At 46.4% G+C, this 72,089-nt stretch overlaps 2 long non-coding RNA genes across 2 annotated transcripts; both read left to right on the top strand.

The window, feature by feature from the left end:
* The first annotated feature begins 5,158 nt into the window (after positions 1 to 5,158).
* Positions 5,159 to 10,669, top strand: LOC119978017. The gene is made up of 3 exons (XR_005463349.1): positions 5,159 to 5,919; positions 7,151 to 7,359; positions 9,747 to 10,669. It is a non-coding gene; the product is annotated as an uncharacterized LOC119978017 (long non-coding RNA).
* A 2,922-nt stretch (positions 10,670 to 13,591) lies between these two features.
* On the top strand, positions 13,592 to 54,578 carry LOC119978882. The gene is made up of 4 exons (XR_005463590.1): positions 13,592 to 13,810; positions 42,744 to 42,963; positions 51,752 to 51,844; positions 54,524 to 54,578. It is a non-coding gene; the product is annotated as an uncharacterized LOC119978882 (long non-coding RNA).
* The last annotated feature ends 17,511 nt before the right edge of the window (positions 54,579 to 72,089 follow it).

Raw genomic sequence — 72,089 nt, forward strand, 5'->3', positions numbered from 1 at the left:
TGGCGCTGACATCCATGACCCGAGGTGATCTTCGGTCGTTTGATGTCACGGAAATCGATCTATATTTAAATTAATCCCATAAAAGGAAAATTGAATGTGTGGAGAATTCAAGTCACCAGGCAAGTATGTGAAACGCGTATATTTCTTCCTCTTGTGGCTTTGATTAATTAACTCTTTTGATTTATTTTAAAATGGTGCATCCCCCCCCCCCCAAACAATTTAAAGGAAAATATCGTTCCAGTAAATAGACTCATGACTTGTTACGGAGAGTGTATAATCACTATTTGGAGTGGCTTCCAGATGAACAAATATTCAGGGAGGAGTGAGGGGGGAAAATACGCATTTAGTAATCAGTGTAGTCTCTTTCTCGGAGTGTGGCTGTTCATGTTTATACATTGGAGGAAAAAAATAGAAGCACCATAATGCCGTGTCATCCGGCATTGTTTACTCATTGCTACACCCACCGGATTTTATTTATTTTTATTCCAGTCATGAGATCTTCTCAATGGTAAAGTTACAATCGCGCGCGTTGCAGTTTTGACTGAACTATCTTGCATAGTCGACAGTTTAGATTTTGTTTAAAGTCAATAACTTGATGCATTTGGACAGTAAAAGCAATCACAGATCAGCAAAGTGGTTGGGGGGGGGGGGGGGGGGGGACGACGACGAAAGGAACAATAAACACTTTCTGTAAAATAGGCTGGAATACCCTGATTTTAAGCCGGAGATGTCACAAAGTCTCTCGGCAGCCCCAGCAATGTAAGTATCGAACTGACAGTTACAGTGTAAATAATATGAAACATCACGTCTGATTTTGGCCCAAAGGGTCGAAGCAAAATCGGCTTATTATTTAAGCACCGCACTTTCATCTGAATAATTAAATGCAAAAATGTGCAAATATAATTAGGGATTAGTGTGACCTGAAACCCGGTGACTTCAGAGTCCGGGGCAATATATTTAATATCATTGTCACAACAAAAGCAAAGGGCCTTATTTGGGGGTCTGGATATGAGAACTGGGGTGTCGTCGCAAAACTCCCAAGGAGAAAGTGGAAATACGGGAGTAAACGAGACCATCTCGTGTTCGAGAGCACCGACGCTCGAATTAAAGGCTTCTAATAAATAGTTGAGACTTGGGACCTTATTAAGAGGCACCTTTGATGTAATAGGATTTAAAGATATTTGGTGGCCCGCCATGGGGAGGGGGGGGGGGGGGTGATCGGGATCTGACTATAACATATGCAAATGTGAATACTGATTATACAGCTCGAATATACTAATAGTGATGATATAGTAACAATGTATTCATAATTCCATTGTAATTCAAAACAATATGGGAAATAACATAAGGGTTGCACAAAACTTAATACAACGTTTGTTCCCAGTGCTTTAATCATAGCGCCTGCCAGGGTGAAGAAAAAGCGCATTTTGAATAATTTAATGATATGAAGTCGTCAGGCAGATAGAAAATTGATTTTTGAGGGCGTTCAGGGACTTGGTAAATATCTAGATCGCCTACCTTTGCCTCAGCTCGCGCGTCAAGAACATTTCTTTTAGACTGTCCCAGAGCGCCAGTCAAACCCAGTGACCCATATTACAGAAGTACAGAGGCAAAGGACGGCAGTGGTAGCTGTTCCATTTGGAATTCCTTGGGGAATATTTGACAAGAGTTGAAGGAGAATTGTGAGTGATCATAAAAAAAAATAACTGGACGCCTGTACAGCGTCTGTTTCAGCGGACTGTGGTGGCGGGGGTTTGGGGGGGATAAGGCCAGTAAAATTGCTTCAAACGCATTTCCTGCAAGTTTCCTCAACTTGTCTCTTCCATGTTTTAAAATAATGATGCAATCTGCCAGCATTCCTGACCGGTTTTCAGCATTGAGGAAACGATCGACTGAAGTACACGGTATGAAAAACGTGAATCAGGATTTCAATTCATTACAATCATCTTGGATAGGGTGGTGACGAACTCTGAAACAGGAGGACTGTTTCAAATTACCCCACCAAACCCTTTCACTTTCTGCTATTTTAATATGATTCCGAAGCGTTCTAATTAGCGAGGGTCCCGCCATTAAGATTGGCTGGTTTAAATTTGTGAAACTGACTTGAAATAGATTGGAAACAAGTCTCTCTCTACTTGTAGATATGGCGCACGCACACGTTTATAAAAACAGAGATTGTGTGGCCATTACAGACACTGGATTGATACTGTGCCAACTGCTGCCTGTATACACGTTCGAAAATGCGGTTTGGGAATATTCTTTATTCATTTTCCATGGTTTAAAATTCATGTCAGCGTCTGCATCGCAATTAACTGGTTCTCGCACACTGTGGATCCACGGCTGGACACAAACATTCACGGCTCTTTGCGGGGGGGGGGGGGGGGTTAGCAGCTAGTGAATGGTGGCTGAGAAAGGGGGAAATTCTACCTTCCAGTGGAAGGTTAGAGGTGAGGCTTGCTCGTACGTCTTCTGCCAAAAAAGCTTTTTTTAAAAAAGAACAGGAGGTGTGATTGCGAATAAACCTCCACCAAGCAGCTACACCGCGCACACATGGTGACCTCTCGGAAGACGCAAAGCTGCCGACTCTGCTGTGGCATGTGTGAAATCTTTATTACAGAGCACGTAATCGAGGTCAGCATGGACCTGCAGATACATGCCGCATTTATGTCTGCCTTCCTCCCACCCCCACTACCTCTCTCTCTCTCTCTCTCTCACTCAGAACGATCTGCTTTTAAACACTGCCCAGATGAAGGAAGGCGCGGCCGAGCCTGGGGTGTCACTTCCATTGCTGGCTTGCAACGCCTCGTCAAGCTTCAGTGGCTGCTGGCTCGCTTCCAAGCTTAGCAAACGCCAGACAAGGAGCTGGAGGGGGGAGCATAGCTATTCCAAACAGGCAAACCAAACCTCGGTCTAACAAAGGAATCTGCGCCAAGTTTTTTTTAAAGGATGTTTGTTGGATTTTAAACAATGAACGTTTGCACAACGCGTGGACCTTTCGCGTGAGGGAGTCTTACACGAAACCTTATTTAACACACACACACACGCAAAATCAATTTTTTTTTACAGAAGCCTTTTTGCTTCCCTTTTAGCCCACCGAGCCCCGGGAAGTCTGAACTAACTTGTAAAAAAAATCAACCCCATTTTTATGCTCAACTAATCTCAGAATGGAATGCTCGAGTCCAGCTGCAGTAACTGCGGAAGTGTCTCCTCCAACACTCCTCTCAACAGGATTAACCCACCCATCCCCTCCCCCAACGTAGCAAACGACCACCCTCTGGCGCTAGCACACAAAGATTGAGTACTTACTGAAACACAAGCGGTTTAAATTCCAGCCTTAGAAAAGGCATTGGAACAGAGAGTAAAGTGTAACTGCGAGAGAGGCTGCCGCTTAAATGGAGCAAAATGGTGAGGCTCTGGTTTTTGTGCGTTTGTTTTGTTTTTGCTGCCTGGATTTTCCTATCAAATGCTCGGGACCGGACTGCTGATATGGTGCGTAGGAGTGAGGTTCAGAGCAGACGGTGTCTCCTGTGTCGGGCCGGCTGGTTCAATCTCCTTCCCGCTTCGCGAGGAGACCCGGGCCCTCTGCTGTCGCTCCCAGGCGAGTCTGCAGCGTCGGGACACCAACATCAATACAATGGCCACCCCGTGGTCACATGTCGCCCTGGGGAGGGCGGGATCGGAAAATCCACTCACGAAAACAACATTCCCTTTGCCTTCAAGCGACGACCTCGCTCTCTCTCTCTCTCTCTCTCTCAATCCGAGGCCAGACTGATTTGTAATGTGACTTTTAACCCAATTCAGTTTGATCTTGAATGCAAAAGGGGGTTTCTTAAAATGGCGAGTCAGGTCCTCGTTTACAACTCAATCATCTACACAACAGCACATTTAAACTAAATGGCTGCCTTTTACTGCGGATAATCGAGCCATTGGTATTGTTAAAGAATACCAATTGGTATTGGTTGCTTGGGTCAGGATTTGCAAATGACAGATTTTTTTTTAAATAAAAGAAATGACTTTGTTAAATGCGCCTGTTTGGGTTAAAATGGCTCAATTTAATCCCACTACAAGGCGCCTTGTGCGTTTATAAAGCGAACACAATGGGCCAAATCTCTATTTTGTGTTCCCCGGGAAATGATTACCTTTGGTAAAAACTGCCTTCAAGGAGTGTCCATTTGCTTCAATCGAGAAGCCTCTATAAAAACAAACAAGACTGGAGACTGCAATCTGTCAGGAGCTGGTAACTGGGATCTTTTATTGTCTCCTCCTGAAGTTAGTAAATGAAATGAATGGCAAACAGAACTCCCTGTGGCCCTGGCCGGAGGGCCGCTTGCATTGTCATTCGGAATAATTACAATCGTTCCCTTTATCAAGCGCTTTCAAATCACTGGCGGATGGGCTTCTTGCTAAATCAAGTCACACCAATTCAAGGTTGGGGGGTGGGGGTATATCCCGGAGTGAGGAGAACGTTTTCTTTGTCTTTAGATTATCGGAGTTGTCAAGTCACCCGCGCCTAATCCAGAGGAACAAGTCGAATTAAGGGTTTTGTACCTTCCTCACCCAGACCGTTAAAGAGCCAGACACTGAAGTCTGCAGGACTGAGAGCCCGATTCCCTCTCTGGACACTCCAATCTCACCTCATTATTTGCAACCGTTTTCGTTGCAATATACTCCGCGCCTTTAGTTACAAAGAAAAATATATCGAAAATAGAAGCAGGAGGAGGCTATTCGGCCCTTCGAGCCTGCTCCGCCATTCATAATGATCACCCCTGATCAACTTCAATACCTTTAAACCCGCCTATTCCCCCCTTCCCAAATCCACATCTATTACTGCTTGGCAAGGATATGGAATTGACTCCAAACTCGCCATCTCGTTACTTTGCGTGTCTTTTCTAACCCCCCTACACGCCACATAAATCCCAAGGGTTCACTGTAATCCCCCTCCTCCCTCCCTCACCCCACCTTGTACAGAAAGAGCGCTTCGCTACTGAGCACCAGTTTCTACCCCCCCCCCCCCCCCCCCCCCATCTCGATTTAATTGTGAAAGCGGTCGGTAGAAATAAAGACTGTCCGGTAGTGTCAGAGCTTTCCTGGTACCTCACCATTCCTGCTTCATAGGCTCTCCGTGCCGCGGTCCCGCCGCCACCACAACCAGTTTTATGAGTTTTAAAAAATATATATATTATTTTTGGTTGCACAACATTTATTTTTGAAGTGGAAACCGCAGCGCGGCGTCGAATCTGTTGGACCCTCCTGAAGCGACCGCGAGGAATAGAACAAAGCAATAAAATGGAGCAGCATGGAGCCGATTCCGTTTGTGTGTGTGTGTGTACCCGCTTTAAGAGGCTGGGGGAGGGAGGCGATTGACTGGGAGACTGGGTGTTGTGTGAAAGTGTCTGAAAGCTCTTCCTCCCGGCTCGACACCCTCCCTCCGGAAACAGGGAGCAGAAGGGGTCGAGGACATCAGATGCACCGTCATATATTTCTTTTTCTCATTAACCAATTCGACGATTTATAGATTTGCCGGATTCCCACTTAGCAAAGGCGAGGCTATTTTTAAAAAAAGACAAAATCTCATTTATCGCAAAGATATGTGTTTTATTGGCGGCGGTGAGAGAGAGAGAGAGAAATGGGGGAATTGTTCCTATTGTCTTCAGCCACGGAGCCTGGTTCTGGTCAGATTAAATATGACCTTTCCTTTCAATAGCTGGGCTTCTAAGTACTGTATAAGCAAATTCCTTCAATGTTACTAGCTTGTTGTTTTTCAGCTTGAGCGAATCGATGCAATGGAGAATTTGCCCAGACGTTTCTCAAGGGCATCCTGGAGATTTATTTTGCAATCTCAACATGAACAGAAGCAAGACAGATCAAGCTAATCTCCTCCCAGCCCTCTCGCACCCTGTTATTTATTTGCTAAAGAGGGTAAGTGGGCTTTTCTTTAGAATTGGAAGGGCGATGGGGGGAAGGATGTTTTTTTTTGTGTGTTTTTTTTTAAGAAAGGGAGGGCGTCGAAGGAAATGAAGCAACTTTAATACGATTTGAGCCGCAATCTTGTGCATTCCTGTATAACCCGCCATCCAATCGATCGACCTGTCTGTATTCCACATACATATGGGACTGGTTTTTACGTTTGATCTGGTCTCACTCTGCCTGCCACATTCTGGGCTCAGACACGCTGATAAATAACAGCTTTGACCCGAAACAGTTTATTTTATCCTCGGTACTATTACGAGACGGCCGGGGCCCAAGGCTGCTTTCGAAGCTCCAGCCAGGACATTGTGTGTGTGTCGAAAGCCTGTATTTTCCCCACCCCCACCACAACAATGTATAGTGCTGCGGATTTACTGGAGGTTGAAGTCGCCCACAGCTATATATATATATGAAACCTGATTGACACTGACGTCTGGGGAATTAAGGAATAGAGTTGCGTTTGGCGTTTTGTTAATCAGCTGGATGGAGTGCACAGACAGATGAGAGGGAGGCAGAGAGCCAGGCTGCCTGTCCTCCGGGGAGGCTACGAGGAAAGGCGGGGAAGCGAGGATTGAGGATTCGGAGCGAGCACTCTGCACACACACGCACACACACACACAAAAACAGGAGTCACATTAACCACCAGGAACTGGGAATGCAAAACTGGCTGAATAACAAGCGGATCCGTGCATAATTTCACCTTTCAATACAAAAAACATCGCACCCAATAAAGTCATTTCAGAATAAGAGACAGACAATGTTACAAACGTAAATAAAGACCGGGTTGAGTTTGAAGTAAATAATGATGAAGTTCTAGCCGAAACCTTCCTAACTCTTAATAAATATCAGTCAGAGGTAATCCGGCATTGCCTCCACAGTATTCGGCCGCCGAAGAGACTAAGATAATTTGCAAAATGTTCCATTTGAATTATAAATGTATCTTTATGTGTGGTATGTGGAGGTTTTTTTTTGCCAACTCTTGTCATGTAGTATGTGACCTGAATTATATTACATCTGTAATTTGTATCTTTATATATATCGTTTTTATGCTGTAATTATATAGAGTAAATAGAATAATGGTCACAAAATGTAGACCTTTACGTTTGAATGCGGTCGCTATCTTCAACCTAACTGTAAAACCACGAAGAGAGAATTAAAAACATCTTCTTTCTTTAACTTGTAGGTTTATCGATGAAGGCGCCAATTTACTCTTCGGGCTGAAGAATTTCACATCGACCAAAATAAAATCGTGAACTTTCCTTTTTAACAAAAAACCCCAAAGAAACAAAAGCCAGTAAGGAGCTGGAGGTTTGAGCGCTGGAAATGTTTGTCTCTGGGGCCCCATTTCTCCCACTGTCAAGGGCAAACAAACGGGGCTCGGTTCAATGAAAGGTAGGTGCTATGAAAGAACATTCGAAAGATGAAATTATTTGGTTTGTGTGTGTGTATGAGAGAGGGATGAATTAAATAATTATTTCGAAAACAGAGATACAGTCAACCAGAATTGCACAGAGATCTCGGCCTGTATGTTTAGTTACAGAAAATAGCCTAATTCAGAGATGACTGAGTTATAAAGTCGAACAGCACGTGCAATATAGTTTATAATCCCTTTAGGAATAATGATAGGGACCAACCTGTACAAACCGGCAGAATGTAAAAGACGAGCAAGTACTGGGTGCCGTGATGCATTTGACCCATTGCTCACGGGCTGCAGTTGTTATCCGGGCCTAACACTATAATGACCGGGCATTTTTAGCGCTACAATCATTAGAGCAGGAAATTAGAGAGTAGGAAAAATGCCTCTCATGTCGTTCCATTGTTGTCGGTGGTGGTGGGGGGGTCAGGATTGTTTTCAGCCGTCTACGGTTTGATAATGACAGTAATCTTATTTAAAGAAAAATATATATACTCAGAGTTTATCCTGCATCAAACACTGGCGGCATGTACCTTATCTTAGTTATTCCGTGCAGGTACATGACATTCTACTTTTTCCAATCATTGCCCCCTTTGAAAGAACCATTTTTACATCGCCCTTAACTGTGCTATCACCCCCCCCCCCCCCCCCCCAAAAAAAAAATCTGCTTCTTGCAAACTGACCCACTATCCATCTACAGTATGTTAAACATTCAGTTTCATGTCCCAAACGCTTGCTATGACTCAGTTCTCCAGTTACTCCCATTCCCCATCCTGGAGGGAAGCCGCAGCTATTGGGAATGGGACATTGCACTTTGAAACTAGTTTCAAATCTGGCCTAAATCAACTTGATTTTGCCTAAAATACGTATTTTTGAGGAAAAATGTTGTTGGAGTGTTCCTGTGGTTTTATTTCCGTCTGTTTCACCGTCGCTCTCTGACCACACAGAACCAAGTCCAATGATGTGCAGGTTAGGTGGATTAGCCATGCTAAATTGCACCCAAGTGTCCAAAAGTTAGGTGGGGCCATGGGGGTGGGGCGGAGGGTTACGACTGGGTAGGGTGCCCTTTCGGAGGATCAGTGCAGTCTCGATGGGCCGAATGGACTCCTGCACTGTAGGGATTCCATTCTATTCTACCCCGACCTTGTTTAGTGAGTATGGGTGGGCTGTGTTAAATGTATATTATCTGTGATATCTCCAGTTATTCATCGGGTAATCTACAAATCTTTGTACATATCCCGGTCTATTTCTACTTGCGACTTATATTCTTAATGTTCCCTTTCTTGTTCCTCTATTTCTGTTCCACTGTAATTACAGCTTTATCTCAACCCACAGCCCCAGAATGTCCCAATTGGGACATGGAGGGTTTGTTTCACCAGCGGCACCATGCTCCCACAGCAAGGTGTTCAAATCCACTGTCCCCATGTAATTCTGCAGCGGCTGGAGAGCAGACTGAGGGTCCAGCACGCTGCGCGAGGTACATGCCTCTTTATTTTCGGGGCACGTTTTAAAACTCCAAACAAACAAACAAAAAAAAACTCGAGCTATCAATCGGACCGACCAAAGATAGAGCCGGGAAATTGGGAGCATTCGCTGGCGGCTCAACCTGGGCTTCCCAAGTGAGCAAATCAAAGCAAACTCGCAAAGGCTTGGCCACTCCGCCATTTCTACCGAAAAGGGCCCGAATAGTGATTTGGTAGCAAAATTTGAAAACAGAAAGCTTGTGGTTGGCATCGAGAGGCATCCCTACCCCATCAACCCCTACTCACACCTACATATATATGCCGGTATATATTAAAACACTCAATAACCCAGCGCACATTATAGGGACTGACAATATATGAATGGATCTTATTGAGAGCCTGATGTTTTTGATCTATAATGTGAACGTAGAGGGACAGACTGGGAGCGACAAACACTGGCAGAATGATGACCTTGCTGTGATATCAATATTTAAAATCGGCAGCTTATTCATGTTTAGACAGTCGAAAACATATTAAAATGTAAATAGCGTTAACAGTGGGGTTCAAATGGAAGTCCCTGGCAATAGACCCTCAGCGATGTCAAACCGTAGAAATACTTATATATAATATAAATATATGGGCCATACCATACCTTGTGGTATACATTAGTATAAACATGTGGGTATACATGGGGGGGGGGGGTGAATATGCGAAATCAAAGATACATGGGTAATTAATAGACGACCAAAATTTAGTGTTAAACAATGAACGCGTTGGGGAGAGCGTGAGTCAAGCAGAACGAGAGAAGCAGTAAGAACATTGCTGGGATTTCAGCTCCCTGGGTTGTCTCTGCGCGTCTGGACGGGAAGTTCAAGGTAAACTTGGGCCCTTTGTTATTACAGAACCGTCCATCAGTTCACACAGTCGGCGAGGAGTTGATGCTGAACTGTTGTCTTCCTTTCGGGGGCTGCACGGAAACAGACCCGCGTCCTTAATGAATGCAGCCCTGTATAATTAAATAATTGACTGTTCCCCGGAGGAGCGACTCGCCGCATCTGTTCCCTGACTCCACGGGGGTTGGGGGTGGGGGATCCTAGACAATGCAGGACAGGCAGAGACTGAAGGAGGCATCCCAGCACATGGTTAATTTCATCAGACGCTGTTTGGGCAACCGCCTTCTGCTGTCGAAACAAGGTGGGGAAGGGGGAGGGGGAGAGAAAAATCCAATAAATACTTCATAAAATACATTTCAAAATTTTAAAAAATGTGACACCAGAAATGACCCCGTGTTTGCAATCATACAATCCCAACATTACCCATTAAAAATAACTTGAACCTTGTGACAATTCTGCACTTATTGGGGAGCCAGGTCTCAGTCATTCTCCTACAGCCCGGGGACTGATGCTGAATTCAAAAGCTGTTTTGGAGGCCAGGAAGAAAGGAATGAATGTTTTGTCTGTAAATATAAAAGAGCAGCAAATGCGGGGCCCAAACGTTTGAAGTGAATCATGTGCTGCTAGTTTCCTTTGCAACGTGCTTTGGCGGCACCTTGCACAGCGGTAGAAGGTTGGAGCTTTTGGATGAATCCATTCATAACTCCCAAATGATTGAAATTGCTATAAAAAGCTTGAAACAGGAATCGGGCAGGACAAGGCTGCAGATGTGACTGTGATTCCGGAGGACAATGTGGTGTTGGATTTGTGACTATATTTCTGTATTGCCTCAAAATTAAAAAAAAAACAGGAATAAAGAGTTAATGAACATGTTTTTTTGTTGTTGCATTTATGTTAATTCCACTTTCCAAGAAATAAAGTTCGCCCTTTAAGCTCATTGTCATTGAGTGCTGGTTAATCAGTGATCACAACAGCGACCGACAGCAGGACCTGTTTCATACGGATCTGGAAACTATTCACTGATATCCGTATGTCCAGAACACAGCGAACACCAGTCAAAACCCACCGTGAAAGACATTTAAATATATTGAATGTACCTGTCCCGATTGTTCGGACATCTCCAATCCTTTCATGATCCTGTTAGGTAACCGGTTACTGTGCCAATGTTTTTTTTAATTTAGAGTACCAAATTCATTTTTTCCAATTAAGGGGCAATTTAGTGTGGCCAATCCACCTACCCTGCACATCTTTGGGTTGTGGGGGTGAAATCCACGCAGACGGGGAGAATGGGCAAACTCCACACGGACAGTGACCCAGAGCCGGGATCGAACCTGGGACCTCGGCACCGTGAGGCAGCAAGGCTAACCCACTGTGCCATCGTGCTGCCCCACTGTGCCAATATTTTGAGTGAGATTCACAAGGGGTAAAAAAAGACGGGGGTTTTTGAAGATGGTAAGGAAATTAAAATTAAATGCCCGGTATCTCACAGAGCAGGCACTGTCGAAATTGCGTGTTTTATTGCCCTTTTCTGAGGTAGTTTAATGACCAGAATGTGAGTGTTATTATGCTTTGCATCATTGCCATTGACTTGTCAGCGTTTGAACAACTAAACATCATTGGCTGTAAAACGCCTTGAGAAGTCTGGTAACACTGCAGAAATACAAGTCTTTTTTTAAACTGGATTAGGTTTTGTTTTCTAGGTTTCTGAAAAGAAATGCGTACTTCTTTTCAGAGAGTGGGCTGGTCGTTCCCGCCACTTGAAGTTTGCCCTTGCACACAGCAAGAAAAATGACAATGTTGCCGCAACACCTCGGGGTCACCTTCAATAATCACCTTGCGGATTGAAGTAGACCCTTTTTTTTCTGGACGCGGTTCCCGCTTCAAAAAGCCACCCCTGTTTTAAAGACAGCTGCAATCGATCGTTTCTTTGAAAAAAAAGTCATTTGTGTGCACTTAGACAAAGCCGTCACCTTCCCCAGTCAGGAACTGCGGAAGCTGATACACCATCGCCACAGTTTCAAAAGCCAAAGTTATGGGGAAATATAAAAATAAATCATCTAACAAGGCACTGTTAACCCAGTCCCAGAAGGTATTGGTTTGAGTGAATTTCTCCCCTCCCCCCGCCCTGTTAAGGAAAGCCGAAACAGATTCTGCCATCCCAGTTTTTACACAGGGCGATCCCACCGGGGGAGGGGTTGAAGTGCCAGTTTTAGGGACTGGCAAGATGCGCGAGAACGGTAAACCCAAGTGGGTATCCTTCACATAACCATCTCCTGTTCACACTCACAGAGCACTTCACAGAGTCAGTACCGCAAGGCACTCAATTCGCCACCAACGCCAATGCAAATATACCAGGTTAAAGGAACAGTTGATGACAATGGAGTTAGTGTTCACTCTGTGACCAGTAACTAGCTCTGACCAAAGGTCATCTAGCGGAGGGGAGAAAGTAAATAATCGCGCGCCTCTCTCTACAGCCACTGCCCGACCTGCTGAGCATTCTTATTTCAGATTCGGAGCGTGCACAATATCTTGCTTTTGAACCCATTTGTTTCCAGATTGCTCACATTATCTAGTCTTGCTTATAAGAGAATGGACTGTTTGCTCAGCCTGTATCGCAGTCACAGAGAGCCTGCTGTGGGTGGGATGGGGTTTGGAAGGTCCAAATTGGGTGCCTGTTGTCAGTCCATGAGGAGGGGGTTATGTAAAAATCAAATTGCACAGCAGAGCGGAAACTATGCAACAAGGAATAAATAACAATGCACAAACTGCTTCCGAGTAGAGGGTGCCTCGTTTTAATGCTTCATTTGATTAATTTACTTTTTAAATAATCTTTATTGTCACAAGTAGGCTTGCATTAACACTACAACGAAGTTACTGTGAAACGCCCCTAGTCACCACACCCCGGCGCCTGTTCGGGTACACAGGGAGAATTCAGAATGTCCAAATTACCTAACAGCACGTCTTTCTGGCCGGGAATCAAACCTGGGACCCTGGAGCTCTGAAGCAACAGTGCTAACCACTGTGCGGCCGTGCTCAACCCACCGCTCAAAGTCAGGGAACAGAATCGGTTTGGGAGAATTTGCCTTGGACAGGAAGACAATGGAGCCAGGAATGGAGCTCACTGCATCCAGGCAGGTCCACAAAACAAATATAAACAACCACTGAAATTAAGTCTCAATGTCAATTACTGAATGCGAGACGCTTCCATGCTGTCTCCCTCAGAAGCGCCTCGAAGCTCTGTCAGTTTGGAAACACTTAAATAGTCCAAACTTTCTACAGTTCTTCATTTTGCAAAACCGTTCCCCGAAATAGAATGTTGGGTGCAATACATTTTGATGCGATTCTGCAACAAACCGGTTATATGGTGTCAAATCCCTCCTTGAGGCGAACCCTGGGAATTTCTCTGCTATTTTAAGTAAGACATATTCACTGGAGACATCTCGCTAGAAAAAGCCCCAAGCTCTCTGTTGACCTTGGCGCAGTCCTGCGGGGTAACACAGAGAGAGGCTTGAGTGGACTGGCTGACCCTGGGTTCAAAGTGAGCGGTTGCTCGGCTGGGGGTGGCTGGGTTATTGCAATGGTACTACGGGCATCTTAGGAGCCGTGAATGAGGACATGGAATATTGCTCTTCATCACCGCTCCCCACGCACCACCCCACCTCCAGCACTACTGCCAAGTCAACATGGAGAAAGCTTCAGCCTACAATGTCCCATCCCCTGTAAAAAAATAGCGAGCTCCAGTACAGGCAGCAATGCACAACGCCTAAATAATTGCACACACTATCGATTTCCTGGGTGTTGTACAATTATCTCACCCCACGTCCACACGTAAAAAACTGCCGGCGCCCATGCACGGATATCTCTTTTGTATCTGGGTTAGTGCGGTCCCAGTTGACCTAACTTTGAATGAATGGGACTGATCTTAAAACATTAAATGCTACGAAAGATGGAGGGAGGGGAGGTGGTTTGGGAAAGACAGGGACTCCACTTCACCTCTTGGAGAAGATGCAATCTTACTGGAGGACGGATGTGAGAAGTGGTGGTTTCATTGAAACAGCTTCGAGATCACCTGAGTAAGTACACACACTGGATCGGAGAAGAGACGAACAATTAAAAGATAATGGAGTTCCCGACCTTCTCTCAGCTAAAGTGATTGAAGTTCAAGTTAAATCGCCAGTGTGACACTGTCAGTGTGAACACAGCTTAACCGCCCCACCCCCACCCCGTGCCTTTTTATTTTAGAAAAACTTCCAGCAATAACCATTACCAGAATAAGGTTAATGCTGATCAAAGTAGCCGGCGCTCCAACCCAAATGGGTTTTTTAAAACACATCACATCCACTTTAAAAAGGTTAGTTTTTTCTCTCTCTCCTCACATGCACGTTTCAATAAATGCATTCTGCTCGGAAACAGGGCCGAGTGGAAATGATTTAATTGCATTTATGCAAATGAGCGAAGCAGTCAATAAAAGGAGAGGGGGAAACGGGTCCATTCAGCACTTTTTATGCAAAGGCAGTAATGTATAAACAAAATGGTTGTGTTGAACAGGCTGGAGGAGGTGATTGAAGGGGTCCCCTGAGGAATGTGAATGTCATAGGATCTTGCAATATCACTTACGTGAAATTTAATATGAGCAAATACTTCAGCATCCAAATGGGATTTAGTTTATGAAAGCCGAGTCTGTGTACAATACCAGCCAACCCTGCTATGTGCGTGGTTGGTTTGATTGCAGTTCTGTGGTAGCTGGAAGGAGGTTTGTACGCGCTGAGGGTTATTTAGAAGCAGCCAGACCAAATTAACCCATGGTGCATAGAAAGTCATTTGCAGTTAGCAGCAAAAATAAATCAGGTTTGCAATCACACTACATCAGCAAAATGGATTTTCTATAAAGTTCTCACACTGATTCTTCGCAAGTTAAATTTCTGAACAACCTTCTTTCAAACTCCGATTCAGGAAAATCTTACACAGGGGTAGCTCCCTCATTAGTATAACTTAATCACCAAACTCCTATTAAACGGCAGGGCAACAGGAACTTTTCAAATGCTTCTTGGAAGGAAAGGAAAGCAATAAAGGAAAGAGAAGCAACTGCAACTTGGAGACTAATGAATAAAGTTAGAGAGTGAATTATGAGAACTTTTCAAAAATTGCTGCCATTTATTTTTCTCTGAAACGATTCAATCGATCCAGCCCTGCACACTGTCCATGTCCTGGCCATCTCCCTACATTGGAATCACCATAAACTATGACGCTAAGAGGGCAAAAGAGGCCAAATGCCCTGACACTATGCACGAGGCCTGTGCCCGAATTTGAAGAGCGTTGCAGGCCATTGTTGAGCAAGAGACTCAAAGACTTGTAATTACACAAGAAAATGTGACAGGGAGGGATACCAGGACACTGGTATGATGTTACAATGTACAGAGGTTTCTGGACCATTATTTCAAGTCCTCATCTTAGACTAAGGCTGGAAGACCACCACCATGTGGAGGCCATCTTCCTGCCAACACGATGAAAAATATAACCGGTAAGTCTATATTCAAAGATTTCAGTCATATTGAGTGTCACTATAGAAAGAAAAGACTATTAGCAGTAATATAAATTCAGTTTAAGTGTAACTGACATGCATTGACCTCACAAACTTAGGGGGCAGCATGGTAGCATGGTGGTTAGCATAAATGCTTCACAGCTCCAGGGTCCCAGGTTCGGTTCCCGGCTGGGTCACTGTCTCTGCGGAGTCTGCACGTCCTCCCCGTGTGTGCGTGGGTTTCCTCCGGGTGCTCCGGTTTCCTCCCACAGTCCAAAGATGTGAAGGTTAGGTGGATTGGCCGTGATAAATTGCCCTTAGTGTCCAAAATTGCCCTTAGTGTTGGGTGGGGTTACTGGGTTATGGGGATAGGGTGGAGGTGTTAACCTTGGGTAGGGTGCTCTTGCCAGGAGCCGGTGCAGACTCGATGGGCTGAATGGCCTCCTTCTGCACTGTAAATACTATGTAAAACTGGCAGTACGGTGGCACAGTGGTTAGCACTGCTGCCTCACAGCGCCAGGGACCCGGGTTCAATTTCAGCCTTGGATGACTGCCTGTGTGGAGTTTGCACATTCTCCCTGTGCCCGCGTGGGTTTTCTCCCACAGTCCAAAGATGGGCAAATTAGATGGATTGGCCATGCTAAAGGGCCCCTTCGTGTCCAAAGTGTAGGTGGAGTTACGAGGATAGGGCGCAGGAGTGGGCCTTGGTTGGGTGCTCTCTCGGTGGGTCGGTGCAGACGCGCTGTGCTGAATGGCCTCCTTCTGCACTGTAGGGATTCTCTACTTAATAAGTTTATGTGACACAAAGAAGGAACTTGCCTTTAAACAACATCTTTCAGAGCATCTTAATAATCTTTAAATGCAGTGAAATATTTTTGAAGTGTAGTGACTGCTGTAATGTAGAAATGTGGCAGCCAATTTGTGCAGAGTAAGTTCCCTCAGATAGCAATCAGACAAATGACTAGATTATCTACTGTTGGTGGAGGGCTGAATGTTGAAAAAGTCACTGAGCGAACCCTTTGAATAGTGTTCTGAGGGATTTCGATTTTTTTCATTCATCGTCCGCATGTGGGTATCCCTAATAATCCGGGGAAGTCTTATTCCTTGAGCCACTTTGGCCAAACTACCTTTCAAAGGGTCGTTAAAAGTCATGTTGGTGTGGGACTGTTATCACATTTAGGCTGGACTAGGTCAGGACAATAGCAAAGCAGTTTGGTTCAGATAATAATCCAACGGTTTTGTGGTCATTTCTACTCATGCCAGTTGTTCATTTACAGATTGTTAAAAAATTGAACGGTAAATCCCAAAACTACCATGGTGGCATTTGAGCTCGAGATTATAAATCCAAACCTGTGGACTATTAATCCAGTAACATAACCACCATACTACTATCCCCTTGTATACCGTAACCTTCACTGAGTGAGAGGGGCCTTGGCTTGACATTTCATCTGAAAGACAGCACTTCTGATATAGAGCAACACTCCCCCATTATTCAACTAGGGTGTCAGCCTAAGTTATGTGGTTAAGTCTCTGGAGTGAGGGTTAAATCCATGACCTTCTGATTCAGTGGCAAGATAGCTACCACTGAACCAAGGCTGACACCTGATAAGATGCATTATTATATAATCAATGAGTAGGAAATAGATTGGAGTTTTGGAATTCCGCGATGTCAAGCCAATTGTCATATAAAATTGCATGGTAATATATCCAGCCATTGATATCTTTCTATGATTCAGATGATGTCATGAAGTTTGAGAGGAAAATTTGAGCAGTTGTTGAAAAACAGATTTGATTACAGGCCCAAAATCAATTGATTAATTGTTCTGCAGCATAGATATTTTTATATTTGTGTAACATAAAATACAATACTCTGCCAGCCGTATTATTTTCAATCAGGGTCCTTTATATTGAGGCTCTGTGGGGTAAATAATCAGTGGGCTGATTTGAATACACTGCTGTTATTTTAAAATGTGTCTTTTGATGGATAAATACCTCTCTCTTTCTGAACAATTATGTGAAAAAGAGGGTGGCACAGTGGAGCAGTGGGTTAGCACTGCGGCCTCACGGCGCCAAGGTTCCAGATTTGAACCCAGCTCTGGGTCACTGTCCATGTGGAGTTTGAACATTCTCCCTGTGTTTGCGTGGGTTTCACCTCCACAAATGAAGGATGTGCAGGGTAGGTGGATTGGCCACACTAAATTGCCCCTTAATTGGAAAAAAAAAAATTGGGTATTCTAAAATTTAAAACAAAAAAGAAATTATGGGAGAAAGAACTTGACACTCAGTTTTTAGAAATCCTATATTTCTGCCAGTATAACTCCTGCTTTGATCTTCTTTGTTGAAGGTTCTGCCTCCTGCAGGGATGAGATCTTGTGCGTTTTAGGCATCCAACACCACCATAAGGGCAGCACGGTAGCATGGTGGTTAGCATAAATGCTTCACAGCTCCAGGGTCCCAGGTTCGATTCCCGGCTGGATCACTGTCTGTGCGGAGTCTGCACGTCCTCCCCGTGTGTGCGTGGGTTTCCTCCGGGTGCTCCGGTTTCCTCCCACAGTCCAAAGATGTGCGGGTTAGGTGGATTGGCCATGCTAAATTGCCCGTAGTGTCCTAAAACGTAAGGTGGGGGGGGGGGGGGTTGTTGGGTTACGGGTATAGGGTGGATACGTGGGTTTGAGTAGGGTGATCTTTGCTCGGCACAACATCGAGGGCCGAAGGGCCTGTTCTGTGCTGTACTGTTCTATGTTCTATAACCAGTGCCCATCCATCCTTCATGTACACACCTAACTGGACTTGGGTGGAATATTTAAGTGTGGGTTCTATCAGCTGTGACTCAATGGAAGATGTTCTCACCTCTGAATCAGAAGGTAGTGGGTTCCTGCCCAACCTAAGCATAAAATGGAGGCTGACACTTTGCTGGCATAGACTCAAAGGACCAAATGGCCTCCTTCTGCACTGTAACAATTCTGTAAGTTCGGGGCAATATTGAGTGAATGCTGCATTGTTGGAGGCACTGTCTTCCAGATGAGACTTTAAACTGAGGCAGCATTCACCCTCTCAAGTGGACACAAAAAGGTTTTCTTGAAATAATCTTCAAGAGAAGCAGGGTAGTTCTCCCCAGTGTCATAGCCAATATCGATCCTTCATTCAATACCTAAAAAGAGAATATCTGGTCACATTGCTATTTACGGGAACTTGATGTGCATAAATTGGCCGCCGCATTTCCTATGTTACGAAACTTAATTGTAGTACTTAATTGGCTGTGAATCAATTTGTCAAGTCCCAAGGGTGGAATGAGTGTTGAATAAATGCAAGTCCTTCTTTTATGGGCCAACCCTGACCTTACCTCACCAACATCCAGAGGCAAGCACCTTCTCAACAGTTCCCAAATCAGAAGCATGAACTCTGGCTAACTTGTCACAGTATCATAGCATTAGGGCCAGCATGTGTCGCAGAGGTTAGCACTGGAACTGCGACGCTGAGGACCCGGGTTCGAATCCCGGCCCTGGGTCACTGTCCGTGTGAAGTTTGCACATTCTCCCCATGTCTGCGTGGGTTTCACCCCACAACCCAAAGATGTGCAGGTTAGGTGGATTGGCCACACTAAATTGTCCCTAAAATTGGAAAACAAATAATTGGGCACTCTAACTTTACAAAAAAATATAATCCCACCGCATTTACAGTGCATAAGGGCGCCATTCAGCCCATTGACTGTGAACAAACCTTTGGAAAGGGCACCCTACTTAAGCCCACACTTCCACCCTATCCCTGTAACCCACTTAAACATTTGGAGACTAAGGGGCAATTTAGCATGGCCAAGGGGGGCAGCACGGTGGTACAGTGGTTAGCATTGCTGCCTCACGACGCCGAGGTCCCAGGTTCGATCCAGGCTCGGGGTCACTGTCCCTTTGGAGTTTGCACATTCTCCCTGTGTTTGCGTGCGTTTCGCCCCCATAACCCAAAGATGTGCAGGGTAGGTTGTATGGCCACGTTAAATTGCCCGTTAATTGGACAAAATTAATTGGACTCTCTAAATTTAAAAAAACATTTAGTACAGCCATTCCACCTAACCTTTCTTTTATATAAGTTTAGACTACCCAATTATTTTTTTCCAATTAAGGGGCAATTTAGCGTGGCCACTCCATCTAACCTGCGCATCTTTTTAGGTTGAGGGGGTGAGACTCCGCTCAAACAGTGACCCGGGGCTGAGATCATACCCGGGTCTTTGGCGCCATGATGCAACAGTGCTTACTGTGCTGCTCCCTATCCATCTAACCTGCACATCTTTGGACTGTGGGAGGAATGCGGAGCACCTGGAGGAAACCCACGCGACACTGGGAGAACAAGCAAACTCCACACAGACAGTCTCCCTGGAGCTGTGAAGCAGTAGTGCTAACCAATGTGCCACCGTGCCGCCCCTCCTCTCTTTAAGTCTCGAGGAACTGAAAGAAAGACTTGCAAACTCTTGAATATAGAACACTTTTTTGAGTAAAGAAAGTGCGGCTGGAGCGAAGCTGGGGGGGTGGGGGGGGGGGCGGTGGGACGGCGCTGAGGAACTTTAGTGATTACCACTGGGTGACAAATATAGCCATGATCAGGTAAGGGGGTGGGGGGGGGGGCGGTGTGGAAGCAAGTAGAGGTGGCCTTATATGAGGGCACATGTTTGGGGGCATTGATAACGGCTCCACTGCCCTTCCCGGTACCCCACAAGCCCGGTGGTGGTGGCAGCCCTGAGAGTCTGGGGGCAGGGACTGGAACACATGGGAGTGGAGGGAGCGTTGGTGCGGGCTCCAATTTGTGGTAATCACCAGTTTGTCCCGGGGAGGCTGGATGGGGGGTTTTGGAGGTGGCAGAGAGCAGGGATCGAGAGGCTGTGGGATCTATTTATTGATGGGAGCTTTCCATGGTTAGAGGATTTGGAGGAGGAGTTTGAATTGCCAGGAGCGAATGGGTTTCGATATCTGAAGATAAGGGATTTCCGCTCCTACCGCCACAGGGGATACAGGACAAGATAGTTTCTAAAATGGGGGTGGGGGAAGGGGAAGATTTTGGATATCTATAAAGAACTCATGGAGTGGGAGGAAACTCAGAAAGGTGAGCTGAAGCGTAAATGGGAAGATGAGCTCGGAGGGGAGGTACAAGTGGGGCCTCATCATGTGCCAGGCTCAGCCTGATACAATTCAAGGTGGTTCACCGGGCACACATGACGGTGGCCCTGATGAGCAAGTTTTTTGGGACAGAGGACAAGTGTGTGAGGTGTGTGGGAGGGCCAGCAAACCGTGTCCAAATATTTTGGGCATGACCAAAGCTTAGGGGATACTGGCAGGATTTACGGGTGTCATGTCCATGGTGCTAAAAACAAGGGTGGCGCCAAATCCAGAGGTGGCGATCTTTGGAGTGTTAGAAGATCCGGGAGTCCAGGAGACGAGAGAGGCTGACGTTTTGGCCTTTACCTTCTGGGTAGCCTGGAGACGGATCTTATTAGCGGGGAGGGACTCAAAGCCCCCAAAATCATGGATTTGGGTTCCTGACATGGCTGGGTTTCTCAGACTTGAGAAAATTAAGTTCACCCTGAGAGGATCAACATTAGGGTTCGTCTGGAGGTGGCAGCCGTTTATTCATTTCTTTGTAGAAAACTAAAGATTCAATAAGGGGGGGGGCGGTTTAGGGGATAGGGGGAGCTCGGCTATTTTGTGATTAGAGTAGGCGGGAACAAGGGGAGAAGGAGGGATGTGTTACGCACTGAACTATGTGTACATTTGTATTTGTATTGTGTATTGTCATAAAATCATAAATGCCTTAATAAAATGATTTTAAAAAAGAATGTGGAGCACTTTTTGTCACCACCAGACTCTCAAAGCAATTTACAGCCAATGACGTTCTTCTGCATATTAGTCATGGCTGCAATGTAGGAAACACAGTGGCCAACTTTTTTTTTTTAAATTATTATTTTAAAAAAAAATTTAGAGTACCCAATTATTTTTTCCAATTAAGGGGCAATTTAGCGTGACCAATCCACCTAACCTGCACATCTTTGGGTTGTGGGGGTGAAACCCACGCAGACACGGGGAGAATGTGCAAACTCCACACGGACAGTGACCCAGAGCCGGGATTCGAACACAGGTCCTCAGCGCCATAGGCAGCAATGCTAACCACTGTGCCATCGTGCTGCCCTCACAGTGGCCAACTTGTGCACAGCGGATTCCCACTAACAGCTCTGTGATAGTGATGCAGGTAACCTTATTCGTATTATTATTTTGTGATCAACATTGGCCAGAAACATATACTGCTTTGACATATTTTACATTCACTGGCAAACCAGGCCTGGTCTGAACTTCGCCTCCAACAGTGCAGAACTCCCTCAGTACTGCCATTTTCGTTTTCAAGTAGGGTGGGACATGAACCTGGAACCTTGTGATTCAGAGGCAATAGTGTTGGCAGCTGGGGGGCATGGTGGTTCACACTGCTGCCTCATAGCGCCAGGGACCAGGTTTTGATTCCAGCCTCAGGTCACTGTCTGTGCAGAGTCTGCACGTTCTCCCCATGTCGGCGCGGGTTTCCACCAGGTGCTCCAGTTTCCTGCCACAGTCCAAACATATGCAGGTTAGGTGGATTGGCCAATGCCAAATAGCCCCTGAGTGTCCAAAGGCTCGTTGGTGCTATGGGGGTGGGGCCTCTTTCAGGCTTCTCTTTCAGAGGGTTGGTGCAGACATGATGGGCCGAATAGCCACCTTCTGCGCTGTTGGGGTTAAATCAACTGAGCTATAGCCCAGTGTAACACCCCTATGTCCAACCTGACATAGATAGGTTAACCCAGATAGGCTAACTCGGTCTAGTTGAGGGATGAGACCTACCAAGAATGGATCTTAGCTTTGTATGATAGTGTAAAACAGGAGATATCAAGTCAGTAGCCCATGTTATAGTTCCCTAATTCTGTATCCCTATTGCCTAAAGGTACAGATAAAAATTGTGAAGGATGTAAAACGGCCAGCTGCCTCACTGCCCATTTTTCCATTGTCGCGCGCAAAGTCAAGATGGGATGTGATAATCTGATAATTTCTGAGATTTTGTTTCTCTAAAGCAAACTAGCAGATGGCAGCCTTGCGGTATGACATTCACAGAAGGGAATTAAAGGTATTTGTGACATATTTACTGCAGCTTCACAGAGAAATAATCTACAGTTGATTACATGGAAATTCCATGCCTGTGTTTTATTGCAAGCAGGTTTCACTCCGGTCTGTGCACTAATAGGGAAATGGCACTGCAGTCGATCGGTTCATGTCGACTTTCCCGGCCATCAAGGAGAGGCAGTCAGCAGGAATCATGACCAGAACACATTCCTTTTTGTTTTTAAAAAAACGAAGCTCTTTAAAAATTACAACCTCTGAATTGTCCACATAATATTAAAATATATTACTGGTAATCTTTGCATCTCTGCTCCCCAAACGCACAACATTAACACCGAAGGAAAAAAACATTAGATCTGAATCCCATTATGCACGGGAAGTGGTGGCAATCCCCCTCCTCCCTCTTTTTGAAGGTTCAACAGTTTGCGGCAGAGACCTTTAAACAAGGCCAGGAGGTCCCACGTTGTCCTAACAAAGCAGTCATTTATGGGGGGGGGGGGGGGGGGGGGGGATGATATCCTGTGGCTATTTAAATACAGCGGGAGCTCTTTAAAAATAATATCAATTTAGGTAAATTGCTTGCAGGGAAATTCAGCCAGAAATATTTCTCCTGCAAGAAACAAAAGGCAGTAAACACGCAGAAATATGAAGAGAAAAAAATGATTGGACTGGCACTAGGCTCCAGATGTGTTCCAGAGCTAGATCCTGTCACCGACGCCCTTGAAATTCTGTAAGTATCAAGTTGGTAACATAAACGATTCTCTCCGAAAGGCAGTGAAATCCACACATTATAACGTTGTGTCTGGTATTGCTGAACACAGACCTGACCACACGGCGCAAACTCATCATCTTCCGAGACAGAAGGCTGCCGCAGAGGACATGTTTACAAATTCAGGGCTGACCACTTAATCATTTTTCTGCTGCAAGGGAAAAAAAAACGCCCAAGATAACAAGAGGAAAGGCAAACCTAAAACAAAAATAAAGTGGAGAATGAGTGAGAGAAAGTGTGTGTGTGTGTGAGGGTGGGGGGTGAGATTTGTCTCTCACTGTTGGGAGTGCTGAGAATCGGGTTTCACTTTTGTGCAGAGTGCTTGTGAACGGAATTCCCTCAAGATGTTTTGACTCCCAGCCTTGAATCTTCTTTAGTTATATATTTTTATGCTGACTTTGCAGAGGGTTGAAGACTCCGAGGCAGCGAGTCAAAACATCCTGAAGGAATTTTCACACACAGCACTTAAGACAGGAATAAGGTGGAAACCCAATTCATAATGTTTATATTTGCATTTTTCTGTCTCTTTTTGTTTACCTCCTCGCCTGTCACAGTATTGTCTTCAGGCTGGGTTGCTGGCAGAGCAGGTCGCTCCACTCCTGCTCCCCATCCTTTGCTAAACATAGCACCAGGTAAACGGCTGGTGGATGAGAGGCAGCAAGAAGGGGCTTCCCTCTCTCTTTCTGTCTCCCCTTCAATGATTTATTTTTTGTATTGACGACTAAGAATACTCCTTGTAAGTGTGATGGATGGAACCAAACACGAGATAGTAACAGGAACAAACCCAATAGATACTGAATCATAATGAATTCTTTCTTGAATACATTCCTATGCCTATTTGGGTTAGATGTGCCAGTGCCAATGAACTGCACATTTTGTAACTTTTTGTACTCACTGTTATCAAGCACATACAAGAAAGACATTGCATGGATTATATATAGGGTAAACCTCCCTCTAATAATAATAATAATTGCTTATTGTCACAAGTAGGCGTCAATTAAGTTACTGTAAAATGCCCCCCTAGTCGCCACATTCTGGTGCCTATTCGTGTACACTGAGGGAGAATTCAGAATCTCCAATTCACCTAACAGCATGTCTTTCAGGACTTGTGGGAGGAAACTAGAGCACCCGGAGGAAACCCACGCAGACACAGGAGAATGTGCAGACTCCGCACAGACAGTGACCCAAGCCGGGAATCAAACCTTGGACTCTGGCGCTGTGTAGCAGCAGTGCTAACCACTATGCTACCATGCCGCCACACCAATCCCTCTTCAAATCAATCTCAGAACAACACCAAGGTAGCATTTGCATGTCCCATACCGAGCAACTTGGAATGTCTTAGAAAGGGATTTTTGTTTATCACTGTCAAACAATGATAAACATTTTGTGCTGGGTCAAGATTGCCCAAAGCCACTTTACCTAAAATATATTTACAATTGGCAGTACATTAATTAGCACTGCTGCCTCACAGCGCCAGTGGCAAAGGTTTGATTCCGACCTGTGTGGAGATTGCACATTCTCCCCGTGTCTACGTGGGTTTGCTTCGGGCGTTCCGGTTTCCTCCCACAGTCCAAAGATGTGCAAGTTAGGTGGATTGGCCATGACAAAATTGCCCCTTAGTGTTCAAAGATGTGTAGGTTAGGTTAAGGCGTTATTGGGATGGGGGGGGGGGGGGGGGGGGGCGGGCACTGGGCTTGCATGGGTGCTCGTTCAAAGGGTTGTGGCAGACTCAATGGGCCAAATGGCTTCCTTCTGTACTGTCGAGATTCTATGATAAAGTAGCTTTATGAAGATGTTATCTGTATCTTTCCTCTGAGAGAGCTGCCTGTGGGTTTAAGCCCCACTCCAGTTGCTTGAACGTATCATTTGGATTCAGACTACAGAGCAGTGCTGTGAGAGTGCTGCACTGGTGGATTAGACGTTAAACTAAGGAAGACATTCCTGGATTTCTCAGCACCTGGTTCTCATGCTCACATGTCCATCCATGGCCTGCTGCAATGTTGCAGTGAAGCCCAGAGCGAGCTGGAGGAACGGCATCTCATCTGCTGATTAGGCACGTTACAGCCCTCAGGACTCAACATTGAGTTCGGCAACTTTAGAGTTTGACCATTCTCATCCATCTTAAACCCCCTTTTAAAAAAAAATCTCATACATATATTGCTTCAATGCAAACCACTCCCCTTCCCCCATTGCACATCAGGCCACCTGTCCTTTGTTCTTAAAGTTTCTACCTTTTGTTGCATTTTCTTCAATCAAATGCATTCTCCCGCCCTTCACTTCTGACAAAGAGTCAAAGGGCTCAAAACGTTAACTTTAATTCTCTCTGGGGCAGCATGGTGGCGCAGTGGGTTAGCCACGGTGCCGAGGTCCCAGGTTCGATCCCGGCTCTGGGTCACTGTCCGTGTGGAGTTTGCACATTCTCCCCGTGTTTGTGTGGGTTTCGCCCCCACAACCCAAAAAGATGTGCAGGTTAGGTGGATTGGCCACACTAAATTGCCCCTTAATTGGAAAAAAAATGAATTGGGCACTCTAAATTTTTTTTTAAAACTTTGCTTCTCTCCTATTAGATGCTGGCAGACCTGTTGAGTTTTTCCAGTGTCCTCTGTTTTTTTTTCATAGAATTTACAGTGCAGAAGGAGGCCATTCAGCCCAGCGAGTCTGCACCGGATCTTGGAAAGAGCACCCTACCCAAGGTCAACACCTCCACCCTATCCCCAAAACCCAGTAACCCCACCCAACACTAAGGGCAATTTTGGACACTAAGGGCAATTTATCATGGCCAATCTACCTAACCTGCACATCTTTGGACTGTGGGAGTTCTTGCTAAACTAAGCCCCTCTGCGCTTGGAGAAGAACGTAAAAGATCCCACAACACTATCTGATGGAGCAGGGGGACATCTCTTGGTGTCCTGACCAATATTTACCCCTCAGTCAACACCAGTAGAACAGATGATCTGGTCGTATTGTAGTTTGCTGTGTTCAGACTGGTCACCGTGTTTGTTACATTATAACAGCGATTGCACTGCACAAGTTTTTAATTGACTGTAAAGCATTTTGGGACATAGAACAGTACAGCACAGAACAGGCCCTTCGGCCCTCGATGTTGTGCCAAGCAATGATCACCCTACCCAAATCCACATATCCACCCTATACCCGTAACCCAACAACCCCCCCCCCCCCCCCCCCCTTAAACCTTTACTTTTTAGGACACTACGGGCAATTTAGCATGGCCAATCCACCTAACCCGCACATCTTTGGACTGTGGGAGGAAACCGGAGCACCCGGAGGAAACCCACGCACACACGGGGAGGACGTGCAGACTCCGCACAGACAGTGACCCAGCCGGGAATCGAACCTGGGACCCTGGAGCTGTAAAGCATTTATGCTAACCACCATGCTACCGTGCTACCATGCTACCATGCTATGGCAAATTCTGAGGAATTTGCCATAGAAATGCAAGTGTTTATATTTTCCTTTCGTTCCACTGTGTAAATGAAGTGGCCTTAAAGCTATCATGTCATCCGAGCCTGGTATGTTACTTTTACCTCCGGCTCCAGTTTCCTCTGACACTTAAAGCACCTCCACACTTAATGCAGGCACACCTGTGTATGCACAGTGACACTGGAGCTCCCAATGGGTTACTTCATCCAGACATGGAAGTTGCAAACAAGCTCATAGCACCAGCATACTCTTCAAACAGCGGTCTGACATGCACAAATAACGAGGTTGACAGAAGTTCACTTACACTGTATGAGGTCAAAGAGGTTTTGTTTCTTATTTTCATCCTCCTTTGCAGCCCAATGTTGGAATATGGTTCAAGGGGTAGTTAGTGATCACTCACCAGCAGCGTGACCGAAGAGCTGTTTTTCCGAGGTGGGTTATGACAGAGAGTGCTGGCAGTGCGTTTGGTACTACGGGATCTTTCAAAGTCACTGATTCTAACTGTCACTCAACATCGATACACAGTCACCTTTAGCAGACATTGCTGGATAATGATCAGGAATGGGGGATTGAAGGGCAGCACGGTGGCGCAGTGGGTTGGCATTGCTGCTTCATGGTGCTGAGGATCCGGTTTCGATCCCAGCTCTGGGTCACTGTCCGTGTGGAGTTTGCACATTGTCCCCATGTCTGCGTGGGTCTCAACCCCACAACGCGAAGATGTGCAAGGTAGGCGGATTGACCATGTTAAATTGCCGCTTAATTGGAAAACAAATGTTTAAAAAAGGAATGGGGCACATAGCAAACTGTCCCTTTCTGTACTGTCTTTAGACAAGACCAAATAACATCACAGCACTGGGATCGAAGCAGGGCTTTGTAGTCAGCTTGGCTCGCAGCCAGTTCCTCGGTGAAGTAATGCTGGTGGTGCGGGAGCGTCCATGAGGTGTTTAGGCCAGTCGAATGATAGGAACAGGAGCAGACCATGCAGGTCCTCAGGTCTGTTCTGTCATTCAATTAGATTGTGGATGATCTGTATTTTAACTCAATTTACCCACCTTGACTCCATAGACCTAACTACCCTTACTCAAAATGTTTTACATTTTCCACTGACCTCCAGCCTCATCAGTTTTTGGGGGAGGGGGAAGAGTTCCAGATTTCCACTGCCCTTTTATAAAGAGGTGCTTCCTGATATCACCCCGTGAACTGCCTAACTCTGATTTTAACGTTATGGCCTCTTGTCCTTTCCTACCCTATCTTCCCTGACCAGGGGAAATAGTTTATCTCTATCTACCTTATTATATCCTTTAATCAACTTAAATACCTCAATCAAATTATCCTTTAATCTTTGTACTCAAAGGAGTACAAGATTCGTCATGGGCAATTTCAAGGCCAATGGCTGCATCTTGATGTAATTCGAGACAAATGTTCGTGTTCTGTTCTTATAATAAAGCAGACATATCATTCACACATAGCTGCACTCATAGAATCCCTACGGTGCAGAAGGAGGTCATTTGACCCATCAAGTCTGCACCAACCCTTCGAAAGAGCACCCTACCTTAGACCATTCCCCTACCCTACCCCTGTAATCCCACCTAACCTGAACATCCTTGGGCATTAGGGGCAATTTATGCATGGCCAATCCACCTACCCTGCACATCTTTGGACTGTGGGAGGAAACGGGGGCACCAGGAGGAAACCCACGCAGGAATGGGGAGAGCGTGCAGACTCCGCACAGTCACTCTCGGCACTATTTGAATCTGGGTCCTTGGCGCAGTGAGGCAGATTTGCACCAGCATGAAACTGGTCGTGCATCAGCAACATTGGAGCAAATTTGGGATGAGATGTTAAAATGAGGGATCCATGCACTCTAATCATAAACACAAAATACTGGACATAGTTTTTTAAAATTCATTTTCACAGGATGTGGACTTCGCTGGTCAAACCAGCATTTATTGGCCATCTCTAATTGCCCTTGAGAAGGTGGTGCTGAACTGATCCCCTGCATTCCATGTGGAGTAGGTACACCAACAGTGCTTTAAGGAAGGGGGTTCCAGGATTTTGACTCAGGTTTGGCAGCATCTGTGGGGAGAGAGAAGAGAGAGAGAGAGTGCTGGATTTACTGGAGGTGATGTGGGAATCATCCACCTGCTGGAGGGCCAACAGGAACCTTACTTTAAGGGAAGGCCTGCTGAATTAAATGCCACTCAGGCACTTGGCGGGACAGCAGCAAACCTTGCCCAGGATCAAGGACCCCCGTACAGAGGTCCCACCCACTGAGAGCTGCTGGTCAGTCAGAAGCCAGCAGCTTTATTGTGTCCGCATTAGTTTTCCACATGATGAGGGGGCCTAGCTGCCACTGGGTTAATGCCAGCAACAGTGGGATGAGGCCTTGACGTAGGCAGTAATTGTTCACTTTAGGGCCTCAATTGATGATGGGGCATGCTGGCCATCCATGGGCCTTCCCACAATGGACTGAATTGTAGTGGAGGTGGAACTTGCTTGCAAGCTTGGTTTCCTCCATCTTTCCCACTAGTTGGTGGTCTATGGAATATGCTCAGTAATAAAATGGCATCTATATTGTCTCTTAGCTCTAACCAAATATGACCACTCCAGTACATCACCTCTCTCCATTACTGTAATATTCTCCTTCATCAATACTACCACCCCTTTCTTTCCTACCCTATCTTTACTGAACCTTGTATTCAGGAATATTTAATACCCAGCCCAGTTCTTTTGTGAGCCATTCTCTGTTATCACCACAATATCATATTCCCATGTGGCTATCTGTCAGCAACCTTATTTATCACACTTAGTGCTTTCACATATGTGCACTGTCAACCTAACTTAGACTTTATTACATTCCTTTTTAGTCTCATTCCATTTAACCCTTGCTACTGTTTACTCAGTGCTATCTGGCTCTCCCCATTCTTGGTCCACCTTGTTTCTCCTTTCCAATGCTACATCCCAGTTCTCATCCTGATGTGAAATTAGTTTGAAATTTAAACCCGCTGCCACAGAAATAGCAGAGCATTGCTCCTGCCTCGGTTGAGTGCAAAGCTTTTGGCCTGTACGTATCCCACCTTGCTCAGAAATGGTCCCATGCCCTAGGAATCTAAAGCCCTCCTTCCTGTGACATCTCTCCAGCCACGTATCCATCTGCTCTAACCTCCTATTTCTATACTCACTATTCACAAGGCACCGAGAGCAATTTAGATGCTCCTACCTTTGAGGTTCCACTTGCTCGTTTTCTTCCTAACTCATTAAATTCTGCCTGCAGGTACACATCACTCTTTCTACCTATGTGGTTGGCACTGATATGGCTCACATCCTCTGACTGTTCAGCCTCTTTCCTCATTGTACTCTGCAACCTCTCAGGGACATCTTGATGCTGACACCAGGGAGACACCTTTCTGGATTCAGTTCTCTGGTCACAGAGAAGCCTGATGGTTAAATTATCCTGTTCATTCTGGTGGGTTTTCATTACTCATTCTTGGGATGTGGGCATCTCTGGCTAGGCGATGTTCCCCGCCCCTAATTGCTTTTGAGAAGGTGGTGGTGAGCTGGCTTCTTGAACTGCTGTGGTTCATGCAGTGTAAGTACACCCACAGTGCTATAATGTCAGGGTTTCCAGGATTTTGACCCAGCGTCAGTGAAGGAATGGGGACATATTTCCAAGTCAAGGGGGCGAGTGGGCTAGGAGGGGAACTTCCAGATGGTGGTGCCCTATGGTTTTGTAAGGAAGGATTTGCAGATGGCAGGCAGCAACTTTTTCTACACGAGGCTTTAATAGAGTTTATACTGAGTTTATAATCAAGCTGAAATGCTGCTCGAAATAGTGCCTCAGTTCCTGCACATTATGAGCATATACACCCCTGAACAACAGCAGCGGCTTACATCTAACGAGCACCTTTATAATGTCTCAAAGTATATCACAGCAGCATAATCGGACCAAATTTAACAATGAATTATATGGGCAAGCGATCAAAAGTTTGAACAAAGAGACCGATTTCAAGGTGCTCCTTAAAGAGAGAAAGAAGGAGGTGCAGTGGAAGGGCTTTGCGAATGTCCAGGTTTGTCTTCAGTGATCACCTGTCATGTACACTTGAGACAGAGATCAGTGAATTTTGATGCTTACCTGATGTCCTTGGTCTTTAATGCAGCACAGAAAAGTGAACGACAGAGGCTCTGCTAACAACCCAAATAAAATTAGCTAGCTCAATGCAGACCAGAGAGGGCAGCACGGTGGCGCAGTGGTTAGTACTCAATCCCGGCCCCGGGTCACTGTCCGTGTGGAGTTTGCACATTTTTCTCATCTCTGCATGGGTCTCACGCCCACAACCCAAAGTTATGCAGGGCAGGTGGATTGGCCACGCTAAATTGCCCCTTAATTGGATTTTTTAAAAAGAAATGCAGACTAGGACCTGCACATGAAACCTCATTCTTAAGCCTGCCCTCACTACTCTGAACTAACGGAGCCATTGAGAGTGCATGTATGTGCCTGGAGGAAAATTGGTTCCGATTTCACAGTGGAGGAAGGCGAGCCGGGATCGAACCTGGGACCTCGGCGCCGTGAGGCTGCAGGGCTAACCCACTGCGCCACCGTGCTGCCAGGCGAGGAGACTTGTACGCAGCGAGTTGTAATAATCTGGAATGTACTGCTTGAAAGGGTGGAGGAAGTACATTCAACAATAACCTTCGAGAACAAAAACATTGCAGAGCTTATGTGGGGAAATGGCAGGGGGGAATGGGACAAATAGCTGTTCAAGGAGCTTGCACAGGCATAGTGGGCCGAATGGCTCCCTCTATGCTGTATGATTTTCTGATTCCAAGCTGAGGAGCAAACTCTTTTTGAATGGGTCACAGGGCTGGCAGGACAGCCACAGGAAGGTACGAGGGATGCCAGCCCAGCCTTTCTCCTACCAGTGCTGGACTGGCACCTCTTTTTTGTTTTGCAGACTGTGCATTTGAAACAAAAAAACATCAGTGGAAAATGTGTTTATTCCAACTGGACTAAATTTGCAATCCTGCAAGCAGGAACTTGAAAAACCTGCCGTATTTAGTGACTCAGATCCATTTGTGCCTGCAAACAAAGTATGGTACAGTGAACATTACTGCAATATGTAATTTATATCACTAATTTTCATCCCATCTTCTTGGGGGGAAAAAAACATTCAAAGTGAATGCCTTCCCTGGTTGAGAGCATCTGCTGATTGCTGCGGATAGATCATTAGCAACCTTTTTAAAAGCAGCTCCTGACGTCCCACTGCTAGCTGCTGGCTGTTCCGCACAGCATCATTCCCATATCTGGCTCCCAGAACTAGTTTCCTTTTCATCATTTCTTGTACTGAGTGTTAGTCATCACCATTGGAATATTCATCGACATTGCAAATTAATCCTGAGCAACCTAATGGTGTGACATCATCAAGCAGTAATAAAGGGCTGCTTCTAGTGAACCTTCAGCACTGATGTGATCATTAATATAAATACAGAGACATACTTTCATTGCAGATGAAGTTTTCAAACTGAATTACTTCTGGCATCTTGATACTGGAGAAATGGGTTGCGTATCAATCAGAAGACCGTTCATTTATATACTGTTAGGCATTTTTGGGTCTTTTCCACTTAACCCCCCCCCCCATTAACAGAACATTGTGGAGACATTTTTCCCATTTATTCTGTCATGGGATCTGGGTGTCACTTGCTAGGCTAACATTTGTTGCCCATCTCTAATTGCTCTTGATTTGAGTGGCTTGTTTGGCCATTTCAGAGAGCAGTTAAGAGTCAACCACATTGCTACGGTGGCACGGTGGTGCAGTGGTTAGCACTTCTGCCTATGGCGCTGAGGACCCGGGTTCGATCCCGGCCCAGGGTCACTGTCCGTGTGGAGTTTGCACATTCTCCCTGTGTCTGCATGGGTTTCACCCCCACAACCCAAAAGATGTGCAGGTTAGGTGGATTGGCCACACTAAATTGCCCCTTAATTGGAAAAAAATAATTTGGTATTCTAAATATGTTTTTAAAAAACACATTGCTGTGGGTCTGGAGCCACATGTAGGCCAGACCGACTAAAGACGGCAGATTTCCTTCGCTAAGAACACATTTGTCAGTGATCGTTTTGTGGGCCTGGACTTTCAGGATGGAGAGTGTTTGTTTGGACGACTCCAATAGACTTCACGGGGTAGACCGGGGATGGTGGGGAGTGGGGAGGGTGGGCAGTGTAGGATCTCTTGGGTCCCAGAGAGGAGAGCGCCCAAAATCAGAAGGGGCCTTCAGATTGAGATGCACAACCGAAGACCTCCCGTCTCTCCGCCAGCCTCTCCACACATCCCAACACTCTCACTGTAACCTCCCCTCCCCCCCACCGCACCCATCCGAGATGGAGACTCATTCATTTTTCAGTTTCCCGAGTTGCCCTGACCTGTGCCCACCAGCCTAAAATTTGAGACTGGGCAGGAAACGGCCCATTGGTGTCCTGGAAGTGGCAACTTAAGGTCCTTAACAGCGAAAAAGGTGAGTTTCCCACCTGAGACCCTATCCACGTGCGCCTGAGCCTGGGCAGGCTGGAGGAACCCTGTCCATGTAATTCTATGCCCCCCACCGCTGTCTCGGAACCCACCTTGGGATGAACGTAACGTTCTGGCCATAGTCACCGTCACTAATTCTAGCTTTCAATTCCATATTTATTACTTGAATTCAAATTCCACCATCTGCTACATTGGGATTTGAACTCATGTCCCCAAAGTATTTGCCGGGACCTCTGGATTAACAGTAATTTTACAAGTATGCCACCATCTCCTCCACAGGGAAGATCCATTTGCTAAACAACAACAGCTTGCATTTATGCCTTAACAGTATGACGTGTGCCACTATTCACAATTGCAGTTTACCAGTGGCGTGAGCAGACAGTGGCTTGCCAATTGGAATGGCTGCCAAGGGGGTAGAGTTGTGGGGCAGTGTGTGATCAATGATCAGTGCATGAAGCATGGTGGCGCAGTGGTTGGCATTGCTGCCTCATGGCGCTGAGGTCCCAGATTTGATCCCGGCTCTGGGTCACTGTCCGTGTGGAATTTGCGCATTCCCCCGTGTTTGCGTGGGTTTTGCCCCCACAACCCAAAGATGTGCCCAGGGTAGGTGGATTGGCCATGCTAAATTGCCCCTTAATTGGAAAAATGAATTGGGTACTCTAAATAAAAAAATAATCAGTGCATGAAGCTGGGAGGGTCGGATAGGTAGGTGAGGAGTCAAAGTGTAAGTTCAGATCTTGGCTCACTACCCTTTCATTTCCTTTTTACATTTTATTTTCCAATTTAGGAGCAATTAAGCATGACCACTCTACCTAACCTGCATATCTTTGGGTTGTGGGGGTGAGACCCACGCAGACATGGGGAGAATGTGCAAACTGCACATGGAATGTGCAAACTGCACATGGACAGTGACCCACGGCTGGGATCAACCCTGGGTCCTCAGCGCCGTAGGCAGCAGTGCTAACGACTGCGCCATGTGTGTGGAAACTGTCCTCCGCAGGAAGAAGTGGAGGCCGAGGGCTAAAAATTTCCAGCTGTCCCTGGCGGGCCTATGGCGACCCTCTGCCTGGGGTTCCTCTGGCGGCAAAGGGTGCAAACAATGGGGAAAACCCATTGACAGTGGCGAGACCGGAAGATCCTGCTGCTACCAATGGTGGGCCACCTCCTCCATTGCAAAACAGGCCATGGTGTGGGTGGGGGTGCCGGGGGGGGGGGGGGGGGGGGGCAAAACAACCTGTCTTCTGTCTGTGAATTTTTTCAAGGTGAAGTTAGCCAGAGTTTTGTTAGGCAACGGAATCAAGGGTTATGTGGGAGGTGACAAGAAAGTGGAGCTGAGATCACTACCAGATCAACCAGGATATTATTGAATGGTGGAGCACGGCCGAAGGCACTGTTGCTATGTTCGTAAACATAACATTTCAGAATTTTAAATGTAAGTCACGATCAATGCAAATTGAGTCCCTGTGATCTGCTACACTAGTTTAAAAAGCATTGTGCGCAGGAAAGGTTCTGCGCAGGAAACTGGCTGTACCCCATTAGTCACCATTGCATGTTTTTGTTAATTGCGCCGTTGAGTAGATTCGTTTTTTTTGTTAGACTGAGGGACGCTAATAGGCATCCTTAAATACTTTTAATTTTAACTTACTAAAAACCTGAAAACTGCACAGCTACATAATTAAGAATTGGTTGTATATTTTTTTTTAAGGTAATTTTCAACAATTTAAAATTGGGGTTGCACACAGATGATGAACAAGATACTCTGTGTAAATTACTCTGTCTTTATGAGAAGCCCATTTGCATCGGCATTAGTAAAATTACACAAGGTTACCATGATTAAGTGCACCACCAGATATTTTTATTGCAAATATTTAAATGAAAATTCATGTTCAACAATGTTGCCCGATTGCCTGGATTCATAGAAGGTTTCACATTCAGTGATATTCGAATGAGTTTCATCTCAAAGAAAATAAAACATTCTTTAAAACTTTGAACTCCAATTACCGTAGAGTCACAGAGTTTTACAGCTCAGAAAGAGGCCCTTCAGCCCATTGTGTCTGTGCCAGCCAGCAAACACCAAACTATTATGACCTAATATAATTTTGAGTGCTGTTTGCTCTTGGATTAGGTGTTGTGACCAAAGTTGATCTCTCAGCCCGAGAAATTCCAGTTTTAAGTTGCTGGCAATAAAACATTGAAATATGAAGCAGTGAAAAGAATTGGTACCTAACCATTGAAAGGAGGCAGTAGCGTACATGTCAACCCTCCAGGATGAGCTTGGTATCTCCAGGGCCTGGATTTTAGGATCCCTCCTGACTCGCAGGATATTACAATCCTGCTGCACTGAATGGATATTTAAATGGCTTGCCACATCAAGCTGAAGGGGAGTTACGCTATGGAGAGGCCAAAACATCCTGGCCCAGGAATTGAAGGTGAGTCTCCAGGATGCTGCTGTATGCAATCCTGGAGCAATACCATAGGGCCATCAGAGTCCTCCAGTGCAATCGGCACTGCATCAAGTCTGCACCAACCCTCTGAAAGAGCACCATACCTAGGCTCATTCCTGCCATCACTCCACCTAACCTGAACATCTTTGGACACTAAGGAGCAATTTATCATGGACAATCCTCCCAACCTGCACACCTTTGGACTGTGGGAGGAAACCACAGCACCCGGAGGAAACCCACGCAGACGGGAAGAACGTGCAGACTCGACACAGGCAGTCCCCCACGGCTGGAATTGAACCCGGGTCCCTGGCGCTGTGAGGCGGCAGTGCTTTCTTAAAATAAATTTCAAGTACCCAATTCATTTTTTTTCCAATGAAGGGGCAATTTAGTATGAACAATCCACCTACCCTGTACATCTGTGGGTTGTGGGGGTGAGACCCACGCAGACACGGGGAGAATGTATAAACTCCACACGGACAGTGACCCGAGACCAGGATTCGAACCCAGGTCCTCAGGGCCATAGTTTCAGTGCTAACCACTGTGCCACCGTGCCGCCCCCAGGAATATTTTTAATCGCAGTTGGCAACCTTAATGTGATTCAGATCTCAAGGGGACAAGGCAGGAAAGTTCACACAATCATCGAGCATTTCACCATCAATAACAGAGAGGTGGAAAGCCAGTTTTGTAGATTTGGCAAGAGCTTTTCAATCTTTTTTTTTCAATAAATTTAGATTACCCAATTATTTTTTCCAATTAAGGGGCAATTTAGCGTGGCCAATCCACCTACCCTGCACATCTTTGGGTTGTGGGGGTGAAACCCACGCAGATACGGGGAGAATGTGCAAACTCCACACGGACAGTGACCCAGGGCTGGGATTTGAACCCAGGTCCTCAGCACCGTAGGCAGCAATACTAACCACTGCACCACCGTGCTGCCCCGAGATTTTCAATCTTAAAGCTCACAAAACCCTGAGCGTGCAGCAGCAGCAGTAACTGCAGTGAGCTGCCAGTGACCATTGCTGGCTGTGTGGTGCTGCAGGCACCATTGTGGTTGGTAGACTTACACAGGTCTTGTGTCAGAGCAGTTTGAAGGATCATATCCCTGCACTATAAAGCCTACATTATAACCAGGGCATTAATAAGGTATCCCAAATCTCTCGCCCTGAAAGCCCTGTCATTAATACTTGCTTGGCTTAATGAATACTTGCACGGAAGCCTCACCCTTATATTGCTACGTACAAGGAACTGCACTATTACAGGCCATTTGATCCAACTGGTCCATGATCCCGATGAACCTCCAGCCTTTTTCACCCCCCCCAATCAGTATTAATAATTATGTTTTACTTGTTCTTGTGAAGTGAATGTTGCCGGCAAGTTACTAAACTTCTCACAAACAAATTCATGATGAATTAGTTTTGTTTCTTAAATTCTCATGGAGGAATGGTCCTTAAAACTTTTTTATTAACCTCAATAATAAATATGTAGCCCTTTCATAAGATAATCAAACGTTCAGCTTGTCAACGGGATGGTCTGGACAGTGATATAAGTAGCCTGGCTGGTTTCTTGTAGATCAACTGCACAGGAACATCTATCCACCTATTAATAGCTAAGCCAAAGATAAATTAGATGAAATAAGGTCACTTAGACACAGATTGCTATGTGTTTGTAAATGGAGTCTTGTAATTTAAAGGGATGGATCAGCTTTTAGATGAACATATGATAAGATGGCTGCCCTCTCTCATTAAATAGACATCAGAAAGTGAATTTTTGCACGACTTATTTCATAAGAAAATAATTTTAATAACATTTTTTGATACATAGTAGTTTCCAGTGTTCTCTTTTTTGCCCACTTGTCTGTACTTCAATGGCTGCAAAGCTCCTTGGAATGTTCTGTGGTTGTGGAAGGTATTTTGAAATTTCTTTCTTTCACTCCCCTGAATCACGGTAGCACAGTGGGCAGCGTGGTAGCACAGTGGTTAGCATTGTTGCTTCACAGCTCCAGGGTCCCAAGTTCGATTCCCAGTTGGGTCACTGTCTGTGCGGACAGTTCCCCCCATGGCTGCATGGGTTTCCTCCGGGTGCTCTGGTTTCCTCCCACAAGTCCCAAAAGACATGCTGTTAGGTGAATTGGAAATTCTGAATTCTCCTTCTGTGTACATGAACAGGGGCCGGAATGTGGCGACTAGCGGCTTTGCACAGTAACTTCATTGCAGTGTTAATGTAAGCCTACTTGTGACAATAAAGTTTATTATGGGCAGCATGGTCGCACAGTGGTTAGCACTGTGGCTTCACAGCACCAGGTTCGATTCCCCGCTCGATCACAGTCTGTGTGGAATCTGTACGTTCTTCCAGTGTCTGTGTGGGTTTCCTCCGGGTCCTCCAGTTTCCTCTCAGTCCGAAGAGGTGCAGGTTTGGTGGCTTGGAGGGCGGCATGTGGCGCAGCGGTTAGCACTGGGACTGTGGCGTTGAGGACCTGGGTTCAAATCCTAACCCTGGGTCACTTTCTGTGTGGAGTTTACACATTCTCCCCATGTCTGCGTGGGTTTCACCCCCACAATCCAAAGATGTGCAGGTTAGGTGGATTGGCCATGCTAAATTGCCCCTTAATTGGAAAAAATATATACATAATTGGGTACTCTAAATTTATTTTAAAAAACAAAAAAAAGGTTAGGTGAATTGGACATGCTAAATTGCCCTTAGTGTCTAAAAAGGTTAGGAGGGGTTATGGGGGTAGGGTGACCCAGGTAGGGTGGAAGTGAGGGCTTGAGGTGGGTCGCTGCAGGCTCGATGGGCCAAATGGCCTCCTTCTGCACTCTATGTTCTATGAAAAATGAAATGGCTGACTCTTTCTTCAGAACCACCCGAGTTCATGTCCTGCTCCAGAACACAAAATCTAGACTGATAGTGCCGTACTGAGGGAGCCTTGCGCTCTTCTGGGTGCTGTCTTCCAGTTGAGATGTCATTGATTAAGCTGATGAGCTCTCCCTGCCCTTCTCCCATGTGGACATCACAATGGTAGGTGGAATCTCACGTTAATGTTGCACATGAGGTATCATACCTCAAGAGTGTACAGCACACCTACATCACTGCTCTGTCAGCCTACATGATACACTGACTCCAAAAAGAAAATGCTGGAAAATCTCAGCAGGTCCGGCAGCATCTGTACGAAGGGAAAAGAGCTAACGTTTCGAGTCCAGATGACCCTTTGTCAAAGCTTTGACAAAGAGTCATCTGGACTCGAAACATTAGCTCTTGTCTCTCCCTACAGATGCTGCCGGACCTGCTGAGATTTTCCAGCATTTTCCTTTTGGTTTCAGATTCCAGCATCCACAGTAATTTGCTTTTATGATACACTGAATTCCTAGTGCATAAAACAGTAATGTTCTGGCCTAAGGGTAAGAATGCTACCGCTGAACAATGCTAACGTGGGTGAGCAATAATCTACCTGCTCTTGGTAGCAGGACAGAATGAGAAAGGAGAAGAAGATATGCTTCTAAAAACTCTTTAAAAAGGTTGGAGGTTGGGGAGGTACGGTGGCGCAGTGATTAGCACTGCTGCCTATAGCACTGAGGGTTCGATCCCAGCCCTGGGTCACTGTCCGTGTGGTGTTTGCACATTCTCCTCATGTCTGCGTTGGTTTCACCCCCAAAACCCAAAGATGTGCAGGTTAGGTGGATTGGCCATGCTAAAATTGCCCCTTAATTGGAATAAATAATTAGCTACTCTGAATTTATTTCAAAAAAAGGTTGGAGGTCATAATTCATGCTTAAACATGAAATATCAGGCATATAGTCCTGGAAGGTCTAATATCTTGTCCAAATTGACTGTTGTCAGCTTCGGCAGTGGAGGAAGTACAATTGGCCTCAGTGCTGTTGGGTAGGGAGAAATCTGAGTCACGATCCTATTATAAACCTACTACTGTAGTGCATTGAGTGAGGGAATTGGATTCTTTTGATGTGCTCCCTGTGATGATATAACCCATCCATATTCAATATCCAGTCTCATACACGGAGAACGATCAGCTGGATGAGGTTGCTAGGATGCTGTAATCTTATCTCAGCGATGGTCACTCTATAAGCTGCTTGTAATTCTAGGAAGCACATTATCACTTTTGAGAAAGTACAGAGGTGAACACCAGGTATGATCTGGGCAGCGGGAATCTGTATGACACAGAATAAGAAGGCAGTCATTTCTGTTTCTAAATATGGGTGCTTTTCGATTATTGAGTGGAAGATTATAAATGGGTGTGTTGTTTTTGGTTCAAATGCCAGCAAATATCAATTAAAAAATAGGTTTGGAGTAAGAAGAGAAATCAAGTGAACATTGTCACACAAAAAGGTAAAAATTGTAGAAATTGTGCCATTGGTTTTTAAAGGGGAATTTTTTAGGTCAGTCACCCAGTATGAATGGGGTTGGAAACACTCCAAAATGGTGGAGACTGACTTCCTGCCCTGATCCCACTGACACTTTTGGCTGACACTATGGAGCTGATTTTCACTTGGGAATGGGCGCAAAAAAGGGATTCTGTATCCTGCCCAATTCACCTCGACCAATGATGCACTTCCAGTTTGAAAGGGGCCTAACCTTTGGTGTTAAACGGAAACAAGCCATAGGCCTCTTTTAAAAATTAGATGTCCCCTAGGGGTTCTATCAGTGCTCCTGCATCGGATCCTCATAACCTTTAACACTAACCCAACCTTACTCCACAGAAGTGAAGCCCCTACTTGCATATCCTTTGCCAGATACAAAGCCGCATATTGTCTGCCTCCAGTTAGCCATCTGTATGAGGCTCCAACCTCAAATTGGATTGGGGCCTTCCTTCAGGACACCCAATCATTCAGAGCTGGATACGCTGTCCATAGAATCCCTATAGTGCAGAAGGAGGCCATTTGGCCCATCGAGTCCGCACCAACCTTCTGAAAGAGCACCCCATCTAGACTCACCCCTGCCCCCCCCCCCCCCCCCCCCCCCCCCCTGCCCTATCCCCTTAACCCCACCTAACATACACATCTTTGGACATTAAGAATAATTTTTTTAGCTTGGCCAATTCACCTGACCCCCACATCTTTGAAGTGTGGGAGGAAAGCGGAGCACTCAGAGGAAACCCAGGCAGGCATGGGGAGATTCCACAGTCACCCAAGGCTGGAATTGAACTCAGGTCCCTGGTGCTGTAAGGCAGCAGTGCTAACCACTGTGTCACAGTGTGGCCTATGGAGGAATGTATCCCTAAAAATGGGTTCCAGACATAGCTAGATTTGTGCAGGTGAAAATGACTGAGGGGTGTGATAAGATGTGCGATGAGGGATCAATGAAAGAATGAAAAATGAAATGAAAAATGAAAATCGCTTATTGTCACAAGTAGGCTTCAATGAAGTTACTGTGAAAAGCCCCTAGTCACCACATTCCGGGACCTGTTCAGGGAGGCCGGTACGGGAATTGAACCGTGCTGCTGGCCTGCCTTGGCCTTCTTTCAAAGCCAGCGATTTAGCCCAGTATGGTGGGATTTGCTGCAGTTAGAAGTCTTTTCATGCTCCAATCATCGTGCACACTCAAAATGGATGAAAACTGCTTAGCGGCATTATGACATGTTTATAATAAAGTAAGAAGCGTAAAACCGCTCGCATTGAAACTTCACAGCCCTTTCACTAATGGAGGCATGCACGGAACACTCCAGAAGGGTTCTAAAACTCTGAATCAGAAACTTGAGCCCTAAATCTAGGCTATCACCTCATCAGAGGAGAGGCCTGTCCTTTGGATAAACGGAGTGCTGCTGACAAATTCAGGAGAACGTCATTGATCTCAGGACCCATTTATGGAGAAGAGCATGGAACTCTCCCAGTTCCTGCCAACATTCCTCCCTCAACCAACACCATCAAATCAAATTAACCAACCAACCATTCATCTCACTGCTCATGTAGTTCATTGACTGCAAAGCACTTTCTAACGCTGTAATGGGTGCTATATAAATAAACTGCTTACCTCTGTTCTGCCATTAACACATTCTGATCTGTTAATGTGCCACTATCAACACCCTTCTTACTATCACCACCATTTACATTCCCTTTGTCTTTTTGTCCATGATATCTTTGTCAATCTCCTCCTATCGCTGGCCCTCTATCCAGCCCCACTGCTCCACGCCTCCCCCTCCCCCCCCCCCCCCCCTCAGCAGATCTGACAGCATCTGTGGAGAGAGAAGAGAGCTAACGTTTCGAGTCTGGATGACTCTTTGTCAAAGTTTGACAGTCATCCAGACGCGAAACATTAGTTCCCTTCTCTTTCCACAGATGCTGTCAGATCTGCTGAGATTGTCCAGCATTTTCAGTTTTTGGTTCAGATTCCAGCATCTGCAAGTACTTTGCTTTTATTTTTTAAAAATGGGGGTCTACTTGCATGAGTTATTGTCAGCAGTTCATTTAAGAGGTTTTTCATTCTAGTAATGGGTTTCTGCATGCATCAGATTGGAAAGAAACATACTTTTTTTTGCATAAATTTAGAGTGCCCAATTATTTTTTCCAATTAAGAGGCAATCCACCTACCCTGCACATCTTTGGGTTGTGGGGGTGTAACCCACGCAGACACGGGGAGAATGTGCAAACTCCACGCAGACAGTGATCTGGGGCTGGGATTGAACCCGGCATCGTAGGCAGCAGGGCTAACCACCGTGCCGCCCCAGGAAAGGGGCATACTTACAGCGTAGAATTTACCTTCCAGACGGATGAACACATTGTGCCGCAGCTTGTTTGGCACTAGATATCAGGGGCCATAGAAATACAGATAGAAGATGAAAAGAGTGTCCAATTTCTTTGACAAAGCGTCACCTGGACTCGAAACATTAGCACTTTTCTCTCCTTACATATGCTGCCAGACTTGCTGAGATTTTCCAGCATTTTCTCTTTTTGGTTTTAGATTCCAGCATCCGCAATAATTTGCTTTTATACAATTTATTCTAGTGCACACCTCAAGGACAGTTTTATGTTTAGAATAATCCAATGACCCAAGCATTAATTGCTGTAGCAAGTACATGCAAAACTCATAATTTGATATGTGTTGTTCATTTTGCCATGTTATTTTTTTAATGATATAATTTTTGTTCCTTGTTGAGTATTTTGCGAATTAAATGTGTCCACGTTTGATGGGAATCGCATTAACGTTGTTTTTGTTTTGTTTATTGTTGACATAATCACAGGGCTGCTGCAATCCAAGGATTGTTCGGTTTAACAATGGGTGCCCTGTGATAAACGCTGACACTTATCACCCAATCGTGGCGAAGCTGACTCGAACCACACGATCATAACCACATAGCAACCGACATCGCCATTCCCGTTGAGACTCCCCAAGCGCACCAAAGCTACATTGGCAGCACATGGGGAATGAAGCAAGCTTTTCAATACTGTTTTCCCACATGAGTATTTACATGATCATTACCAGGTTTTGTGTGGGGGTGGGGGGGAGGAATTGGTGAGTTGGGGGAGTAACTGGATGCTCTGACGAGTAACTGCCTATTTCCCGCTGGCAGCACAAGAGTGTTGTGTGGTTATTGTTTGTTGAGATGAGTACTTGGAAAAAAAACCACTGCGAATTGTTGAACGTAATAGATTAGCACCATGGCGATCAAAGTTGTCTTTAACAGCAACAGTTTTCACAAATAAGTGCCCCCCCCTTCCCCACCCCAAAGCTCCAAACGGGCTTCTGGATAGGGACTGAGGTTTTTTAATAAGTACAATGCTGTTTATTGTCGAGCACATTCCCGACAAAACAGAAGTTATCGCTTAATGAACCATCGCACAATTACTCATCTCTTCTGGGAACATGACATCATAACAGCATGTGTGGGAGCAAATACATACACAATTGCAGAATGTGTGAGTGCTGTGTTTTTAATAAGGGGAGGCATGTCTGATTGTTCCTCGTTGCCACTGCAATGTCACAGGTTTTCAAAGGGTCAAGTAAAGATGAAATGGTTGGTTGAACATGTAGTCCTCTCCTTCCGTGAGTTTTAATCAAGCTTACAACCAAAATCTGACCAGCAACAGGCCAGTTGAGAAAAAGAATAGCTTCTTTGTGACACATACTTCCAATGAGGTGATCAGCTCTCATCCAAATGGGGAATTGTCTTCAATGCTTTGCTATTAGAACATAGAACATACAGTGCAGAAGGAGGCCATTCGGCCCACCAAGTCTGCACCAACCCACTTAAGCCCTCACTTCCACCCCAACCCCGTAACCCAATAACCCCTCCTAACCTTTTTGGACACGAAGGGTCATTTAGCATGGCCAATCCACCTAACCTGCACTTCTTTGGACTGTGGGAGCAAATCCACGCAGGCACGGGGAGAACGTGCAGACTCCGCACAGACAGTGACCCAAGCTGGGAATCGAATCTGGGACCTGGCGCTGTGAGGCCACAGTGCTATCCACTTGTGCTGCCCATTAGCAGACATCTGCCCACCTACAACATAATAGAGACACTGGCATCATCAATTCATTGACCCGTATACCATCTCTGAGCAACCTCGGTATAATGGGCATTAATTGGGTTATATTGTTTTCGATTCAGGTTGGCTTGCCCCAGGTATAACAGCACAGTATCTAAGCAGCTTTGAGGGGAAACTACTTCTCCCAAAGGGTTGTAAATATGTGGAATTCGCTGCCCCAGAGTGTGATGGATCTTGGGACAAGTGAGCAAATTTAAGAGGGAGTTAGACAGATTTGTAATTGGTAACGGGTTGAAGGGTTATGGAGATTGGGCAGGATGGTGGAGTTGAGCCCAGGATGGGATCAGCCATGATCACATTGAAGGTGTTTTGGCTCGGGAGGCTAAATTGCCTACTCCCGCTTCTAGGTCATGTATTCGAGGGAGGAGATGGTCTGGCTGATTTCGCAATCCAGCTCTTGGTCTGTTGCATTGTCGGTAACAGATGAGGAACATATCAGCCACAATAGAAGGGTGGAGCAGATTTGATGGGCCGAATGGTCTAAATATGAACTAAACACAGATAGCAGACCCCTCATTCCTTGCCTTAAATAAAACTATTTACTATTCTGGCAATCCAATAAAAAAAAAATCATTCCTAGGATTTGACTGTTGCCAGCAAGGCTGGAATTTAATGTCCATCACATGTTGCCCTTGAAAAGTTGGGTCTTCTTCATGAACTGTTGCAATCTGTGCCATGGACGGTGCTGTTAAGCAGGGAGCTAACAGTGACAATGGAGGAATGGCAACGCAATGGTCAAAATTGGGAGTGGGAGTCATTTGGAGGGGCATGTAAAGAATGGGCTGTTCCCTCGCAGCCTTGTCATAGGTAATACAGGTTGCGGGTTTGGGAGATGCTGTCTTGCTTTGTTGATTAGGTGGCTGGTAGAGTGATTTGTCATGATTTTACCAGGTAGTCATTGACAGACTAGGTGGGGATATGCAGTCCAATAATTCATTACAGCCAGCTGTTTAACCCAGTGTGTTAAACCAGCCCCTATATGGAAATGGTTAATGAAAAAGAACCCTGAACATTTCCGACACCCAAAAGAAATAATCACAGATGGGACGATGCTGTTCCTAAATTATCATTACTTGAGATTGGGCAGCACGGTAGAGCAGTGGTTAGCACTGCTGCCTCACGGCACCGAGGTCCCAGGTTCAATCCCGGCTCTGTGTCACTGACCGTGTGGAGTTTGTACATTCACCCCGTGTTTGCTAGGGTTTCGCCTCCACAACCCAAAGATGTGCAGAATAGATGGATTGGCCACGTTAAATTGCCCCTTAATTGGAAAAATGAATTGGGTACTCTAAATTTATTTTAAAAAACATTACTTGGGAAGCTCCAATCAACGGTGCTTCTGGAAGACAAAAAAAAACGTCTTGAGGTTTAGCTCAAATCGTTTAACAAAAGATGAAAACACAAGGGGAAAGAACGGATGACTTATTTGCTTACGAGGCATTTGAATGAGATCCATTGAGAAGCTCCTGTCTGATAAGCACTTTCCCCTTCCCCCGCCTCCTCAAATTAAAAGTGCAAAGGGATCTTTGGCACTGAAGCTGTGCCAACAAGAACAAGCATGAGCTCCACTTTTCTGAGGAACCACCACTTCAACATTCTGCCAGTTCAATAGAAACCGGAGCACAGTGGCTTGATCATTACTGAGGGGAAATAAGACGCAAGCCCAAGGTTTCAGGAAGTCCTTTATTTACACCTCAGAATGTGTAGTGTTTGACAAAGACTCGTACTATCCTCTTTCAATGGTTCAAATCTCTCCAGTGTCTTATTGGAACAGAAGATTCTGTTAAAAAACAAGGAGGTTAAAGAAACAATTACAGCCATTCATTCTCCTTCATCTTTGAAAACCCCAGCCATGACGCAGAGAGTTCTATAGAAAATACTCGAATCCTGACCCCATTGTTGCTTCCCATCAGTGTAAAACACTGCTCTACAAGCTTGATTTCTATTGGGAGCAAGGAAACTGGCCAATACTGTTGTTAAATCCAAGGTTGACAATTCAATCTTACATATTATTCAGAAGGCCAGATCAAATCGACTTCACACGGAGGAGTTTAAAAGTGGCTTTCTCACACTGTGAAACCTGTTGATTGTTGATTGACTGACTGGGTCTCTAACTGCATCACCAGGAATACTGCCAATGTTGAAAAGTTGCTGAATTTAATACGGTGTATTGTGGATTCGAGTTTGGAGGCTGTGCAGTTGCAACTATGTTGTGAATGGTCTAAGCAAAGAATTAACTTGATTGTAGCAGGAATGGTATGAAGAGTTTCTTGGAGATTAATTTTACAGCCCGAGGGGAGTGCCATGATGGGGAACGGAGAGGGAGGGTGCCCCTTGGAAGCAGCGTGGTGCCTGTTTCCTGCCCACCACCACTTGCCTACAGGCATTTTAACCAAAAGGGGTAGGTGTCGAGTGGCCCGCTTGCCATGGGCTAATTGAGGCCCTTCCATGGCCAATTAAATGGCATCCCACTGCCTCTGCCATTTTTTGCCACTGCAGGGGAGGCCCACACCAAGGGTCCATCTGCCCAGTAATACCTGGTGGTCTGGTAGCTGGGCTGGAATGGGGGTGCCCCTAAATTGTGCTTATCAGAAGACTCCCCCAATGCCCCCCTCCCCCAAGCCCCATTCCGCCCCTGTCCACCTTGCTAGGGTCTTTCACTTTAAGCCAGTTATGAGGCCAACAGTTGGTAAATGGCTAAACACAGGTGAGCCCCTCTCCACCACCCTGCACCTCCCCCCCCCCCCCCCCCCATACACACACACACACATAAAATTCAGCCCTTAATCTGAATGATTTTCTTGATCACTATTGAGGGATTCCTGCTGGAAGTATGGCTATCAGGGATCAGACTCTGTTGGGATATCATGCTATCGGATGACAGTGTACAAGGTACTGAAAGGACAATGATAGCGATGCCGTACACTCAGTCTATTGGGCTCTTCCCTAGTGCAGATTCTAACCCATATCTCACTGAGGACATTCTTGAGCCGCTTACTGGAAAAGAGTAGCTGAGATACTTTTCCATTGCCTTCTTCATAGTTTTTAATCTTTCACATTTAGGGAACATGGCTGAAACTAAGTTTAAAGAGACCAATCTATCCTTTACGTGGAGCATGTCTACTTGCGGAGTCAACTGTGTAGCATTGTTGGGGCAAACCAAGCTATCTCACAGTGCCAGGGACCCGGGTTCAATTCCGACTTGGGTGGCTTTGCAAAGTTTGTACATTCTCCCCGTGTCTGCAAGGATTTCCTTTGGGGCTCCAGTTTCCTCCCGCAGTCCAAAGATGTGCAGTTTAGGTGGATTGGCGAAGCTAAATTACCCGCTATGGTGAGGAGACATGGTGAGGGATAGGGCGAAGGTAGGCAGGCCTTTCAAAGGGTTGGTACAGACTCAATGGGCCAAATGGTCTCTTTCTGTTCTGTAGGGATTCTACGATTCAATGAAGTTTAATTGTCCCAAAGCCACTTCGATAAACTTCCAAGAGAAGGCAAATAAGTTAGGATACGTGGGTGAGGGGGTAGGGTGGCAGCTAAGTGGGTGAGGGGATAATCGGGGGTGGGGGAGTTTAGTCAGGGGTGGGAATGGATTGATGAGGGTGGAGAGATTAATCTATCCAGGATGGAAGTCGGTAAGTCAGGGGTGCGGGTGATTGTCTGGGGGTCCAAGAGGGAGTCAGGGGGGGTCACTAGTATAGTTACCCAAGAGTTTGAACAGGTTTCACTCCTAACATTCCCTGGCTAATTATTCTGCTAAAATAACTGGGAACCCTCCAGTCTCCAACTTTACATCAGAGTTTCAGAGAATTCAAAGTCTTCCAGATGCAGGGGAGTTGCCCATTGGAGGTTAAAACTTCACGGGCAATTTCCATGTAGTCAGTTGTGAGGGTTCCCCAATGCATCTTCCAGGGGCCCTCCCGGACATGGCCATCTGGAGACCAAATGATCTCGGCAGTATCTGGGCCAGAGTACACCATCGGATGTCAGACCAGTATTTGGGGACAATGTACTAGTTCCAGCAATAGTCAGGAGTGATTTGCTCGGAGGGCAGCATGGTGGCGCAGTGGTTAGCATGGTTGCCTTACGGCGTCGAGGTCCCAGGTTCGATCCCGGCTCTGGGTCACTGTCCGTGTGGAGTTTGCACATTCTCCCCATGTTTGCGTGGGTTTCGCCCCCACAACCCAAAGATGTGCAGGGTAGGTGGATTGAACATGCTAAATTGCCCCTTAAGTTGGAAAAAATGAATTGGGTACTCTAAATTTATTTTTTTTAAAAGGAGTGATTTGCTCAGAGTTTAAATTAAAGATTCCAAGAGGGCTTGGCACTGTAGATGCTGAGAGGATGCTTCCCCCTTATGGGGGAGTCAACAACTCGGGGGCACAGTCTCAAAATAAGGTGCCTACCATTTAAGATGAAGATCTGCACGTCCTCCCCGTGTGTGCGTGGGTTTCCTCCGGGTGCTCCGGTTTCCTCCCACAGTCCAAAGATGTGCGGGTTAGGTGGATTGGCCATGCTAAATTGCCCGTAGTGTCCTAAGAAGTAGGGTTAAGGGGGAGTTATTGGGTTACAGGTATAGGGTGGATACGTGAGTTTGAGTAGGGTGATCATTGCTCGGCACAACATCGAGGGCCGAAGGGCCTGTTCTGTGCTGTACTGTTCTAAATTCTAAATGAGGAGGAATTTCTTCTCTCACAGAGTCTTCTCCCATGGAATTCACTTCCCCAGAGAGCAGTGGAGGCTCGTTCATTGGGCATGTAGATAGCTGAGATAGCTGAGGTAGATAATTGATCAACAAGGGGGAGAGGGAACAGAGACGACAGTGGAATCGAGGCCGTTTGGTCAGATCAGCCATGGTGCTACTGAATAGTGGAGCACATTGGGCCAAATGGCCTGAGCATGCTCCTTTTCTAATGTTCATTTGGTTTTAATTTCCTGAGAGCTGCTCCATTCCCGTGGCTGTAACTTAGTTACGCACTTAGTTAGGACTGGGTTATGTCTTCCCTGCATATAGGTTAGGTACTGGCCGGCAGTTTAGTCATTCACTAAACTTGGGGGGGCGGGATTCTCCAATCCCGCGACAGAGTGTCCACGCTGTCGTAAACTCCGTCGCGTTTTATGACGGTGTGAACGGGCCGCTCTCACATCTAATTCTGGCCCCTCAAGCGGGCCAGCACGGCGCTGAAGTGGTTCGCGCTGCTCCAGCTGCAGATCCCGGCACGAACTAGGTACCGCGGGATCTGCGCATGCGCAGTTGCGCCGGCACCAATGGGGACATGTGCAGTGGCGCCGGCGCCAATGCGCGCATGCGCAGTGGCCTCCTTCAACACGCCGGCTCTGATGCAAATGGCGCAGGGCTACAGGTGCCAGCACGTAGGAAAGGAGGTCCCCAGACACAGAGGCCGGCCCGCCAATCGGTGGGTCCCGATCGCAGGCCAGGCCACGTAGAGCGGCCCGCGACCAGTGCCGCGCCAATGGCGCCGATTCTCCACACTGCCTGAGCCCATCATTGTGCAAGAAGGAAAAGCTGGAAACCTGAAATTGAAAGTCAATGCAGGAAATACCAGCAAGTCATTCTTTTTGGGAGTGGAACTCGTTCTCAGTTAGAAAATGATAGGAAAGCAAATCCAAACTTTTCTATTTATACATACTGGGCCCCTTTCAGTGGACTTAAAGCCAACGATGCATTTGGCAGGATGTATCTCGGCAGCTGCAGCACCGACATTCACACTGCTGTTCACCGGCACTTTGCCGGTTTTTGGGCCAGAGGGAGTTTCTCCCAACCGAGGCCAAACCGAGTTTAATCGATTTCCTGCAGGCAAGCTGAGCCCACCAGCAGGAATCCCTCCTGGCAGATTGGGACCCCATTTAGGACGCCAACCTCGATTTCTACACGCCCCTCCTTTCAGACTCCCCGCCTCCCCCTCCTCAGTTTCTCCCCCCCCCCCCCCCCCCCCCCCCAGTTTCTCCCCCTCATGTCCAACACTTGGCAGTGCCAACATGACACCTGGGCATTGTGGCACTGCCCCTGGAACTGGTGCCCGGTTCCGGGGGAGTGCCAGCGTACTACCCTGTCCTGTTCCTGACCACCCAAGGACCTTTAATGGCCTGCAAGACCCCCTGAGCTGCTGACACACCTGGTCCACGTTTGCCGAAATCAGTACTAAATGGTGCCCTGTCGAAGTCTCCGAGGCACTGGGTGAAAGTGGGGTCCGGGTACTTAAATGACCTAATGGCTCATTTAAATATGCAGATCTGGATCTTGCCCTCTGAGGGAGAGATCTAGATCGTGCCAGACGGAGTGTGTCGGGTGACTCATGAGCCCATTTTGGGGCTCTCGCAGGATTCACCCATTGCACTTGGCTCCTCGCCAGGCACAATGCAGTGGCTGAATTGCATCCATTGCCTATTTCCAATATTTTCCCACTTTTACTTCCTCTTTTTAAATATTTTTCTAATTAAGGGGCAATTTAGCATGGCCAATCCACCGACCCTGCATATCTTTGGGTTGTGGGGGAGAAACCCACGCAGACATGGGGAGAATGTGCAAACGCCACACGGGCAGTGACCCAGAGCCGGGATCGAACCTGGGACCCCGTCATAGTGGCACTTTTACATCCTCAGCCATCAGTTGTCCAAAGCCTGACTGATATATGAATCATTTTTGAACAGATAACCTTTTGATAGCAATGCGAGTGAACCTGACTCTGTGAATTCTGGATGACCCTCCCGCTGTACGTGTATCAGATGACAACACCAGTCTGTTCACCTGCTGCCAATTGATGGTCAAATCCCTTGAACATCCATATTAAAAGGTGTTTATCGGACTAATTACCTTAAAATAAGGCTGACGTCAAAGCATTTGTCCTTCATTTGTCAAATGGTTCTTGGGATAAATATGTTAATCCCTCCTTCTAAATCTGTCCAGAATTTAATGGCCAAGCAGGCAATGAGAACCAATATATTTTTGTTGATTGTAACCGAATACATGCAGCACAGTCCTGCTCACTTATGCTAACATCGTGCTAATTTTGTCCACAGAAGCAGTTTGGTGAAATATAAAAATAATATCCCTTACATTTCTGAACATTGAGGGAAGCCACAAAAGTATATTAGGGAGAATGGAATTGAAGTTTCGGTTGATAGGGTGAGGTGACTTAAGGTGTGAGGAGGCTCATGCAGAACAGAAACACTGGCAGAGAATAGTTGGGCTGAACGGACCATTTTGGTTCTGTAACTCAGATGCTATTCTACTTCCCTGAACTTTGCTCAAGAAGAATTAGTCAATTAGTGGCACGGCGGCACAGTGGTTAGCTGTTGCCTCACAGTGGCAGGAACCCGGGTTCAATTCTGGCCTTGGGTGACTATCTGTGTGGAGTTTGCACATTCTCCACATGTCTGTGTGGGTTTCTTCCGGGTGCTCCAGTTTCTTCCATCAGTCCAAAGCTGTACAGGTTAGGTGGATTGTCCCTTAGTGTTCAAAGTTGTGGCGATAGGGCGGGGGAGTGGCCCTAGGTAGAGTGCTCTTTTGGAGGGCTGGTGCAGACCCGATGGGCTGAATGACCTCCTTCTGCACTGCAGGGATTCGATTTTAAAAAGTGCCCTTTGGTCTTTCTCGATTGATGTTTGTAGCTTGTCAGTTGCTTCTTCCATTTCTTCTGAATGTCCCAATCGAGGAATAAATGCTTTTAATCCTTCACAGGTACTAGCAAGTTGCACATCACAAAGCGAATCAGCATCAGACCCTTCATCATCAAGTCCAGCTTCCCTGGCTCCCTGACCCTTCTTGACCGAGGTGACTATATCCACATTTGTCCTGGAGTGATCATTTGCTCTCACATTAAACTGCAAGTGTTATGAACCCTACTTTTTTTGCAAGCCATGCATCATACAGAATCCAATCATCAAAACCTCCTTCAGCATTGCCAGCTGTCAATCTATGGAGCTCATCGCTCATGTGGGTCGTAGGGAGAGAAAAAAGGTGCAAAGTACAAATTCCAAATTGTGGCTTGCTGTACCAATTATCTCAGTAGGTCTGACATTTTTGGTGCAAATCAAATCACCAAGGAAACTAAATCAAACAAACTCAGGAACAAATTAAAGGGACAACCCCTTAAAGGGACCCTGCCTTAAACACAGACAAATCACAAATTTAAACTTAAAACATCAAACTAAAACGAGATTAAGAGCGCCAATAAGGCACTCCAATCCCTGTGGTGCCCGCCTGGCATTGAAGGCCTCAATGGTGCCGGTGGACTCCGTGTGCTCCATCTGCAGGGATACCCAGCCATAAATGTAGCCACAGTAGAGCGGCAGACAGTCGGGTCAGAGGTCACCCACTGCCTCAATCTGTTTATGACGAGTTTGGCCAGGCCCAGGAGCAGGTTCATGAGGAAGTCATCCTCCTTCCCCGCTCCTCTCCGCACCAGGTGCCCATAGATCAGGAGCATGGGGCTGAAGTGCAAACAAAACTGTAAACTGAAAATGGGGGTGGAGCCTGAAGCAACCTGTATAAGCATGGTTCAACATGGTAGCGCACTAGTTAGCACGGTTGCCTCACAGCTCCAGGATCCTAGGTTCGATTCCCAGCTTGGGTCACTGTCTGTGTGGAGTCTGCACATTTTCTTCTGTCTGTGTGGATTTCCTCCGGGTGCTCCGGTTTCCTCCCACAGTCCAAGATGTGCAGGTTAGGTGGATTGGACATGCTAAATTGCCCTTTGCGTCCAAAAATGGTTAAGTGGGGTTACTGGGATAGGCTGGAAGCGTGGGCTTAATAGGGGTGCTCTTTCTAAGGGCCGGTGCAGACTCAATGGGCCGAATGGCCTCCTTCTGCACTGTAAATTCTGTGACTATGACTATGTACATGACTATGGTCCACGGTAATATTTTATGAGCGAAATGTTTTCAGTAGTGGTGTGTACAATTTTAAATTACCTCGTTCAAGTGGCGGGATTAAGGCTGTAGTATCTGGAAAAAGAAGAAAACAGCTTAATGGCTCCTATAACTGTTAGCCCAGCAATTATTTTAAAAAAAAAAAATTTTTTTAGAGTACCCAATTAAGGGGCAATTTAGTGTGATCAATCCACCTACCATGCACATCTTTTGGGTTGAAACCCACACAAACACGGGGAGAATTTGCAAACTCCTCACAGTGACCCAGGGTCGGGATGGAATCTGGGACCTCAGCACCGTGAAGCTGTACTGCTAACCCACTGCGCCGCCATACTGCCCTTACGCAGCAGTTATTGATGGTTAACTGTATTCTCTGGCCAAGCTTGTTAGTGCTAGCCACTGCGCCACCATGCTGAGGTGGAGTCCATAGTCGCCAGTGTGAACCTGTGGTTGTTGCAGATGGGAGCCTTGCTGGACATTTCGGTTAACCCGAAATGCTGCTGCAGTTGGTTTCACGACCGGAGTGTTGCTAACACCAGTGGGCTGGTTGAATATTTATTAGGTGGGGATTGGAGCGCCTCCGTGGCTAGGACCCGGAGGGAGGTCCCGCTGCAGGAGTCCTCCTCCATAAGCACCCACGCAGCCTCTGGCTCCAAATCCACCCCTTTACCCTCTCCGCGGCTGCTGCCTAGTGATAATATTTGGTAGGGCTAAGCCCCACATGGATCATGTCCTCTGCAGTACTCTCTTTGGGATCCTTGTGTTCTGCCCTCCCCGCACAAATGTCATAATCAGTTTGCCCAGTGAATTGAAAAAGGCCTTGTGGATGCAGATCGGGATGAAGAGTATCTTTTAAAAGAGAATTGGAAAAAGACAATTTGCAGGCCGGTGAGGAAAGAACAGGGAGTGGGACTAATTAGATAGTGCTTTCAAAGAGCTGGCATTGGTGAAATGGGCCAAATGGCCTCCTTTTACGCTTATGGTACGATGTTGGGAAGATGTTCAACAATATTGATTGTGGGAAGTTCTTATTCATGTGTTTCATCTGGTGAATACCCCTCAAAGTCACACTTCATCCTGACTTTGGCATGGTCACTGAGTCAATATCCTGGAACTCACTCCTTAACAGTACTCTGGGTGTACCTCCATCAGGCAGACGGCAGAGATTCAAGAAAGCTGCTCACCATCACCTTCCCAAGGTGATAACAAACATGGGCCTTGCACCAGTACGCTAGGTGTTGTGCGTCATGGAGAATGTTTAGTAGACTTGCTTTTTGGATTTCAAATCTCGATGGGTTGATGGTGTGATATTTATTCTTGAGCATTCTCAAGGCAAGTTTATAATTAATTCCACTCCCAGTATCCAATGATGGGCATATCCAACATGACTAATTTAAGAGCTTGATAAGCAGAGTCACCCTCTCTGAGGTATCTCAAATGAAGATGTGGATCTGTGATAATAATTAAGTGACAATAAAATAATAACACTGTTAAGGACTTAAAAATGTTGCCAGCTTAAGCATGTCAATGTATCCATTCATAGTGACATACAAAGTAAATATTTGCTATTTTTTTTACATAGAATTTACAGTGCAGAAGGAGGCCATCCGGCCCATCGAGTCTGCACCGGCTCTTGGAAAGAGCATCCTACCCAAGGTCAACACCTCCACCCTATTCCCATAACCCAGTACCCCACCCAACACTAAGGGCAATTTTGGACACTAAGGGTAATTTATCATGGCCAATCCACCTAACCCGCACATCTTTGGACTGTGGGAGGAAACCGGAGCACCCGGAGGAAACCCACGCACACACGGGGAGGATGTGCAGACTCCACACAGACATTGACCCAAGCCGGAATCGAACTTGGGACCCTGGAGCTGTGAAGCGATTGTGCTATCCACAATGCTACCGTGCTGCCAAATAAGGGGCAAATAAAGAATTTGGACTTCACTTTCTTGTCACTAGGTTGACATGAGCTGGTTTGAGATGAACGGGTAGAGCTGAATTTCTTCATTATGCTGTCTTTTTAAAATTAATTCTCAGGACGTGAGCACTATCCAGCATCCTGATTGGAGTCTGTGCATGATTGCAGGTTGGGAGAGGAGAGGATTGGTTGAAAGTGTCCCATGAGCAGCCTGCCCACATTCACTGCCTTGGCTCATACTGAAAGAATGGTCGTTTAATTAAGGTCCAGAATGGCTGCTCTCACTTAGGCCTACTGTGTCAGCCTTCACTCAGTTTGGCCATTCCGGCCTCCGAGTTATCAGGTCATGGGTTCAATGAGAGATTTCAGCACATAACTAGGCTGACACTCCAGTGGAGCACTGTCAGAGATTCTGTTGTTTGTATGAGATGTTGAACAGAGGTCATGGGTCACATTTTCCTCATGGGCTTCGGGGCTCTGACGGTGGGACCAAATGGGGTCCCAATCCTTCACTTGCCAGCAGCGAAACCTGACAGTGCAATCTCCCAGGAGGCAACTTCCTCATTAGGTAACTCCAGACTGGAGTCCGATGAAAAGATGGTGGGCGGGCCCGTGATGCTGCATACCCAATCAGAGGGCTGGCAGCTCTGGCGCTTTGGCACTGGGAGAGGTGGGCACTCTCAGGCAGAAGGGGGACAGTGAAGCCACCTCAAGATGGATGCCTCGTTGACCAACTCACAAGGGCTGCACTGAAGACTCATTTTTGGAAGGCTACAAAGAATCCAGCATGAGCTTGTAGAGTCAATCAGAAAGTAACTTTATTTACAACAACATGTCCACAGGACCAGTAGTTCACTACAGGTTCCCTCGCCAGCCAGTACCATACGGGCCAGCTCTATTTATATACCTGCACTGCTAATGATTACTCCGCCCCCACCCCCCCCCCCCACCTTCCAGGAAAATGGGGTCATCAATTGTCCCCAGCCAAAGGATAGGATCTGGGCAGGTTATAATACTCATAAAGCTGATAGGGACACCATGATGGAAGGCAAACCCATCTACATGGTTGGATGGGGCTGCGGGTGTGATTTTTAGAGTATGGAGCCTCCTTCTCCGATGGCCCCCTAGCCTGCTGCTGTGCACATAGAACATAGAAAAATACAGCACAGAACAGGCCCTTCGGCCCAGGATGTTGTGCCAAACTTTTATCCTGGATTAAGAACAAATTAATCTACACCCCATCATTCTACCGTAATCCATGTACCTATCCAATAGCCGCTTGAAGGTCCCTAATGTTTCCGACTCAACTACTTACACAGGCAGTGCATTCCATTCCCCCACTACTCTCTGGGTAAAGAGCCTACCTCTGGCATCCCCCCTATATTTTCCACCATTCACCTTAAATTTATGACCCCTTGTAATGGTTTGTTCCACCCGGGGAAAAAGTCTCTGACTGTCTAGTCTATCTATTCCCCTGATCATCTTATAAACCTCTATCAAGTCGCCCCTCATCCTTCTCCGTTCTAATGGAAAAGGCCTAGCACCCTCAACCATTCCTCGTAACATACCTTCCGGGAGTCTCACTCGCGACCACAGAATCTCCTATCTATTCCCCTAACCATTGAATCTCCTATTACTATTGCTTTTCTATTCTCACCCCTTCCCTTCTGAGCCTCAGAGTCAGACTCAGTGCCAGAGACCTGGCAGCTAGGGCCTTCCCCCAGTAAGCCATCCCCCCCAACAGCATCCAAAACTGTATACTTGTTTTGAAGGGGAATGGTCACGAGTGATCCCTGCACTGTCTGCCCATTCATTTTCTTTCCCCTGACTGTAACCCAGCTACTCTTGTCCTGTACCTTGGGTGTGGCTACCTCCCTATAACTCTTCTCTATTACCCCCTCTGCCTCCTGGATGATCCAAAGTTCATCCAGCTCCAGCTCCAGTTCCCTAACACGGTCTCGGAGAAGCTGGAGTTGGGTGCACTTCCAACAGGTATAGTCAGTGGAAGCACCGGTGGTATTCCTCACCACCCACATCCTACAGGAGGAGCATGCAACTGCCCTAGCCTCCATCCCCTCTTACCTTACAGAATCCAGCTGCACTGTGGACCAACTGGAACTCCACCCTCCCAGTCAGCTGTACTCTCTGTAAACTCTCGGCTCCCTTCACGCTCTTTGAGGAAATATAGGAAATGAAATGAAAAGGAGTACCTTACTCCCTCCTCACCTAACTCCCTCAATCACCAAAGTCACCTCCAATCAGCTAGAAGTCTCTGTAAAGGCGGGAGGAGAGATCGGGGGGATGGAGGGTGCTCTGCTTGTGGGAGAGTTCCTACAATGCCACAAAATTGCTCTTAATTAGGGCTTTTGCCACCCTAATTATCTGCCCCCTCCATGGAATGTGTAGACTGTTCTGTTATCAATCTGACCCTGGGAATGTTCCTCAGTGGCGGCAATGCGTAGAGGAGCAATCCCAACATAACCCCCCCCCCCCCCCCCCCCCCCCACCCTATTTTCCTGCCATCCCCCACCACCCTGCCTCCAAACCCATGTCTATCTGCTTGGGAAAATCTAGTCCCCTGTTTTCCCTTTCAGTTAATGCAAAAGATCCCATGCACTGTTTGAAAGAAGAGCAGGGGAGTTTCCCCAGGATTCCGGCCAATATTTATCTGTCAACCAATGTCTTTCAAGCAGATTTTCTGGTTATTGCCACATTGCTGTTTAGAACAGTGACTGCATTTCAAAAGTCATTGGCTGTAAAGTGCTTTGAAACATCCAATGATCTTGAATGACTGCGTATAAATGTGATTTCTTTGTAAGGCAGCAGACGGGTTTAACATTTCACCTGAGGAATGCACCTAACAATGCAGCTCTCCCTCAGCACCACACTAGCGCATTAGCATGCATGCATGCAAGGAAATAGATAGGCAACAGATCTAGTACTAAGCCTCCAATGAGTTGGAATCAAATTGGTGAAGTGTTCCAAATGCTACATACGGATGTTGACCAATTTAACACCATCACTGATACTTTTACCGGTGTTTTCCTGAGTGTTATGCATGCCATTGTTTGCAAAAGCAGTGGCTCATTGGACACAATTAAAATTAAATGTGTCCTTGAGGACCAATTTATTGAGCACCTCAGAGGTACAAAAAAAGCCTTACATGTACATCACCTGTGGCTGCAGAACTGAGATCAAATGGACATTTTCTGGACGAGCTCATCGCTTGGAGGATCAGATTGGTGTTTGACAAGAGAACAAAGCAAAATCAAATTCTCATTTCAAATGAATACTAGCAGAACCATGGAAGAAATCATCATCTCCATGTAGCGAAATAAGACTTGAGAGAGGGAAAGCAAGAGTGATACAGCATAATCTTGTCTTATGTTTCATTATATTCATCCCTGACACAATAAAGCAATTTGCCATGACATAGCATTTACATTTTAAATTTTACTTTGCCCTTCAATTGTCTCTGAGTATTACTTGAAGACAGGGCAGTAGATCTTGATGAGTCAGCAGTCACTGAAGTTAATGGAAATAAATGTTACACAGGCCGCTAAATTGCTACTGCCTGCTTCACACTATCGCACAACACTGAGTTCTCCCCACTTCTGCTGTGTCACAGACATTGGCAGTCCCATAATAGCCAATAGAAGAGACCATTCTTTATAAGTGAATCTGGACAGGGAGTCTAGGGGGGCCCTTGAGAGAGTTAAGCCTGTTCTTCCCTTTACCCGATATCCATTCACAGTCACAAGGGGAGTGATCCGCAGTGGAAACGGTAGCTGGGAAATTTTCATGGATCTGCTTCAGCTCCATTGCTGTAACTTGGTTGCAAGTGCAGCTGACACTGTGTTAACATATTTGGCGAAGCTACAATGACGGAGTGGGAGCAAACCAAAGAAATTTCCAGATTGCAACTAATGTTCCCATCCTCAGCCCGGTGGTACTCTGAAGGCAACAGTCACATTCCAAAAGTTGCTGGGAGATGAAGGGCGGAATGCTGTACCCTTTCTTATGGTGAGATGTGTGGCGAGGACATTTAACCAGGTGGGAGGATGGCAGGTGGGGACCCCACAGTGGTTAGCACTGTTGCTTTTCACGGCGCCAAGATCCCAGGTTCGATCCCAGCCCAGTGCCACTGTCCGTGTGGAGTTTGCACATTCTCCCCGTGTTTGCGTGGGGTTCGTCCCCACAACCCAAAGATGTGCAGGGTAGGTGGATTGGCCATGCTAAATTGCCCCTTAATTGGAGAAAATGAATTGGGTGCTCTAAATTTATTTTTAAAAAGCACTGTTTATTCACAGCGCCAGGGTCCCAAGTTTGTTTCCCGGCTTGGGTCACTGCCTATGTGGAGGCTCCCCGTGTCTGCGTGGGTTTCCTCCGGTTGCTCTGGTTTCCTCCCACAAGTCCCGAAAGACATGAGGTGATTTGAACATTCTGAATTCTCCCTCAGTGTACCCGAACAGGCACAGGAGTGCGGCGACTAGGGGCTTTTCACAGTAACTTCATTGCAGTGCTAATGTAAGCCTACTTGTGACATGAATAAAGATTACTATAAAGGCCACTTAAGGGCCTCAACCCTGCATTGCTGATATTAACACAGCAGTGGGCGGGGGAACCACCAAGCAGGGACCTCAGCTACTAAACCCCCGTGCGGGAATGTGTGAAGACTTGCGGGGAGGAGATGGGGGGCCTCCTCATTCAAAGGCAGTCAGTGTCTGATTGAGGGACCTGACATCAGACAGGGGATCCTGCTGAGAGTCACCCCTCTGTTCTTGCTGTTCAACCCACTGCCTCTCTCTCCCCCACATCTCCCATCCAATGAACCCCCTCCCACCATCACTCACCTGTGGCTTGGGTTCCAGCCATGATACTAGACAGAGAATTTTCTACAGCTCTGTGTGTCCAGTCCAATGAAAAACAAGGCAGTGCTGGGAATGAGGTGGGTCAAGTGGATGTAGTGTTAGTAGGGGAACATTTAGGAGATAGTGATCATTGTAACGTAAGGTTTAAGCTGACTATGGAAAGGGCAAAAAATAATCCCGAGTAAGAGCAACTAACAAGGGAAAAGACAACTTCAATGGGGTAATAATAGATCTGAGATGAATGAACTGGCATGAAAGGTTGGCAGGAACAATGGTAGCAGATCATTGGGCTCCCTTCAAAGAAGAGGTAGTTCTGGTACAGTCAAGGTATATTCCCTCAAACATGTAGAGCTCCCTGGACGACAAAAGAGATAGAAATTAAGAGAAGGAAGAAAAGGTGTGCTTATGACAGGTGTCAGGTAGAAAATACAATTGAGAACCAAGCTGAATATAGAAGGTTCGGAGGAGAGGTGAAAAAGCAAATAAGAGAAGCAAAGAGGGAGTATGAAAAATGTTATATTACTTTGTTAGTCGCAAAGGGAAAATGAATAGAAGTGCCCACATTCTGGATTCTTTCAAACATGATGAGACATTGTATTAAGAGATGTGTATACAATCTAAAACGGAGAACTCAAACGCGCACAAACACTCTGCTGACGTCACTACAAATCCTGTGATGCTTCACCAGCAGTTATTTTTTTTAAAATTTAGAGTACCCAATTCATTTTTTTTCCAATTAAGGGGCAATTTAGTGTGGCCAATCCACCTACACAGCACATCTTTGGTTTGTGGGGGCGAAACCCACACAGACACGGGGAGAATGTACAAACTCCACATGGACAGTGACCCAGAGCCGGGATCGAACCTGGGACCACGGCGCCGTGAGGCATCAGGGCTAACCCACTGCGCCACCGTGCTGCCCCTTCACCAGCAGTTATGTATTCTCTGATACATTAGTTTAAAAGAGCCAGGGCAGCAGGGTGGCACAGTGGTTAGCACTGCTGCCTCACATTGCTGAGGTCCCAGATTCGATCCCGGCTCTGGGTTACTGTCCGTGTGGAGTTTGAACATTCTCCCGTGTTTGCGTGGGTTTCGCCCCCACAACCCAAAGATATGCAGGGTAGGTGGATTCGCCACGCTAAATTGCCCCTTAATTGGAAACAAAAATGAATTGGGTACTCTAAATTTTAAAAAAAAAGAGAAACTTCCAAATTCTTCAAATGTTCCTTTTTGAAAAAATAAATTTAGAGTACCCAATTATTTTTTTCCAATTAAGGGGCAATTTTAGTGTGGCCAATCCACCTCCCTGCACATCTTTTTGGGTTGTGTGGGGGTGAGACCCATGTAGACATGTGGCGAATGTGCAAACTCTCCATGGACAGTGACCTGGAGCCGGGTTTGAACCTAGGTCCTGGGCACCGTTGGGCAGCAGTGCTAACCACTGCGCCACCGTGCCGCCCTTTCTTCAAGTGTTCCTGATCTCTTGAACCGGTGATGAGTATGTCATCTAAATAACATTCCGCCCCACTTTGCCCACTTAGAACTTGTTCCATGGATTTCTGAAAAACAGCAGGAGCAGATGTTATTCCAAAAGGAAGTCTTCTGTAAGAAACAGGCCTTTGTGCTTCACAATAGTGAGTAGCGGTTGGGATTCTGCCGCCATATTCATCTGCAGATATGTCTGTGGAAGATCAATTTTACTAAATTTCTGCCCTCCAGACAGTCCAGCAAACAAGGCTTCAATCAGCGGCAGTTGGTAATGATTTATGCACAGTACTGGGTTAATAGTCGCTTTAAGGGCAGAATGGTGGTGCAGTGGGTTAGCCCTGCAGCCTCACGGCGCCGAGGTCCCGGGTTCTATCCCGGCTCTGGGTCACTGTCCGTGTGGAGTTTGCACATTCTCCCCGTGTTTGCGTGGGTTTCACCCCCCACAACACAAAGATGTGCAGTGTAGGTGGATTGAACATGCTAAATTGCCCCTTAAATTGGAAAAAAATGAATTGGGTACTCAAAATGTTTTTTAAAAAATAGTCGCTTTAAAATCTCAACATATTCTCATTGAGCCATCGCGTTTCAATGCAGGAACTATTGGCGTTGCCCAATCACTTGTAGCAACTGGTTCAATGACTCTTGTTTGGACTAGATGTCTAGTTCTTCTTCAAACATGGCATTTGGTGCGGTGCTAGTTTTGAGATATTTGGGTGTATTGCTTGGCTTGATTTTGAAGCGCAGCTCAGCCCCAGAGTCAGATGATGCAGGGGGAGCCACAACTCGATCCAATTGCTCCTCCATCCTAACGTGAACCTCAGGGTCCAATGCGCAATGACTGGGAGGATGGGGCGCCGGGTTGCAACCTGGAGGCACCCTACAGAGTGGTGTCGGCGGCTACCTGCTCCCCTGAGACCCACCCCACTGACAACGGTGCATCTCGGAGTCAGCATCTAGAGTAAGGCGGCACAGCTGGCAACTGCACCGGGGCCTCTGGCCCCAGAGGACACCCGCTGGGGCATCGAAGGCTGTGGGATGCGGTAGGCAGACTGCCTTCATCTCTGATGTGCATCCTGGGCCATACCTAGGCACAGCGGTAGAGCATTGAAGGCATGTCTAGGATCACTGAGAGGGCATTGGGGGAGAGGGGTTGGGGGGGTTGGCTCCGCTTGGGGGGGGCTAGGGGTAGGGTCCAGGGGGTGTGGGGAACTGGGTGGGCGGCACCATTGTGGTCTGGGGCAGTTGGGGACATGTGTAAAATATTGGAAATTGTTGACATCAACCAATATGACGTCTCCGGCATTTTCCTCCACTGCCACATTCCTGATTTCGTAAGAGAAATCTCTGTGTAACTAAATTAGCTATTACTCAGTGGGCAGAATTTTACAGCCCCTTCCACAAGCGGGATCTTCCAGTCCTGCCAGAGTCAATGAATTTCGAATGGCTTGTTGCATTTTACAACCGCGCCCCTACTGTGGCGGGTCTGTAAATTTATGCCCCATATCTATGTGTCTCACTTGAAACATACAGGAATCATCCTTGGAAAAAGGGGGATGTTGTAACATTGCTTTAAGAGCCTTTAAGCAGCTCAATTTGCAGGTGGGTCAATTACCTGGACATCATCATGTGACTGTCTTTCTATGCACTGTCGTACCAGCCTAGACAACAGGATATGTCTGGAAATTCCTCTACTGTCTGTACTAACTCCACCAAAGATCCTCAGGTAAACGGAATCCCACATACCTAATTTGTGTTACATATGGAGAGCACAAGGGTATCACTGCATATTTGAACATTAGTCCTTGAAGGTGGCAGGGCAGGTTTAGAAATTGGTTAATCCTTCATTTTATTAATAGGGGAATTGTCTACAAGAGCAAGGAGGTTACTTTGAACTTGTATAAGACCCTAGTTCAGCCCCAGCTGGGGTATTGTGTCCAGTTCTGGGCACCGCACTTCGGAAAGGATATGAAGGCCTTCCTGAGGGTACAGAAAAGATTCACAAGAATGGATCCTGGGATGAGGATAGATTGGAAAGGTTAGGACTGTTTTCACTGAAGAGAGAGCCCAGAGGAGATTTGATAGAAGTATTCAAAATCATGAGGGGTCTGGACAGAGTAGATGGGGAGAAACTGTCCCCATTCATGAAAGGATTGAGAACAAGAGGGCACAGATTTAAAGTAATTTGCAAAATTAAGCGAAAACCTGAGGAGAATGTTTTCCCCCCCACACAGCAAGTGGTCAGGTTGTGGAATGCACTGCCTGAGATTGTAGTGGAGGCAGAGGAAGGTTAAGTCGAGGTACTCAAAAGGGAATCAGACTGCTATTTCAAAAGAACAATTTGCAAGGTTATGGGGAGACGGTGGGGGAGAGGAGATTGGCACTAAGAGAATTGCTTATTCGGAGAGCTGGTCCAGACATGATGGACCGAATGGCCTCTTTCTCTGCTATATCTATTGAAGTTGCTTAATTCGATCATCATACACTACTTAAATCATCACAACTTCCCCCATCCCTCACCCATGAACAATCTCTATCAGTCAAGACTCCTATCTGACATTAATTTTTTTTTTGTTTTTATAAATTTAGAGTACCCAATTAATTTTTCCAATTAAGGGGCAATTTAGCGTGGCCAATCCACCTAGCTTCTATGTTTTTGGATTGTGGGGGCAAAACCCACACAAACACAGGGAGAATGTGCAAACTCCACACAGACAGTGACCCAGAGCCGGGATCGAACCTGGAACCTTGGCGCTGTGAGGCAGCAGGGCTAACCCACTGCGCCACCGTGCTGCCCTCAATCTGACATTCATGAGTTTCACCAGAGTTTCAGCCCCCAGTATTAGAAAAACTGAGGAAGGACAATAAAACCTCACCTAATTTTATATATAGTCTTGCATTAGTCTCTGGATGAAGATTGGAGCACAGTGTCTTGGTAATTTTCTTTTTCTGGTCTGGCGCCTCTAACCTTGGTCAGTGCAATCTTCACTAGCCAGCAATCAAAGTTAGGACATCCTTTGCCTCTGTAGAATGACCCATCATCAGCTTCTCAAGGGCAGATCGTGATGGGCAATAAATATTGGTCTCATGTGTGAGGCCCACACTGCGACAATGAATTTTTAAAAAAGCCTTTGGATGGTATCTGGATGGTATCTATTATTAATCCTACGTGTTCATTGTTCCTATTCTGAAACACACAATAATTCCTGCTACTCACAGCTCCAATGCCACATGTGGAAATATCAGAGCTAGATATCTATGGACAGGGTTTAATTTACCAGATCTATTCCGACCTCTTCATACGAGCATGACATCCAGAACTGTGACTTATATTATCACATAAATAGCTGTGACCTTTGAATTAATCCTCAGCCTTCTCACCTGTTTTGCAATATTTCTATTGCTGTTTTGCACCTTTTTATTGGATCTTCTTATAGAATATCTCTCGCTCTCATTGTCCCTTTTCACCTTCTTTAAATTTCATTTCTGTTTCTGAATCTTATTTGTATTTTTTTTCTCATTTCCTTTTATCTCATGAATTTTTTTCACATCCACTCTTGAAGTTGTTGATCCTCTGATGAAGTACAGTTCCCAGGGCACCCGCCACCCTCCGTTACCTCGCTATTCACTCACCGAGTGTCAGTGGGTGATTTATCATCGCGGACATGTCACAGCTGAATCTGCTCCTGTCCTTGCCACTCGCCCACCCCGGCACCCTTTCCAGCCCGGATGACTGGATCCTGTTCAGGGGTAGCCTCGCCCATTCCCCCCCTCCCATAGTGGGCTGAGGTTATTGGCAGCATCCCAACAACCACCCAGCCTGCAATTAGTCAACACAGCAGAGTGCAGGGGCTTGGGCTTGGGATTTTGCTCTCCCTCCCCTGGGCCAGAAACAGGTGTCGGGATTATTTCCGGGTGCTGAACACACCCTCCAGGGGGGTGCAGCCACTCTTTGGGATTTTAGGATCGAGATACTCCTTTAATTTGCATGGAGGCAGGTTACCTGTCCAATTAAGTGTGGCAGGTGGCTTTTGTAAGCTGGAAGGCCAATCAGAGGCCTTTGAGCATGAGAAGAGCAGCAGGCTGGATTAAAGGGTAAGTAACTGAGAGGGCCCATGTTTGCGTGGGTTTTGCCCCCATAACCCAAAGATGTGCAGGGTAGGTGGATTGGCCATGCTAAATTGCCCCTTAATTGGGAAAAATTAATTGGGTTCTCTGCCACCCTTTTTTAAAACTACAACCAAATATTTAAAAAACAGTCAGGACACCACTGATGTAGCGGGGTGGGGGGAGGGGGAGCATAGGAGGGAAATCCCTGTGGTCTTTGGCTACACCTGCACACAGGAAGGTAGGCGGAGCTTTAGGCCAACTTGGGCCACTGCCTCCATGTCTGCAGCTGGTTGTAAGGCTCCAGGCTGTTAAATTGCCGCCTAGCACATCGGGGAAACTAGGGGGCTGATTGGAAAGTTCCAGTTAGCCTTTAGCTCTGGTTAACAAGTCTGTTGGTGGGTCTCAATGGTTACCAGCCATGTGGGGCTGTGCTGCCCTGCTGGTGGCGCCAGGAACAGAATTGCAAAACCAGCTCACTCTCTGCGTTGGTATTTGTGGACCCGTTCGCTTCTGTTCCCAGGCCGCAGCAGGGTGTGAAAATGGGCTGGTTTAGCACAGTGGGCTAAATAGCTGGCTTGTAATGCAGAACAAGACCAGCAGGCGGGTTCAATTTCCGTACCAGCCTCCCTGAACAGGCGCTGGAATTTGGCAACTAGGGGCTTTTCACAGTAACTTCATTGAAGCCCAACTTGTGACAATAAGTGATTATTAATTAATTATTAAATGCCGCCACACAAATCTGATCACACATCAGGGAGGGGGAGAGGTACCTGGACTCTGTGTTTCAGGAGGCAGTCAAGCCCCTTAGATTAAATACCTTGAATTGGGCCAGTGGTCAGGGACAGGAGGGTGTGGCTGCGAGTTAGGCAGGTCGAGGGATCCAGGAGGTAGGGTTGCAGGAGCCTCAGCCTTGACCTTGTCCCAACAAGTTTGAGATTCTTGCTCCCTGTGTGGACGGGAATGGGGACTGCAGGGAGGATGAGCAAACTGACCATCGCGCCGTGATACAGATAGCCATTCAAGTGGGAGGAGAGAAAAGAAATGTAGTCGTAATTGGGGGTGGTATAGTTCGGGGCATTGGCATTGTTCTCTGTGACCAGGATCGAGAATCCCGAAGGTTGTGTTGCCTGCCTTGTGCTCGGGTTTGGGATCTGGGCTGCAGGGGAACTTGGAGTGGGAGGGTAAAGATCCAGTTGTCGTGGTTTAGGTTCTGCTAAGGGAGTACGATCAGCGAGGAGCTAAATTAAAAAGCAGAATCAAAAAGGTAATATTCTCTACGCTGAGCTATGAGCTAATTGACACAGGGTCAATAAGACTAAAGAGGTAACTACGTGGCCCAAAGATTGGTGTGGGAGAAATTGGTTTTAATTCATGGGACATTGGCACTGGTACTGGAGCATATGGGACCTGTTCCGATGGGACGGTCTTCATCTGAATCATGCTGGGACAGAGTCCTAGTGAATCGTACGACTCGGGCTGTAGATAGGGCTTTAAACTAAATAGTGGGGGGGAGTGTTCAGTTGTTTGGAGGATTAGAAAATCCAACTTTTTAAAAAATAAATTTAGAGTACCCAATTATTTTTTCCAATTAAGGGGCAATTTAGAGTGTTCAATCTACCTATCCTGCACGTCTTTGGGTTGTGGGGGTGAAACCCACGCAGACACGGGGAGAATGTGCAAACTCCACACGGACAGTGACCCAGGGCCGGGATTCGAACCCGGGTCCTCAGCGCCGTAGGCAGCAATGCTAACCACTGTGCCACCGTGCTGCCCAGAAAATCCAACTTAAAGGAGAAGTTAGAAGTACAGGTTAATGACTAGGTCTTTAAACTAGTTAAAGGTGCCGAGGGCTCAGGAGGGGTTAGTAAGTTTCCAGACGTAATAGAACAGAGAGTATAGAAGACGACAGAAATCTAACTTCAGGCAAAGCAAAAAAGGTAACAAATATGAGAAGCGGGGTGGTCAACGCAGGACTGAGGGTGTTGAACCTAAATGCACACAGTATACGAAACAAGGGAATTGAGCTTGTTGCGCACATTGTAATTGGCCAGTACAATGTTGTAGGCATCACAGAGACATGGCTGCAAGGGGATGATGGCTGAGATCGAAATATCCAAGGATGTGTGTCCTATTGAAAGGACAGGCAGATGGTCAAAGGGGGAGGCGTTGCATTGTTAGCAAGGAATGAAGTTAAAGGACAGCACGGTGGCACAGTCTCACGACGCCGAGGTCCCAGGTTCGATCCCGGCTCTGGGTCACTGTCCATGTGGAGTTTGCACATTCTCCCCGCGTTTGCGTGGGTTTCGCCCCTACAACGCAAAGATGTGCAAGGTAGGTGGATTGAACACGCTAAATTGCCCCTTAATTGGAAAAAATAATTGGGTACTCCAAATTTTTTTTTTAATTTTTAAAAAAGGAATGAAGTTAAATCGATAGCAAGAAGCGATATAAAAGCAGAAGGCATAAAATCTCTGCAGGTACAGTTGAGGAATCGCAAAGGTAAAAAGACACTGATGGGAGTTATGTACAGCCCCCTAGCAGTAGTCAGGATGTGGGGCAGAAAATAAATCAGGAGCTAGAAAAGGCATGTGAAAGAGGCAATAGCACAATAATCATGGGGGACTTCAATATGCAGGTGGATTGGGAAAATCAGATTGGTAGTGGATCCCAAGAAAAGGAATTTGTGGAATGCCTAGAGATGTTTTTTTGGAGCAACTTGTGACAGAGCCTACCAGGGAACAGGCAATTCTGGATTTGGTGATCTGTAATGAGGCAGACTGGGCAACTTAATTAGTGAACTTAACGTGAAGGGACCCTTAGAGGGCAGTTACCACAATATGATAGGATTTACCCTGCAGTATGAGTGGGAGAAGCTGGAATCAGATGTAATGGTATTACAATTAAATAAAGGTAACTACAAATACATGAGGGTGGAGCTGGCCAGAGTTGATTGGAAGGGAAGCCTAGCAGGGAAGATAGTGGAACAGCAATGGCAGGCATTTTTAGGGGGTTATTCGGGAGGCACAACAGAAATTCATCCCAAGGAGGAGGAAACGGGCTCAGGGGAGGATGAAGCACCCATGGCTGATGAGGGAAGTCAAGGACAGCATAAACACAAAAGAAAAAGCATACTAGGTGGTAAAGATTAGTGGGAAGCCAGAAAATTGGGAAGCCTTTAAAGGGAGCAGGAGGTAACTAAGAAGGCAATAAGGGGAAGAAGATGAAATATGAGTGTAAGCTAGCTAGTAACATAAAAGAAGATAGCAAGAGTTTTTTTCAATATATATAAGGTAAGAGAGACATTGAACCACTGAAAAATGAGGCTAGAGAAGTAGTAATAGGAAATAAAGAATTGCCAGAGGAACTGAAGAGATACTTTGCACCAGTCTTCATGGTGGAAGACACCAGTGGGGTACCAGAACTCCAGGAGAATCAGGGGGCAGAGGTGAATATAATGGCCATCACTAAGGCGAAGGTGTTGGGGAAGCTGAAAGGTCTGAAGGTGGATAAATCACCTGGACCGGATGGACTACACCCAGGGTTCTAAAGGAGATAACTGAGGAGATTGTGGAGGCATTGGTAGTGATCTTTCAGGAATCACTGGAGGCAGGGAGGGTCCCAGAGGATTGGAAAATGGCTAATATAACACCCCATTTAAGAAGGGAGGGAGGCAGAAGATGGGAAATTATAGGCCAGTTAACCTGTCTTCGGTCATTGGTAAGGTTTAGAGTCCATTATTAAAGATGAGATTGCGGAGTACTTGGAAGTGCATGATAAAATAGGACTGAGTTAGCATGGCTTTGTCAAGGGGAGGTCATGTCTGACAAATCTGTTAGAGTTCTTTGAGGAGGTAACAAGGAAGTTAGACAAAGGAGAACAAGTGGACATGATTTATTTAGATTTTCAGAGGCCTTTGACAAGGTGCCACATAGGAGGCTGTTAAATAAATTAAGAGCCCATGGTGTTAAGGGTAAGATCCTGGCATGGATAGAGGATTGGCTGACTGGCAGAAGGCAGAGAGTGGGATAAAGGGGTCTTTTTCAGGATGGCAGCCAGTGACTAGTGGTGTGCCTCAGGGGTCTGTGCTGGGACCACAACTTTTCACAACATACATTAACGATCCGGAAGAAATGAAATGAAATGAAAATCGCTTATTGTCACAAGTAGGCTTCAAATGAAGTTACTGTGAAAAGCCCCGAGTCGCCACATTCTGGCACCTGTTCGGGGAGGCTGGTACGGGAATTGAACCGTGCTGCTGGCCTGCCTTGGTCTGCTTTCAAAGCCAGGAACTGAAGGCACTGTTGCTAAGTTTGCAGGTGATACAAAGATATGCAGAGGGACAGATAACATTGAGGGGGCTGCAGAAGGACTTGGACAGGCTAGGAGAGTGAGAAAAGAAGTGGCAGATGGAATACAATGTGGAAACATGTGGGGTTATGCACTATGGAAGGAGCAATTGAAGCATAGACTATTTTCTCAATGTGGAAATGCTTAGGAAATCAGAAGCACAAAGGGACCTGTGAGTCCTTGTTCAAGATTCTCTTTTTAAAAAATAAATTTAGAATACCCAATTATTTTTTTCCAATTAAGGGGCAATTTAGCATGGCCAATCCACCTAACCTGCACATCTTTGAGTTGTGGGGGTGAAACCCGTGCAGACACGGAGAGAACGTGCAAACTCCACATGAACAGTGACCCAGGGCCAGGACTCGAACCCAGGTCCTCAGCGCCATAGTCCCAGTGCTAACTACTGCGCCATGTCCCGCCCCCTTCAAGAATCTCTTAAGGGTGACGTGAAAGTTCAGTCAGCAGTCAGGAAGGCAAATGCAATGTTAGGATTCATGTCGAGAGGGCTAGGATACAAAAGCAGGGATGTGCTTCTGAGGCTGTTTAAGGCACTGGTTAGACCACATTTAATGTTTGTGAACAGTTTTGGGCCCTGTATCTAAGGAAGGATGTGCCGGGCTTGGAGAGGGTCCAGAGGATGTTCACAAGAGTGATCCCTGGAATTAAGAGCTTGCCATATGAGGAGCAGTTGAGGACTCTGGGTCTGTACTTGTTGGAGTTTAGAAGGATGAGGGGGGATCTTATTGAAACTTACAAGATACTGCTAGACCTGGATAGAGTGGACGAGGAGAGGATGTTTCCACCCTTGCTCACTCTCCTAGCCTGGCACTGCTAAGGTGACCAGGTGGTACTGCTAGCAGGCAGGGGCACCATCAGGGCACCAGGTTGGCACTGTCAAGGTGTCAGGCTGGCAATTTTCATGCAGTGGTGATCAGGCTGGGGGTGCCCAGCATAGGTGCTGGGGAGTTTTGGGGGGGGGGCCCGGGTCCCCCTCATAGTGAGTTGGGCATGGGGGGGGTCGGGGTTCCAGAGACAGGGACGCTCTTTTAAAATGGCCTCGGCCATGCGTTCTCCGCTGAGGCTTGCTATCCAACCCGAGTGGCGTTCGATATTGTTGTTTTCCTCAACGCTCTGAGCGCGGGGAAGCACACGGCTAAATATGCTCACTATGGTACTTTGTTCCCATTTAGTTAAATGGCCCCCTAAAAGACCAGTTTGAACAGGTTTTATTACTAGACTTGTTTCAAAACCTGTCCTTTTGGGATATAGGGGGCAGGAATCTCTGCCCTCCCCTCCCCCCACTCCCTGTAGCATGTTTTGCTGCAGTGGAGGCAAGCATCCATTGACTGGTGACATGATTTTCCATTGTTCGCATTCCCCAAATGTGGGCATTCACCATCGGCAGGACCGAAAGATCCCGCTAGCAGGAACGGCTGGAAAATCCCACCCACGGTAACAGTCTTTGAATTGATAGAATTCATAGAATCCCTACGGTGCAGAGGGAGGCCATTTGTCCCATCTGATCTGCACCGACTCTCTGAAAGAGCACCCTACTTGAAATGAATTAAAATGAAATTCGCTTATTGTCACAAGTAGGCTTCAAATGAAGTTACTGTGAAAAGCCCCTAGTCGCCACATTCCGGCGCCTTTTCGGGGAGGCTAGTACAGGAATTGAACCGTGCTGCTGGCCTGCCTTGGTCTACTTTCAAAGCCAGCTCTTTAGCCCTGGGCTAAACCAGCCCCGAGGAGAACCATTTCCATTCTGCATATTAGATTCATAGATTCATAGAATTTACAATGCAGAAGGAGGCCATTCGGCCCATTGAGTCTACACCGGCTCTTGGAAAGAGCGCTCTACCCAAGGTCAACACCTCCACCATATCCCCATAACCCAGTAACCCCACCCAACACTAAGGGCAATTTTGGACACTAAGGGCAATTTATTTTGGCCAATCCACCTAACCCGCACATCTTTGGACTGTGGGAGGAAACCGGAGTACCCGGAGGAAACCCACGCACACACGGGGAGGATGTACAGACTCCGTACAGACAGTGACCCAAGCCGGAATCGAACCTGGGACCCTGGAGCTGTGAAGTAATTGTGCTATCCACAATGCTACCGTGCTGCCGGGTGCAGACAGCAGCTGCAGACCGGCTGCAGACTGAACACGCTGGAAATTATTTGAGGATAGAGATGTACAATCGTGACCACACAGCAGAATTGCTCACTGGAAGATCTCCGTGTTTTGTATGCAGTAACTAGGTGCTCACCTTTTAATGAATCCACATACTGTTTTTTGTAAGGAAGAGCAGTTAAGGCAGAGTTAGCACAGTTAGCCTGAGGAAACACACGGGTGCGAGGGGAGGAAGCAGAGAAATATTTCCTAATAGCCAATTTTTGCTCAACT

Source organism: Scyliorhinus canicula, chromosome 15, assembly GCF_902713615.1.
Source record: "Scyliorhinus canicula chromosome 15, sScyCan1.1, whole genome shotgun sequence".
In the NCBI taxonomy this organism is placed as follows: Eukaryota; Metazoa; Chordata; class Chondrichthyes; order Carcharhiniformes; family Scyliorhinidae; genus Scyliorhinus; species Scyliorhinus canicula.